This window comes from Onychostruthus taczanowskii, unplaced genomic scaffold (assembly GCF_017590055.1).
Source record: "Onychostruthus taczanowskii isolate IOZ18803 unplaced genomic scaffold, ASM1759005v1 scaffold11, whole genome shotgun sequence".
Lineage (NCBI taxonomy): Eukaryota > Metazoa > Chordata > Aves > Passeriformes > Passeridae > Onychostruthus > Onychostruthus taczanowskii.
This window is the reverse complement of record NW_024497629.1, coordinates 527899-599987: the sequence shown is the minus strand read 5'-3', so window position 1 is coordinate 599987 and position 72089 is coordinate 527899.

Genomic DNA, 72089 nt, shown 5'->3' with positions numbered 1-72089 from the left:
TAGAGGGAAATTTTAAGAAGGGCCAGATGCCAAACTGGAAAGGAGTGAAAGCTAAAAGTGAGTCTGCTACAAGCTCAGAAAGAACCTATTTAACTTGTACATTATGTTCTCTTGTGTTCAAACCTGTCCTTTGCTGTATTTCTTGAGCAGCTGTACCCAGGGTTCAGTGTTCCAGTAGGCAGGTCTTCTCTTCCTTCCCTTAAATCTTCCAAGTGAGCTACTGAATTAATCTGCCTATCATTTGCATATAAAGAGCCTCTCTCAGAGCCACATAGTTAAAGATGTTTAAGAACCTGAAACTCAGAGAGAAGAAAAATACCCTTAAAATCTGGTTCCAATGGCATTCTAACTGCAGGTTTTTTCCTGATTCATACTCAGGTCATATTTTTTTATGTATTGAGATTAAAGTTTCAAACATAGCATGTTAGTCTTCTAAATTTGAATATGCAGGAAAGAGCAGCTGCATCAGAATAGAAAACACACACCAGTTCTGGAAAGATTTTTGTTTCTGTGAATTAAGGAGGATCTGAGCTGGAAATTCTGGGGTTATTTGACAATGTTATTTGCTGGAATTTGTTAATCTCTTCTCAGCTTAACTGTAAGGAATTGTGTTTAGCTGCTCTAGCTAGAATTAACCCAAATAATATAATGGTCAGTCATTTTATTGTCATTGTTTTATTCAGGACATTGGTAACTTGGAACATGTTGTAGTTATAGGCATTATTTAAATAGCATGTAGTGACTCCATGGTCCATAAGTATTCCGTTCCTTCTACAAATGCTTATAATCAAAATCTTAACAAAGGTGGATGCTACCACTGGGAAACCTACTCCCATTTCCATGGAGAAAAATGAAATCTTGAGATCCAGGCCACCTCACTTGGATTCCTCACTTGCACATGGTTATGAAGTGCTTAATAAAGCAACCTTTTAATGTTGGTGTCTGTGATCCTTGCCAGGTCACTGGAGTGAGACACAGGGCTCGAAAGGCCTCTCATTCTGATGGTCTGCTGAGAAGTGAAATGGGAGGAATTTGAAATCTGTGAAGGAAAATGGCTGTGAGGCAAGGATGTGTTTGGCTGCACTCTACAGCTGCTTGACTCTGGCACCTTGACTGTCCCTCTGTTGTCCCTCTGAGGGCCATAACCCCTCCCAGGGGTGAGCCATGCACTGCTCCATTGGTCCAGATGCCTCAATTATTGCATCCTTATGGGCAGCTATAGCAGCTGGACTAAAATGGACCTTTAGAGCAAAACTGCACATTTTTCTCCAGCATCGTTGAGGCAAAGGTCTTAGCAACATTAAAAGACAGTTAATTCCTACAGGTGTCAGAAGTATACATTGTTCTAATAGTTATTACTTGAAACTGTAATTAATCATTGTTTTCTAATGAAAAGGGAGATCAATGAATGTTGAAAACCATTCTTCAGCTTACAAATTTCAGCAGAGGATTAAAGACCTCAACTGATGCCTGTTTTAAGGTGCTGCACAGTTTGTTATAGTCCTCTCATTCCATTATGTCCCAGGAAAAAGAATGTCCTGTATATTTTCTCTCTTTCTATGGAATCTCTCAATTTGCTCTGCTTTGGTCTCTAACTCCTCTATTCCTTTGGAGACAGGGGAGTCAGGACAGCATATCACATACAATCTGTGGATGCACCATCCATTTACAGAGCTGTGTAATAACATTTGCTATCTTTTAAATCTTCCTTCTGAGGCAGTTCCTAACCTCTTGCCTGCCCTACAAAGCACAGATGTAATATTTGCATTGAACTGGTGCTGATGATTTTGATGATTTGTGAAGCCCAGTCCTGATCAAACGGGATGGAGCACATCATGGGTAAGGCTAAGGGATTTTATCTGTCAACAAGGGCATATTGTGACAGGACAATAAAGGAATTGTTTCAAACTGAATGGGAATAGGTTTAGATTAAATATTAGGGAAAAAAAAAATCCTTGCTGTGAGGGTGGTGAGAACCTGGCACAGGTTGACCAGAGAAGCTGTGGCTGCCCCATCCCTGGCAGTGTTCAGACCTGGGCTGGATGGAACTCTGAGCAACCTGGTCTACTGGAAGGTGCCTCTTTCCAAAGCAGTGGGGTTGGAACAAGACCTTTAAGATCCAATCCAGGCTATTCTGCAATTCTGGGTGTCTGTGATTCTGTGATTTTATTGAGTCTCAATCGACCTTCTCATCTCCCCACATCTGTTATGTCATAATATCTCCTTTGCCATGTGGATGCATGGATAACTTGCATTCCATATGCCTTAAGGTGAGAGCAAGAGCCAGCAATAGCTGTGATCCTGTCATTCTGTGTTGCAGCCTACTGAGATTTGCCTTTCTCTTTCTTCCTTGAAAAGAGGTACCAGAGAGTCCCTGGTGGGGGGAAAAATATTTATTGAAAAAACATGGAAACAGCAACTTTCTGAATGCTTGAGCTGAAAAAGAAGCACCTAGAAGATGTGAATACATGATACAAGAGAAAGATTCCCACTGAAAGAAGAATGCCAACAACAGTCAGAAGTGAAAGCATTCTGACACTGAAAGAATACCAGGGAATGGGAAGATCCAGGATCCAGTTAGAAGTCAGAATACATTTATTAGTTATAAGGCTTTGCCTGAGGTTATTTTTTCTCAATCATAACCCCCTAAAACAGATGATATCAAGAATCTTTAGGGGCTACAAAGTTAAACTTGCAAAAGAATTGATTAATAACCCACTTGTGTTCCAGTGCAAGGGACAAACGTTGCTCTGAACTGTGATGGTAGAAACTGGGGTCATCTTCTGAGTCAGTGAAAAGGCAGCATGTAACATCTGAGCAGGTGAGGTCAATATCAAGGCCAAGGTTTTTTACCTGACAAAAGGTAATGATAAATTTCATATATTATGAAATGTTCAACTCTCCAGGGTCTCAGCAACTGCTTTGCTCATTATTACATGGACCATTTTCCTAAGTGTTTCTGCAGATCCCTTTTATAATTTAAAGCCATTTTCCTGAAGTCTTGCATTTCCCAGATGCTGAGCTCCCAACTGCTGTTGTGTTGTGTGCAGGATATGAATAATCTTTTGCAATATGGGCTGACAACCAGACTTTACCTGAGCCTTGTTTCTTCTTCCATGGGATTCTCCTTTTGCACTGCTATTTTACACTCAGAGTAACTCAGCAATGAGACAGAAATTTGTGTTCTTTAAAATGGATGGAAAAGCCTGGGACAATCTGCTTAAGTCTCAAATAAAATCAGCTTAAACTTTTTGTATCTTCAGTGCTGTAAAGCAAATGCAATGTCACAAAGGAGCTGAGAAATACAAATAGGTTATAGTTTTAGAGAAAAGTTCTGTATATTAGTAGAAGGACAGAATAAGCCTAAGTTAACGATTCCCTTCTTGTCTTTAACCGGCTATTTTAAGCTTTATGTTTTATAAGGTAAATCAGGAAAGGCAGTGGAGAATGTACAGTAGCTAACAATACAGTTCTATGACAAGGAAATGGATTAGATAAGCCTAACATAACTCTACCAACTCTAAAATCTGTGATTGTAGAAAATAGTGCAACTGAGCACAGTTGGGGTTTATTGATTTCTTTCTCCAGTGACTTCAGATGGCAGAGAAATTTTTCCTTGAACCCAAACAATTCTCTTCTTCTATATCCTCTTTTATATTACAAAAGTGTAGACATCTTTGTTGGTATGGACCATCTTTTCCAAATCGAATGCTCATTTTTTAATAAATTTTTTTTCCTATTTTTTTGTATTTTTGATAAACAGGGTACCTGGGCTCTGCAGCACTTGGATGATCAGGCTGTGAAGTGACAGATTGACTGAAATAAAATATATATGCAGCTGGGTTCACAATGACAAGACAAACAACCAACTCACTGGCTGGGATCCATGTTCCAGCAGAGGGGAAGGAAGCCCAACGTTTCTTCTGCATTGCCAAGAGAGAAAAATTCACCAAAACATCCTATACTGACCATTGGTAATGGGGGCAGCAGGTTAGAACTAGAGGCTGAAGTCATTGTTTGATCCATGCACTTGCAAAAGGAATTAGAAAGATCAAAGCACTTGCACTCACAGAGGAAAGAAAAGCCTCCTCAGAAGAAACCCAAGCAGGTGGGTCAGAGGAAATACATGAAATAAAGAATAGAGGAAGAGTTTGCTGTGCACAAAACAGAGGACAGAGCCACTGAGTTTGCTATTTGATGTCTGTGGGTCAGAGACTACACAGAGAAATTATTCAAGTCAACTGAAATTCAAATAAGAGACACACAGATCTAGATTCAACTAATTAAATGACTAATACTTGGATGACTACGTATTTTCCAGAAGAAGATGTCCTGAAGTGGACAGAATAATTTGGAGGAATCATGCATTAAGGTTGTATATTTGGGAAATTTTTGGTGAGCTGAAAATTCTGGAGGTAGCTGTGTACGTACTGGTTATTTAAATTTACGTTTGATGAATCACAGTGCCTGGTTTTATCTGTCCTCTATACAGGACTTTTGAAAAAAATTGTTTTGTAGCTCATGTGGGTATAAATTATCAGAAGAGTACTGCAGGCTCTCTGTTCTGTGAAGAGAGGAGAGGAGAGGAGAGGAATTAATTCTCAGTAAAATTGCAAATCTCAACAAAAAACAACACACAAAAATATTTGACATCTGCCTACATATGCAGGGCAGATGCTATATATTAGTAAAGGAATGCTTAAGTAATAATTAAGGTTTCTCCCTGATGAATGTTCATTCTCTCCTGACAAAATTTATTGTGAAGACACTTAAGGAGCTGCAGATAATTGCAAAAACACATAATTTTTTTTTTTTTTTATTATGCTCCTGTGCAATTTTGGATCACTAATAAACAATATGGAGACAAGATGGCAGTGTTGACATTGGAATTCAGCTTTAAAATAAGTAGACATTTAGGTAGTCTAATATGATGAGAATAATTTGTCTGCCTTCAGCTAGAAGCCCAAACATTTGTGCTAAAGGTGTTGCCTAGGACAGCAAACAGAAAAAAAACCCAGAAAAATTCACTGAAATAAATATTTGTTCCCAAGTTACTATGAGGAATCCAAGAGCTGTGGCAGTGACAAGTATGTTGATGTGGAGATCAAGACATGGACTATGGTGTAGGTGCATTTCCTTCGTCCAATTTATCAGTGAATTCCCTGAAAAGAAACCAGTTTTTGAGCTGACCCTAATCAGCCAGCAGGTCCACGCTGCAGGTATCCTAATCACTGCAGCATTTTATTCTGGCAGAGTGATTTTTAAAATTGTGTTTATTTTTCCTGTCATTAAATCTGGCAAGATGAAGGTAGCAGGAGGTGAAGTATTTTGTTCTGATTTTATTCTGTTTCAATAATTCTGTGAAATTTATTTTCTCAGCAGAGAGGAGGTTTTATGTTCATCACACGAGGATTTTGTTTTGTTTTTTTCCAATCTTTTCTGTAGTTAAAATTAAATAGATCAAGTCCAGAGGAGGCCGCCAATAGGCTCAGAGGGTTGGAGCACCCCTCCTGGGAAGACAGGCTGAGGGAGATGGGGTTGTGCAGCCTGGGGAAGAGAAGGCTCAGGGGAGAACTTACTGTGTCTTTTCAGTACCTGAATGGAGCCTATAGAAGAGATGAAGACAAAGATTTTAACAGGGCCTGTGGGTATTGGTTTTGAACTAAAAATGCGTTGATTTAAATTAGAGAAGAAAGAAGTTTTTTTGGAGTGAAGGTGGTAAAACACTGGCACAGATTGCCCAGAGAGGTTGTAGGTGTTTCATCCCTAGTGACACTCAAGATCAGGCTGGACAGGGCTTTGAGCAACCTGGTCTAGCTGAAGGTATCCCTATTCTTTGCAGGGGTGTTGAACTAAATGACCATTAAAGGTCCCTTCCAATCCAAACTATTCTATGATTCTAAGATTCTGTGTTTCTATGATTTGATGTTTTGTTCTATGATTCTGTGATTGATTCTATGATTCTGTGATTCTGTGATTCTGTATTTCTATGATTCTATTCTCTGACTCCATGGCTAGCTGTCCTGGAAGAGCTTTTCTCTGAGCTATTAAACTTCTCAATCTCCAAGGAGGATGGCCACCTACAAACTTATTCTGAGAGCAGTTTCTTGCTCATATTAATTCCCAGCCATGCCCAGGGTTTGTTTGGGTCAGTGCTCACTGAGGGGAGGCAAACACAGGATGCTGGAGGTCAGTCTGACCTGCAGAATGGTTCTCACTGGAGGTCTTCTGCAAGTGCCACCAGCTCCTTGGAAAGGAGCATTTGCAATGGGACAGGGCTGTGTCAAGATTAGCAGAAATACAAGTGAGCTCACCAGGCAAGACAAATCTGCTGATTTGTGAAGGATGAGGGCAGCTATCCCTGCTGAGCTTGCAGCCAGGCTGGTAACATGGGAGATGGAAGGATACAGTGCAATATGGAACATGCAGTAGTCATTCTTTCTGCTGCTGGTGGAGTCTGATTTAGGGTAAAATTCCAAGTTAATTGGATAAAACTGTGAAAGTCACTAATAAGGGAAGCACAGTGCCCAGCCTCTTATTGGATTATATATTCGGCACAATGAGTGTCATGCAGCAAGTAAATTCCCATTTTTATGATAAAGCAGGCAGTGAGGACTCCCTTTTTTCATCTTCAGGAAACTTTTGCAATGCCAGCTTTGTAAATTTTAATCAGAGCCAGAGACTATTTTAAAAATCTAGCAATGGCAAAGAAATACTTTTCAAAGAGAAATTCCCTGCAACACAGTGCCATTGTTGCGCTACATTTTCTTTTGAAGTGCCAGCAAGAAACAATTAAGGAGCAGCACTTGTAATGTATAATTGATGGTTTGCAGGTATCTAAAAACTTAGAGCAATTAGGCCCAGGGTGCAACATTACTTATTCATCACCATCTGGAACTTAAAACTTTGTAAACCCTGCTATAGTTTATGTTTGTCTGGCAGAAATGGCAAGTTTAGTGTTTAAGTGCTGCATTATGCTGCAGAAGGTAAATATTTAATTGTGTCCCAACATAATGCAGCTGAGTGGGATAAGAGGAACATGTTCTGTGGTCAGAACACAGCAGCATGTGGATATTGTGAAATATAAGGAACAGAATGCCCTCTTCAGAGAGAGGACAGAGAATACATCCAAATAAATCCAGAGCATTTCCATTACATGAATAGAAGGATGTGTCATTGATCCTTGGGTCCCAGCATGCATTATGTGGTAACACCTGGGATTCAGCTTTAGATGTGATTCAGATGGGTGAAAGAGTATCACACTCCCTTTTTTGATGCTAGAGTAGAAGAAGACTGAAGATGGGTAGGAAATCTTGGAGAAAATATTTTCTTTAAAAAAATGAAAGTCAATTTATCAAGCATCAAACCTGTCCTAGTTGCTATTCTAACAAATTTTCTACTTGAAAACAAAACAAAATCAAATAAAATCAAACTCCAACCAAAAAAAGAGAAACACAAAGATAAACAAAATAAAGCCACAAATCCAGAAAATTTAATTTCATGAGTCTCAAAGTTTTTTAATGGGTGTAGCCCCTCCTTGGACAGCAAATTAATTTTTCTTTGTTGTATTACCCCCCCACCTCTTAAAACCAAAAAACAAAATCTGGGTGAAGCATTCTGCCTGGATCTGTTCCAACATTCTCAAGGTCTTGAATTCAAAGTAATGTTCATGAGATTGGCTTGATTTGTTACTAGGGAAATTCTTACAGCATAGAAATTCTTATGGTTCTGGAGGATCAGATTCTACTCTGCTCTGGTCTGGCTACCCACCCTGGTTCAGCTGAGCTGACTGGCAGTGGATTGATCTGCACCACCATCAGCCAGCAAAGAGAAAGGGATTCTGCAGTTAACTGCTACCTTTTAAAGAGGTAAGGTTGGTAAGATTAATTGATATTTCTGCAGTGTCACCTGTCTCACAGATCTTGATGAATACAGACAAACAGCTTAAAGTATTTGGTAGATGACAATGTCCTGCCTTAATGGCTGCTCTACATTCATTCAGTGCCCAGTGGGGTAAAGCATACGTAGGGGTAAGTTAAAGATCCAGTTTTAATTGTTCCCAGAGAAGGGGACATTAGGACACAATTGCAAAGGATGGCATTGTGCAGTAGATTGTATTGACTCACAGTGCAATTCAGGGAGGTGCTGTGCTGTTCTGGCCCTCATAGGCCAAGTTTGACATTGACCATCCTGGATTAGTATTGCCTACAATATCAAAATGAATGAAAGCAGGGTTTGCTTTCCTGTCTTTATTTATTATTTCTGATTTACTTAGTTGCCATCTCTCATGCACTCTTATTCATTCATTTAATTGATTTACTTGATTTGTTTAAAATGTCCTCATATAAATCTATAGTTGCACAAACAAACTGGACTTTCTTCTGCAACTGAGTTAATACACCAGCACTTTCACTCATTCAAATAGTTCTGGCTCTTGTGTCAGTCTACATGAGAACAGAACCATGAAATCACAGAATGGTTTGTGTTGGAAGGAACTTTAAAGATAATCTTGTTCCAAACCTGCTGCCATGGACAGGGATGCCATTTACCAGACCAGGTTGCTCAGACCCTCATCCAACCTGGCCTTGAAGACTTCCAGGGAAGGGGCAGTCATGACCTCTTTGGGCAACCTGCACCAGTGTTTCACCGTCCTGAGTAAAGAATTTCTTCCTAACATCTAATCAAAACCTGCCCATTTTCAGCTTTCAATCATTGCCCTCTGAATAGAATATGTTATTGGCAGTGTGAGTTCCAAAATGCTGTCTGTTTTGCAAATAGCTCCAGTTCCTGTAATCCAGTGATGACAAAAATGCTTTTTGTTTTCATGGTTGCATAGAAAAATCAAAAGATATGACCTATAAATTCTCAAAACCTGAAAATGAATAAAAGCAGCACTTTTACTTGGATTGTTACTGCTATAATCTCCTAATTTATTGTGGAGCTCAGTACATGATGTGCAACTGTTTGAGGATAATAATAATTAGCCTCTTCCCTGTTCAACATTTTATCTAACAATATTACAGCCCTAGCTGAAGCCCTGAGCAAAGAGAAACTTTGCTTTCTCATGTTCTGCTGCATAAGAGATTAAAAGTATGCATTATTAGTATAACACCACAGATTGTTATTCTCTCCTTAGTGCCTTAAGCATCATTTATTAACACCACTAAAACATTTAACAGCACTTTTAAAAAATTGCAGGACAGGAAAATCAGTTTTATTTCAAGTGCAATTTTCACCTGGTAGATGGTCCTGTTCTGGGCAGGACTGATCTGTATTGGTGCCTTATGCTTTCAAACATCTTATGTACAATGGCTGAGCACTGACACATACATCACAGGAAGCTGGAGACTGGCAGTGTTTATCACAGCAGGCTCAGGGGTTGGTTAAGCTCTCTCCAGCCCTGAGATCTAGGTAGCAGCTGCCAAGGTCTCCATTATAATACTTTTTTTTTTCAGTATACAGTGTTTGTGCAGGAGAATTCACTGTCATGAATCAGGTGAGGTGCTGCACTGATGCCCACATTGAATCTTCTGAGAGAGTGAAACAATCTGACATGAACTGACATTAGCACCATCCCAAGTAAAAAAACCTTTGTGGGGGAGGAAAAGCACAACCCACCACTGCACTCCAAACAAAGTGGCTCCCTCTGTTCTTGAGGAGCCAGACACATCCCTTTGTGGTCCTTTCCAACCTTACCCATTGTCTGCTTCTGTGATTTAGCTTGGAGGTAACCAGCCTTTGGGGAAGAGAAAATGGACCTTTGCTTCCATCAGTCCAGTCTGGAAGCAGCAGGGCTGTGAAGCACAGCAGAACTCTGTCTCTGGCATCCAAGGCTGTGTCCCAGCTGTGCTGGGTAGGTTACTGCAGGTGTGTTTGAATCCAGGGGGATCACTGCACTTCAGAAAAAGTCCAACACTTCCCAGATCTTCAGAAATCAAGGGATGAGCATGTACAGCCAGATCATCACAGGGGATTCATCCTTCTCCTGCTGTCACTCAGGATTCCTATGGGATCAGGTGCATCTGAGGGGAAGATGCAGATTTCTGATGATTTTCCACCTCTCATGGAAATCTGCAGGGAAAATCTCCCTGAGAACTATATAGCACATTGATTACCAGCCTAGACACAACAAAAATGAGTGAGCAGCTCTGTGTTCCTGTTTTCCCATGTGGCCTTATGCCAGTTGGGATGGCTCAGGGATTTGACACTGGGAACTGCAGCACAGGAAGCTGACCATAAACAAAAGAAAGACACTGTGAGGCAGTTACAGCTGCCAGGGAGGGCTGCAACAGAACTTCATTTACATTCTGTTTCAAGAAAGGTCAAAATTATGGTAAACAACAACTTTTAGTGTAGTCATAGAGTAGGAAGGCTGGAGACTCTCATAACGTGGAATAGCCCTCTCCATAGATGGTGGGCAAAAAAAAACCAAAAAAAACACCAAAAAACAAAAAACAAAGAAATCTAAACATCTTCCAAGCACACATTATTTATTTATGATGAGTTTAAATGCAAACATTCAAATTTGAGTGGTTTTGTCCATGATGAGTATTTCTTTATGTCACAGACAAATGTAGGAATAATTTCAAGCCTATTCAAGAGCTAAACTTCAGCAGGATGAAACCTGGCAAAGAGGTGTGTGCTTATACCAGAGACCTGCACCCCTTCCAAAAGGCAGCGACAGCCTCAGCAGATCACAATAAATGCAGTGAAAATAGGGAACTGATTGAGAACAGCAAGCAGAAGTACTCCAAAGCAACTTAGCAGGGACTTTTGATCTTTTTTGTTAGCAAACAATGACATTTACTGTCAAAAGCAGCAGAGGTCATCAGCTATCCATCTCCTCCATTGGGTGTCCCCTGGCTATTTTTGATTGGATTCCCTTTCATCAGGAACTACAGACCTGTGCTGTCCTCTAAAGTTTAGCTATTGCATCACTTTCCCTTGTGCAGCCTTCATTACACAACTATTTTTTCCAGCCTAGATTTATTTGTGAAGGTCACAGGGGACTGGCTGTGATAAGGCTTCCCCAGAAGCCTTCACTTTGCTTCTGAATTGTTCTTGTTGATTCAGTGCTGATTGAAGATTGATACAGCCCTGGAGATCAAAGTATCCTATTCCCCATGACAGCTCAAGCTTCTCCTCAGGGCACTTTTGGCTTGACCCAGAGGTAGCACAGGTTCCAAATCCATTAAGTCCTTCACCCTTTTCAGATGAATCTCATTCCTGTAAGTTTTGGTAATGGTTTTGTGCTGTGAACGTCTGTTCTCCTGAAATTAAACTGTCATCTAACTCCTTCTGGTCACTTGGCTGAACTCAAATCACGACTGAGAGTGCTCTGGAAGCCAGTTCTATTATTTTTCATAATCATTCCGTTGCTGAACTACCCTTTGAATCTTCAGGCACAGCCACTGTCAAATTTAACATCTATGAGAAAAGTTTTTACCTTTCAGTTCATTTCTGTGCAAGTAATATCACTTGTTTAAAATTACTCAGAGCCTGAGATACTTCAAAATCTATATACAGGAATTTAGATGAATAACACATTTGAAGTAGAAAGACCAGGCCACCTTAGATAAATTGCTTTTTCACATGTACAGATCAAGCAAAATAATAGAGTAACAACATGGGCACATAAAGCCTTGTTGGGTCAGTTACCACAGAAATATAAAACAGAAACAGAAACATCACAGAAACAGGACTTCCAATTATGGATGGTGTTTGGGGCTTTTTTTTCTTGTTATTAAAATATATTTATTTTATGTATATGTAGATAGGTACACAAATATCTACATATGTATATGTAGATAGGTACAAAATTTAATGAGATCATACCCATCTGTTATAGACTTAGGTACACAATGACATTTCTGTGAATTTAAGTAATTCTTCTATGTTTGCATAGGTGACCAAAAGTTATTTGTGCAACTTTGTGTGCTTTCATTTTGAAAGAATAATGCTACTGTTATTATTAGTCCCAGATCTCTATTTTTTAAAATATATGTTTATTCATAGAGAGACTTGTCATTTTACAATTTGAAGTAAATTTCTTCCAGTCTTTGTCTGATGCTCCAAAACCCATAAAGCACTTATGTGTCTCTGGTTTTCAATTGGTTTTGAACATTGGAAAAGGTAACATTTCCTCAGTTTTGCTGGAATTCAGGGACTGCAGGACTACTTGACTCTTGTGAAACAAGTGTTAGGAAAAAACCTCCCCACACTTCTCCAGGTAGGCAGGGGACCATCATCCTAACATGGATAGGAGGAGCACAAGCACAGTTTTTAGGGTTTGCAATGTACAAACATTTAATGGATTTGTGATCTTCACAGAATTGCAGAATTGTGGAGTCACAGGTTGGAAGGGAGCTTGAAGATAATTTTCTTCCAACTCCCTCCCATGGGCAGGGACAACTTTAAATGGGCCAAATCATTCAAAGCCCCATCCAACCTGGCCTTGAGCACTTCCAGGGATGGGGCATCCACAGCATCTCTGGCAGCTTGTGCCAGGGCCTCACCACCCTCACAGTGACTATTTTTTTCCTAATCAAAACCTGCTCTCTTTCAGTCTGAAGCCATTGCCTCTTGTCCTGTCACTCAAGGTTCCTGTGAAAAGTCCCTCTCCATCTTTCTTGTTGGCTCTGTTCAGGTACTGGAAGGCCACAGTTAGGTCACTCCAAAGCTTCTCTTTCCCAGGCTGAACAATCCCAATTCTCCCAGCCTTTCCTCGTGGGAGAGGTTCTCCATCCCTCTGATCATCTTGGTGGCCTCACCCCAAGAGGTCCCTGTTCTGGAGACCCCACAGTTGGATGCAGAATTCAAGGTGGGGCCTCACAAGTCTTGGATGGCACATGAACACACAAATAAAGAAAAGAGGCTGAAGGTTAAATCTGAGGACAGAAATGGGAGTTCAGCAGGACCTTGTTACTGATACAACAAAGGAATGGGGCAAGATGAGTTACACAAATGCTCCCTCAGGGACCTCCCTCTCTTCTTGATTTACAAGTAATAGTGATGCAATTCTTTGATAAGCATCTGATGGTTAAGAATATTAATACTTTACTTGTTTTTGGACCCAACCTCATGGCAAATTTTCTGTCCTTCAAAGAAAGATGTTGAATGTTTCTATGACTAGAATGGACACTCTGTCCTCACATTTGCAAAACTCACATTTGTAAAAATAAAATATTCCTGTCAGCCAGCTCTGAATCTTAAGATCTCTGTTATGGAAATTTACAAAAAAGAAAAAAAAAAAAAAGGTATTTTATATTTGTACAGTCATGGCAAAAGCACATATTTTTCTTATTTCCTAAGTTGTCATAAGCCTGCTTATGCAGCTGTGAAGAAGGAGACTATGCTTGTCACTTTTGCTCTTAAATCTTGGAACAGAAATAAGTAGGAAATCATTGGGCTGAGGCTGGGGTAGTGCAGGAGACACTGCACCTTGTAATTCTCCCAACAGAGGACCAAACCAGGGCCTGAGCAGGCAGAAATAAAACCCTGTGCATTTTAAGGCTCTGGTTCTCAGTTGGTCTTTTCTGTCACTAACAGAGCATTTATCTTAATTTTCTGTGGTTTTAGATTCATGTCTGCAACACAAGTTTATAATGAAGGCTGTGAGGAGATCCCAGCAGAACAAACTTCTGCAAGAACATCCTTAATTGTAAGAATGTGCTTGTGCCTGGCCCTGTTCAGCAGCATGAGGTGCCTGCTCATGCTCAGCTGTCTTGAGGCCTTATTAACAAATGTACAGGCTTATATGAAGACTTTTTAATGAAGGTGCACGCACTTGGATTTCTGCAATCCTATCCAATCTGCTGATTGAGCTTTTTGTGTGATGAGGAGTAAAAGGCTTTCTAGTTGTTCCTTACCTGAATTATGTTACAAATTCATAGTTTTTCCTGACACCTGCTTTCTTATTTCTTTTCTATAAATACAGAATAATTTCCTTTTTAAGGAAGAAAAAAAAAAAAAGAGAAAATTGAAGGGTGTCGTGCCATCCTGATATTTGTCTACAAATTATAGAGACATGGTTTCTGTTAAGGAGGAGTATTAAGATATTTGCATTCAAAGTTGGAACATAAAAATATGTTGGAACTGTCCTGTAACAGCCCTCAGTTTCCTGCCCACACAGCATTTTCTTCTTTTCTCTAGCTGTGAAGATACTACAGGGATGAGTTCTGCACAGGGACTGGAAGCTGTCATTGTGTTTTTCAGTCTATTTGCAGTGTCAGCTGAGAGTGCTGAAAGATAACTTTTACTTTTTTATGGTTAACTGATGCCCAAGCTGGAACAGCACAGTGGAAGCTGTCTGTTAGAGGTGCATTTGCATCCTTGTGTACTTCTAGCTATGAACATTAGCAGTCTGACACCTCCTTTGTTGCAAACCTAATGCTATTTCACACTTAGTAGGATTTGAAAATTGAAATGAGAACAGTTTAGAGTAAGTAGTTTACTGTTGGGCTCTGCTCAGTGGCAGGTGGACATCCAGACTCTCAGTGGCAGGTAGAGAACCAACCTGCTGCTCCTAGCTCTCCAGATCCTGCCATCACACGTCCCTCCTTCACCTGGCAGCTTTCTCAGGCAATTAAATTGGTTTTTTGCCCACAATTTTCCACCACAACCAATTCCCCTCTCTCCAGAAAACATAAGTGGCTCCTGCATCAGGAGGCCGTAGGTGGGCAGAGATGCCTCACCAGATGGCATCAGCTCTGTATCTGAAGCACTCTAAACATTCCTGAACAATTAGAGGCATGGCACCTCCAAAGACAAGCCTGGAGAAGCACAATGTTCTTTTCTGTCTGCTTTCTCAACCACCTTTATTGAATGCAGGCTATTGTAACAGATGCAGGCATTCAGATTGGCATTTAATTTATCCTCTGAATTAAAATAGGATGATAGAGTTTAGTTCCAGTTAAAAAATTGCCAGCACTCTGTCACTAAGCCTTACTTCTATCAAAGTCACATTAGGATTCACCTGTTTACAATTAGCTGAGTTTCCCATGCACACTACCTCAATAAATAGTTTAATAGCAATGAAAAGACCATGTGGCAAGAAGGATCTGCCCTTCTTGGGGAAGAATAGTTAATTATGTAGGGAAATTAAGCTGCAAACAGTTTACTTGAAGATTATATTTCTCCTGATTTTAAGTAATGAGCTGTAAAATCTAATCAATGTGCCTCCAAGGTAGCAGTACCCTTGGGCTAGAGCTGACACCACTTGATCCATCTACCTGGAAGATTGCTGGCTGATATGGCATTGGCTTTGCTTAATTAGACAAGTTATAGCTACACAGAGTCTACCCAGCTCAGAGGACATACAGAAATAAAGACCTTGCAATAAAGACATGTCAATCATGAAAAGGAGAAAGAAACAGAGATGAAATTAAATTGTTTCTATTGCTTTTTCACAATCTGTTCCTGGCTTAATAGTTTGCTTCATTAAAAAGCAAACCAAAAAACAACACAAAAATATCCAACCCAACACCAGAAACTAATGAAAACAACAAAAAAGCACATCCCAGAGATAACAGAAAGTCTGGAAAATTTAGGGGGGGGGGAGGAATGTGTTCAGTTAACTGAGAGGGCTGTTTGCTGAAATGTTAAAAAAAATATTCAGTATCTGAAGTTATTGGAACTTTATTTCTCAGAACTTTTTTGGTGATTTTATGTACTATGAAGAAGATAAAATTAATTTTCACCTGAGATTCTTAGTCTAAAGAGATATCAAAAAAGCACCAAAGATAAGGAGCTTTATGTGAACCATGATATAACATAGCTGGTGTTAGGACAGGTGAAATCCTGGAAATCCATGTGATGACAGTGAGGCAAGAAAGACATAAGATATTTTCATATTTTAATCAATAGGAAACTGCCTATTACAGTGATGATGGTGATATATTCATTAAATAAATTGCCCTCTGATTTCCTCAGGGGATTCTCACATGGTCCATATTAAACACTTAAGTACTTGGACTCAAAATAGGAATGATTGATGTATGAGTTGGGGATCAAAATTTGACTTAGTCACTAAATTGAAGAATGTCTAAATTGAAATACATGACATTTTCTCTGCATTTCACACCTGTGTTTCAAGCTGCTGTCCAAAGGAAGTTTATTTACTGGTCAGGAAATTTTCTCTTCAGGAGCAAATCCAGTGGTGGCTGAGAAGACAGAAAAAGAACGTGCCAAAGGAATATTTATTTTGTGTTGCAAGCTGCAAAGGAGTTAATGGAAGGAAATGAAATGAGGAAGTCCAAGGGAAAAATCACAAGCTATTGCTCTCTCCATGCATATTAAATATGCACAATGAAGACAGATTGCTCATAGCAGAGTTCTGGTACTAGAATATTTCCAGATAATATATCCAAATGAAAACATGTAACTCAAAGCTGCAGTTTCATAATAAAAGTTGTCTTTGCTTATTCTTCCTCCTCCCCCAAGAATACTTTATTTTTCTTACTGCCAATCTGAAAGATATACAAGAGATCAGGTTTCCAGAAAAACTCTCCTCTCTTTGCAGGCATCTTAATAAACTGGAAATAATGACATTTGTGGCAGCACAAATGCACCAAGGGAAGAGCACATATTAATTAAGGAAGGTCCACAGAGCAGCAGCTTTTGCTGAAGCTGGCCATTTTTGTATGCTTTTATCCCTTATAACTTCTTGTTTTCCCAGGAGACATCTTATCAGGCAAACATTGTTCTGACATCCCAGAACATGACAGACTGTCATTAGATAAAGGAGAAGGTTAATAAAATAGAAATCCAGGTTAGAAGCAATGTTTTAGCCAGAGGCATCCCATGGGTTGTGGGGAAGCAAATAGCAGACTAGTCAAATGCAGCAAATTACAGTCAAGAAAAGAGTGCCAAGTATTCAGCTCCTATTCTATAATTTGCACTTGCCAGCAGAATCTCAAATAAGTCACTTTTTTTGAGATATTTGGACTGAGTTTCCTGTGGTCTGCATATTCCCCTTTCAATATCCTGATAGTCTGGGAGCACAGTTCATTAGGAATGGCTCCCTCAGAAGTTATTATGGAAGTGTAGAATAAGCAGGGAGGGCTTTTTTTCCTCTCACTTTCATTTCTTCTCTTAAAGCATTTCTGAAAATGCCTGATAGGGCATGTGGGTGTCAAGTGGAATCAGAGCACAGGCTGGGGCAGAGAAAGATTGTTTCCCTGGCTCATCTCTGGTTGAAGAGTTTTCTATTTTATTAGAGGTGCTGGCAACTGCAAAAGATACTGCAAAAGAAATATGTTTTTCTGCTAAACAGTGTTAAGACATACAGAAGTTACCATTGACCTTAGGCTTTTGTTTCTTTCTTTTTTTTTCCCCTCTTTTTTTTTTTTTTTTTTTTTTTCCCCCCTTTTTTTTTTTTTTTTTTTTTTTCTTTTTTTGAGCTAATGGAGAAAGATTAGGATGGGCACAGAGAAATAACTCCAGCTGTCATCTGCAAAGCTGAGCAATGCAATTGTACTTGAAGAAGAAGGTACCCATTGCTTAAGATCTTATAAGACTATTTGGTCTTGTTTTGAGGAAGAAAGACAGGAATTAATGTCATGAGCATTTACAACTCAAGTTCCCTAAGGGAAAGTGAGGAGGTGAAAGAAGATACTGGAGTAGATCATAAATGTGTTTACTGTCAATGCTGATTTACATTAACTCAGGATTAGGCCTTGCATCTCCATCCTGGCAGATTTAACTCTTCTGAAGGAAATTTTGTGTTTCTCTACCTTGGCTGTTCCATTTGTGGATGTGATTTCAAAAGAGACAATACAGCTTAGCTTTTTCCCCTTCAAACTCCCTGACTAATCCTGCCTTGAGTTTTGTAAAAGCCGAGTTAACTTCACCTGGACTTTGCCTGAAGATTTTGTTTTACTTCTGAGGGGCACAGGTCAGAAGAAAAAGTGAAAAGTAGCCAAAGTGGATGTTGGAAAGAACTACCCTACACACAAGGCATACCTTTATTTCTTAAAATAAGAAGTGCTAGTGCATGATTGATAAGGGAATACAGGAGGTGAATGGCTACAAGGAGGACAGAAACTGAAATGACAAGGAGACAAAAAGTTTTTAAAAATTCCTGTTGTGTCTGTCTGAACATTTTCTGGTCTCCCCAAGATGGTAAAGGAAAAAAAAGCAAATCCAAAACCCTTCTGCTCTCACTGTCACCTAACTTTGATATAACTATGCCATACAGAAAAACTTCTCTCTCAGGAGACTGATCCTGAAGACTTTCTGCCAAAATTGATAGACTGCATGTTTTAACTCATCCTTTCTAAAATTTTATACCTGTGTTCAGGGTCATTATATCTTCAGTTAAAACTGAAGAACTTGATGACTAAACTTTTTAAATGCATGGATTTATCCCTCTTACCTTTTACTATAATTAATTATTCTTACCAGCCCAAACCATTCTATGATTCTAAAGGACAGAAAACCAGACAATCGTTCCAAGTCTACCTTTTATAAAAATGTCAAGTTTCTTTGCAAGTTAAAGTTTTCACAGCAATCTCTTCAGCAGAGTGGTCAGGGGAAGCATTAGCCTTTTGGGTATACTTACAGCTCCTGATTAAACCCCTTTATCTCAAAAAAGGAATCAAGCAAAGCTTAAGTGTTTCTCTTAATCAGCGCTTCAGCACATTCTGGAAGGTCTGTGTAAAGACTTTGTTGTCTTGCCATAGTTTGACTTATTCCCCCTAATATTTCCTGGCACTCATTCTTTTCAGAAGAAAAAATCCTCTGTATTTTGCTACTGTAACATCATTTTGATCAGATATGCTGGTAGGAACTGGATATAAACAATGAGATATTTAGAATCTTTCGCAAAGGCAGCAAGGATCCAGCTATATGGGATTTTCTGCTCTCTGTGGAAGTGCTAATGACATTTCCTTGCTGCTGCTGCTGCATTATCAGCACTCTGCAAGAACAGAAGGATTTCTATCATGCAGATTTGCTGCAGAGGGCAGATTTGCTATGGGATGATGGGGCTAACCAATCATTTTTTCTTTATTTTTCTTTTATCATTGATTGTGTATTAGACATGGAAGAGCTCCTGGACAAGGCAAGCATTTCCTTGTAATAAAAGCCCAATGCTTTAGAGACTTAAAAAGTCTCCTTGGTGTGTGTTCAGAGGAAGAGGTGACTGGTGGGGAACCTGTAGATCAGCACCTGCTCCACAGTTACAAGAAATCCTTACAACCAGCAACCCAGTGTAGAGGTGAAGTATCTTAGTCTGCATGCATAATTCTACTTTGAATTCCTAGCTTGAAGTACAAGAAGTCACAGAGATAGCTATGGTATCTATCACAGTGGAGATTCATGGCAAAACTTGCATTTTTATCTGTCTGCATCTCAGGAGTGACGCTTAGATTGAGAAGCTTTTTCTTAAACAAAAACAACAAACAAACTTTGAATCATATGCATCACAGAATTAATAAACTCGCCCATAAAATAGCTACTGAATGCTACAGATGTGTGAGGCTGGCCTCTCTGGGAGAAGCACAAGCTGTTCTATTAGCTAATTTTAAAGGAGTCAGGCAGTGATTGGATCACTGTCTCATATTCTTATAGATAGAGAATATTTTTCATGGCTATAGATAAATCATTACAATGGAAAAATGTTTAAGGGGATGCAACACCTAGATCTGAAGCTAGACGAGAAGAAATAACAGAATTTACTTCCTTTAAGGAGAAAAGCCCAGAGCATTATTTATAAGTGAAAATCTCACAAACCAAAAGTTTTGAAAGACTGAAATACAAGCATTAGTCTCCACTACATCATAGGACTACAGAATGGTTTGGGTTGGAAGGGACCTCACAGATAATTTTTTTCCAAACCTCCTGACAGGGGCAAGGACATCTTCCATTAGACCAAGCTGTCAAATATATTACTTTATGCAGAAAAGATAATCAGATCCTAAGATCCTGTGTCCAATGCTATGTGAGAAGTCAGAGATCACAATTGTGATTATTATTTTTGTCTTTCCCTGTCTTTGACATCTGTTTTAGAGAAATTACTTCATGAACATGGTTTAGAAATATTTCATATTCCTAGTAACTGTTTCTGCATAATTCCTCAAATATTGAATGACTTTCACTTGGAGTTCAAGCCCCTTGACTTAAAAAAATGGTTTTCTGAGCAGAAGTATTTGCCCTGTATCAAACAGATGTCCTTTAAAGACTCTTGATTTTAACAAGAATGCAGTAATTTAAAAATACGATGCCAGTCTTAAGATTTTAGCCATTTTCCATCTGTCTCTTGCACCAGTATCTCCCATTTAATTGCTCACAAATGCTTTTCAACTCCAGATTAAGGAAATATTTTTAATCTTCTGAGACTATTGGGGCATCTTTACAGTTATAGACATGATAATTTGACAAACAAAAGACTTTTCCAGTTCTGAAATGTCTTCTAATGCTCTTTCAGAAAATCAGATCTAAAAAATTACTTCACCTAGAAAGATCTAGAAAACCCAAATCTCCTGGCTGCACTGCTTGCAAAATGGGTTTCTGTATTTCTGGAAAGGGTTATTTTCTCCAAGTTAAGTGTTGCTACAAAATGCAGTACTATGTAGATATAGTCAAATTAGCTCCAAGTAAATTAAGTTGTGAGGCAGCAAGGCCACCTCAGCTAAGTAGGATGTTTTAGCACAGCAGAGAACTGAGCAGACATGTGTTGTTCTATCCCTCTGATACCCAGCTTAGTCCACTGACAGTTTTTAAGACTGCTCAAGAATCACATCATTTGAATAATATATTACCTAGCAAGTGTTGTACAACCTGTTCCAACTCAGATCACCCATTTCAGTTCCACAGTTATAGCTGTCAGAGGCTCAATAACCACAAGTACAGCATATTGTGAAATCTGGGCTTTGTACAGACAGCCAACAAAACCTTGATGGAGGCCATCAGTCACTGTATTCCCTTCTGGGGCAAAATGTACTATTCTTTGTGTTTCTAAAGAAGAAAACATGGCAATGCAAAGTAGTAAACAGTTGAGTGAATGAGAATTTTATCAATTTTTTGTTCATGCTCTTTGCCAGACAGTTTTCCATTGGAAAATGTAATTTGAATTAAACTTTATTTTTTTGCTGATTTGTGATTTAAGAGGGGGAAAAGCTCATGAATTTACAAGTATTTGTTCACAAAGTTCCCATAAAAATGAGAAACCTTTAAAAACAATGTTATTAGAATTATATAAAAGGATACTTTGGATTAGATGCTACTAATTTCCAAGATTCTCTTCTATCTGTAAGTGCAGCCTGCAGGTTTAAAATCCTAGCAGAAAAGAACTTGTAATGGAATAGCATTCTGTGTGAATCTTATCACAAGCTACACTATTCCGTGTACCTAAACTGTTTTGGCAAGAAGCCTTTTGAAAATCCTGGGCATTGGCATGACACTGATAAAAATGAACGGTTTACAAAATCATATTAACATTTATAAAGAGGAAATGAAGAACATTCCTGATTAAAAACCTGGTTTTAATTAACTAGGGTCTAAATAGTAGCTTAAAACATGCTGATATATTTGTGAACTTTATCAGAGTACTAATGTAGATAAAACTGACATTTAGGGTGTGAATCAACTTGGGAGAAACAGGGCTTGATTCAGTTCCCTAAATAGAAGCGTCTCGTGTCATGTGAGACTTCCTGGAATGGCATAATGTCTCCATATGGATGTTCTGAATAAGGAAGGACACACCAGGTGTCTCTACATTTAGACAAATGAGCTGCTTTCCTCAATGCAGTGGCCAGATTTAGCGGGTAGAACATGGGTGTGGTGTCGCTGCCTGGATGGAGGTGCTGCCAGGTGGAGATCAACACCTGAGGCAAGCAAAGAGCTCCTGCTGCAGTCAGGGAGAGCAGGATCTGCTCAGCTGTCACTTGAAGCCATTGACCAGCGTTCAGGAGGACCCAGGGGTAGCAGTGGCTGATGCAGAACCTACAGAAGGTGTGTGAAGCTGGAGAGCTGCTGTACTGACCATAATGCCTGAAGTCCCACTGGATCTCTAACTAATGCACCTGAGGGGCCTAGATGGCCATTGGGCTCTCCTGGAATAAAATGCCTGAAATGTGGGTAAAATTCACCCACATAAGCAAAGAAATCTCGTTCCCCTGAGATGTCTCAAAGTGTCCTACTCACCTCAGACTGCCTCACTGGGGCACAAGTTTTCCAGAAGGCCCGTTCACATCTGCTTTTGGAAAAAACACTAACTTTCCTTGTATGTAGCTAAAAACATTTCCTAACTTTTCTGAAGTCTTGTTGCAGAATGTCAGCTCTGGCTGGACAAAAAATATGCCCCCTCGGACAAGGATGCCACTTCCAGAATGTGCAGGTTTGTTTCCTTGGAAAGATTACTGCAACATTACAGCTCAAAGCAGAGCAGGTAAATGGGCCAGGAGCTGCTATACGAGGCATATCCTTAGGATATCTTTAAAGGCATTTCTTTAGTTCTTTATTTTCTTTAAAGGTGCATGTCTTTAGTAGACCAAGACTGAGGGTGACCTGGACTGTTCTGACATACATTGTTACTTACAGCTGATGTTACCAAAACAAAACAATTTCATTTAAATATTGTCATCCTCCAGCATGACAAGTTAAAGCCCCAATTCAGCATCCTCAACATTGGCAATTCTGAATGTAAGATGTACTTTCTCCATGCAGGCCCTTTCAGAACACAGGTCTGTATTTTGCTGAGTTGCATAAACACAGAATACTTCCTTAGAAGACCTGAGCAGAGAGTTGTTTCCTTTCCTGTTCTACAAAGTTATAAGCATAAACCAAAAATTCAGTGAAATCAGACTAATAATTCATTTAAATGCTCTATTGAACTGCAGCACATTTTAATTTCTCAGGCTCTGCTTATGATCTCTCATGATGCACTGGCCTTTTGAACCGTAACAAAAGCTCTTACATGAAAGACATTATATACAAGAATGCACACAATAGTGCATAGAAAAAATTAGAGGAATAGACCAAAAAAAAATATGATTCCTTAGTATATAACCAGGCTTTAATATTTCCCAAGAATTGTACAGTTTCTAAGCATTTAGTAACTTCAGTGTAATATTGTTTTGACCAGTTTTCATTTGAGCATGTGCAAAACTTGTGGTACTCCCAACATCCATTGTGATGGTCAAGTTCTCTGTAGCTAATTGTGTTTGCTGAGAAAAATCTCTTTTGCCTTTGATTTGAACTTGTCTCCCAACAGCTTTAATTGGTGACCCTTAGCTCTTCCTATGCTGGAGAAGGTAGGAAGCAATAATCTTGTATTGACTCTATCCTTGTCATTCATTAATTTTTATTTCCTTCAGGAGTAACCTTTTCCAGGCTGAAAAGTCAAAGCTAACTTAGTCCTACATGCCTTAGTTTTTTTTAGCAAGAAAGCAGTCCACACTAGGATTCATCCATTTCAGTCTTCTCTGTTTTCCTGGCTTTATTGTAGCACTTCTGAAGTACTGCAGACAAAATGTCTCTCTGACAGTCAGCTAAAGACAGATTATAAATATCTTACCTTCTCTTCCTGATTATTTTTCAGCACTTCATCAAATAAAGCCAAGAAAAATTCCAAATACATCCTGGAAGCATGTTTTCAAAGTGATGAAAAACCTAATGGTTAAGGATACTGTTTCTTGCTAGATTTCTTCCTGACCACAGTATTAACTAGGATTTGGTAGGATACTGAATAATTATCATACCAAGAGAGAAGGGACTGCATCCTAGGGAAAGACAAAGACTGGAAAATATCTATGGTCACAAGAGAAGAGTGATGGAATCTGACCTCCCATTATAGTTATATTCGAAAACCAGTCAGAGAATCTTTTAAATGTTGACAAAGTAAGGGCAGATAGGTCATTTTCACTAGGATCATGGCACTGGTGAGACTAGTAATGGAACATAATGTAAAGTGCTAATATAAAATGAGTTTTAAACTAACACTGAAATCCTCTGCAAGATGATGCAAAGTCACAATTTTTTTTTTTTTCCAGGCTGAAAAATTATATTTTGTTGGCAAAATTTGTTTCTCTGATGAACAAAAAATACCGTGGTTACATCTAATTTATCTGCTGGGAGAAGATGCCCTGGAGTGGAGATTTTTTGGTAGTCATGACCCATGGTTTCCATGATGCTTAGATGCCAGGATTTTGTTTACAAAGACGTTGGAGTGTGGGTGATGGGAGGGGAATGACATATGCCTCAGTCTCACTCTGATAAGGAGCTGGGATGGTGCCAGAGTGCCATATAGACAGAGCTCAAACCCTGGCTTCGTTGCAGAATACATAAACCTCTGCTGGGAGGAAATACCAGATATAAAATGGGTCTTTAATCTTGCAGACAAATTCCAATTAGGAAAGCACCACACGCTTTTTACACCAGGCATGATTAATCACTGGAACAAACTACCACTAGAATTGATGAATTCACCCTTTCTTGACGCCTTTGAGTCAAGACTGCACGCACTCCTGGAATTTATGTGATAGCCAAACACATGTTATAGTCAAGTACAATACTTGTTATTGAGGTTAATATTGTGGGTAATCTTTTTTTTTTTTTTTTTTTTTTAATACAGTGGAGGTTAAGTTAGAGGTCTTTTCAGCCTTGGAATTCTTTAAAGCTGATAAAGACTTATTATGGACAACACTGCTCTGTTCTATACAAGATCATCCTCCCTGTGTTCTTATCTTGCCCTTTCCCTGTGTTGTATGTGGCAGAGTTTCCATTTGAAATTTGAGCTCCTTAAATCTTTTAAAGCACCTTCATTCCCAAATAAATTAATTATTGAATCTAGTAGGAACTTAGTAGATTAATAAGAGACCCTAAGCACGTAACTGGATTTGAGTCCAAACACATTCCAACAAGAAATAAACAAGCTATATGGAGATAAAATGCTTATTATTCATCAGCAAGACTCATTCTGTGTAGCATTTGTTTTATAGCAGCTAGTTTGTCATGAGAGCACAAAACTGGGAAGTTCCTGGGTCACCAAATCAAATTTACTGATATCTTCAAGAGCCATTTGAATAGCTCTTTTCATAAAGTAATCAAAATCCATTTTAAGAAAGCAAATTCTTTTGTCCTAACTCTAATATTCTCTAATATTCTCCCTTCCATCTTATCCATTGTTATATCTCTATTTCCTCTTATTCCAAAATCTAATGACTATATATTCACATTGCAATTTGCAGCCCTCAAAGTCTGTAAATAACTGATTGTTCCTTACCCACATTTAGGTACTCAGTACTTTTATCTCTCTGGAGCATAGGTGCCAATGTATTTAGGCCAAGTAACCGTACAAGATTTAGTCTTTGTTTTCCTAAGCCAAACTCTTTTAAGTTACTCCACTTAAAGACAGGTCCTCCACTCATAACATCACTGCATTGGCCTTCATTATTCTTTCAGTTAGAATTGGTCTTTCTTAATTGTGGATGACAACGATTCTCTAACTGAAGCCTCAGGAGGGCTGCAGATGATAGCAGGATCTCTGCATTTCCTGAAAAAAGACAAGCTCTACATTAGCCTTTTTCACAGCTACATCACATCAGTGGCTTGCAGCCATCCAGTCACTGTGCAAGACATCCAAATCCCTTTACTTTTCATTAGTTGTGACTGATAAATTTCTGCCTAAAAGTAGAAATTCTTGTTATCGGTCCCTGAGGACACATGCCTGTACTTTGTGCTATTGGATTTTTTTCCTTTTCTGGTACTTCAGCTCTCACAATCCAATACTTCTCCCAGTAGTGCATCCTTGGCATGGGCAGCGCTGCCTATCCAGTTTGTATTGACAAATTTCAGTGGTGGACTTTTTTTGTTCTTAACTTATTAGTGCTCACTGCTCTGTGTTATTTGTTCTGAGTTTTCATTTGAGGGAAGGAATGGTGATCACTGTCAATAAAAGTATTGCCTGAAAGAATGCTCTTGTAACAATCTCTACTGTAATAGCAATTATTGACTGACAGACTTGGAGTAACACTTATGCTAGGATTTCTGCTTGGTCCTTAAAAGTGGTGAGAAATGAGGACAAGGGGTTTCCATTCCTGTTCTGGTAGTGACAGAGAATGTGGCCCATTCCCATGGGGAGCACACAGGGGTTTGTCTGGGCACACAGAGGCTGGCCAGGTGTTAGCATTTCCTCCAGGACAGGTGGCTGGCACTCCAGCTTAACAAGAAAAAAAAAAAACCTCCTGAAAAAAAAAAGTCTAATCTCCTCAAAATGACATGTCTGCAAAAGGATGTAATTTACTCATGCACAGGAATTTGCAGATTACCTTCCAGCCCCACCTTGGGTAGCTCATCATGCTGATTGCATGTCTGCTTGGGGGTTATTTTCAGGTTAAATTTCCTCTTTAAAATCTGGTAATATATGTTGATTTTATGTTTAATCTTTTAACTTATTTGGACAATTATTAAAATATTGAGTAAATATTGTTGACACAGAACAGTGCATATATATTACAATACAGTTCTGTCTTTGTTGGATATAAATGCTGTGAGTTCACTCATCCTGGACAGTTAATATAAAGTACACAAATACTCATTAAAAAGCAAAGATTATATAATCCCCAATTATCACAAAAAGGATGCCTTTATAATGTCCATCTGAAGGCAAACTCTGCCTACATTCTATCTCAGAGCATTTAGATAAGTGAATTTCTCAAAATCTTTGGTGACTATAGAACTTAAATATGAAGACACATTACTGGTTTCATTGGAAGCACTAAAATATTTTATTTCAGAGACTGGATCTTTGTCACAAGGTAAATTATTAATGTTATTTGGCATCTAATTATTTCCAAATGTTTTTATTGCTATGTATGAAATTAGGGGAGACTAGAAAAGAAAGAGTACAATTTGAAATTGACTGCCAACTTTTAAATGAGATTGTTTCTCCTGAGGCTATGGTGATCGGAACTTGCATTAGCAGCTCATTGAAGCACATATATTTCTTCTGACATATGTCATAGTTAGATCTTTTTATTGATGCTAAAATGCTTTTCTGTTTTAAAGTATCGCCACACAAGATTCCTTCCTAGAAATTGTTGAGATTGTAATTATGCATTTTGCCACAATTCAAATATATATTACTGCTGCTTTTCATGGATATAACACCAGCTAGTAATATTGTGGGGTTTTTTTTCCATTGCCATTTGTTTTGCAAATATAGAACTGCATTATTTGTGATTTTCTTTCCACTTAAAAAATGTTTCATTGCTACATAATGAATAATAATCTCTTTCAGTATTTCCATTGTGTACAAAACTGTACTCTCATGGTAATATTTGCTTATTGTCCTCTACAGTATGAAGCTGCAAATATTTGACCTTGACTTACAGATTTGGGTGGAATAAATACAAACTGAATAAAAACTAGATTATATCTAAAAAGGCTGAGGTCCAAATCTTTAAAGGCTTTTAAATACCTCATTAATATTTTTATTTTTGTTTTCAAGAAAAAACAAATAAACAAACAAAAAAAACCCCAAAACCAAAAAACCCCAAAAAGACCAACGTATCATGTAATATCCTTATTTATGTTGATAGTATCACTAAAAAATTAAAAGTTAAAAGGAACAAGAGAGAACCTTAGGTTCTAAGACTATAACCTTGAGAGGAACTTTGACCAGTGTTTTTGGGTCAAACCTAAGGTTGGAGTTTGAACATATTCCTTTGCTTTTTTGGTACATCTAGATAATCTGTGTTTCAATCTGAAGTGAACTAGCAAAGGACTTGGATCCAAACCACCTCAAAAAGGAAGACCTGAGGAGTCTTTTAGAACAGTGATACATCCTTCTTCCTTGCCAATCAGCAGAGATTATTAGTTTTAAATTAATTCTGCAGAAAAAAATGTTTGCTCAGTTTCTGATTTGAAGTTGGTTTAGACCAGCCTACCCTGAAGCAAAAGAGTTCCTAACTGCCTGTGAACTTTTGGTTTTGTGTCTTTACACATAACCTTGATCCATAGTATGGCTGGAAAATGAGATACAGATCAACATGACTCAAACTGTGGAATTCATTTCACCTGACCCCAGTCACACATTCTGTAATTCTATGCCTTTGAAATATTGTTATAGACTCTTGACATGGACCAGGGTAACAAAAAGACATTTCTAGGTTGCAAACAGTTTATCCAAAATTTGAAATAGGTTAGATGAATTCTACAGTTGCCAATTTTTCTTCATTGACTATAAAGGTGGAAGGAGAACACCCCTCTGAGGAATACTTTATGATGCCCAGTATCTGTTGGCAAATGTCCACATTGAAAGCCTCCTAACTATACAGATGAATTGTTCTTTAGGCTCCATGAAGTAATGGCAAGATGTTTTCTTTTGATAGATGTTTATGCTCGTAGTGTCCATAAACCCAACTAGTTTAGTCACTTAAATTTATGTATCTAAATTTTTAACTCAGTTAAGTTGAAAGGATTTGATAGAGTTGCTCGTAAAATAGGCACCTACCATTTGAGATATGCTTGAATACCCCAAAAATCATAGAATCATAGAATGTCCTGAGTTGGAAGGGACCCACAAAGATCACCAATCCCAACTCCTGGCCGTATAAAATACAGCCCACAAAAATATCACACTGCATGTCTGAATCTGCATGGGGCTAGCAGGAGAGACAAGAGCCTACAGATGAACCCATGTGCTCTGTCCTGTCAAGCTGTGGGACCTGAGACAACAGACCACAACATTTCAAATGGCAGTAGATGCCTCAGCTTGAGGCACACTCTGGATGTCAGAATCTAACCTACCTGTGGCTGGTGAGTCACTGCAGGGGCTTTCTTTATATAAAAAGACAGAAAGTTTCTAATATTGGGAAAGAAAGAGTGAAAGACAAAATTCTGGAATACAACAGAACTGCTAGCCTGTTGTGGAGTCATCTCAGGTTGTACACTTGGGAGGGGAGATTTGGGAGAAGTTTCTGTTGAGGAATGTTCAGTGTTACAGTTTAAGTACAGCAATTCAGGAAAGAGAACTTTAATGATAAAGGACAAGAAAAGGCACAGTCATAACAGCAGTGATGATTTGCAAGTCATGGTTCAGGTCCCAGTAGTCATAACATTTAAGAAGCAACAATATAATAGAGGTGGTCATGTATGGGTGCTGCTTATTTTTAATGTCTTTACTGGACCCAGCTTGTTCATCCTTTTTTTCTTACCAGTAAGATTAGAAGCATGTATCTTGAATGAAACAACACCTAATGGCATGCCTCCAGAAAATGGCACTTTGGGAAAACTACAGCCTGGAGTTTCCTAAAAAAAAATCAAAACATCAAGATTAACTTGGGTTTCACAAGTTTCATTTCCATTGCAATTACTCCAATGGCTGTTCCCATTTGGTCAAGTCAAGCACAAGCAGCAGTCTTTCCAAGATGCCACTTCCTAGTTTGCACACATCTGATTTTGTTAAAGAGCTCTGTATTTTCCAGTGTCAAACCAGGACAGCCTGCCCTGCTGTCAGCCACCCTCAGAACAGGCAATCTATAATAGCTGCCAACTCTTTCCGTGTGGGGCTTTTGCTGCCTCTCTCTCCTTGCACAGCCTGTGTTAGGTTCTGCTGGGGATGTGCAGCCTGATATAAAACTTTCCATTCAGATGAGCAGATTTGACAGATTTGTCTACTTATTAATAGACTAAGTTCAGCAGAATTTAAGATGCAAATTTATTCTTGGCCTATTTTTCTTTTTGCGCTTTCCATCTCCGTTCTCTCCCCTGTGCCTTTTCCCTGGCTGTTTACATTCCCTCATCTCCTTTGGTTCATATCAATAACATTAAGAATTGTAATCTTTTAATCTCCCACAGCTCACTAGATTACCTTTGCAGTGAGGGAAGGTGCCAGTGAGGCTGGGAGCCTGTGATCTTTCCTCCTCACACTGTCCTTGTGGGAGGATTATTAATGGCACCCCGAAGGGAAGTGCCAGGCCCGCCTCCCTTCAGCAGGAAGAAACCACATTTGCAACAACAGAGAATAAACTCCTGGCATGGGCAAGAGCAAAATTGTAAGAAGCCAGCTGAACTTTTGTAGTGTCTGCACTGGCAGAGATTTTGCAGTGGGATCACCACGGTGGACATTTTTTGAGGAACAATGGCCGCACCAGCAGTCATCTTGTCCTTGCTGAGGGGAGGATGGCTCTGTGCTTGGTGCCTCCAAAGCTTCTTTTCTACTAGGGCCAAGCACAGCAAATACACCAGTTCTGTCTAAATTCGGTCATCTTTTTGGACAAAATGAGAGAGCCTGAGGGACAGAGGAATGTACTTCAGCCTGGTCAGGGAGTGACATGGGCTGCTGCAGTCCTCCAAGGGCAGCAAGAGTCACAGAAATGTAAAATCATTAAGGCTGGAAAGGACCTCCAAGATCACCAAGCCCAACCTTCAATCTAGTACCACTAAACAACATTGTGCACTGGTTCCATCTTTGTTTCAATATCTACTCATTCATTTAACACTTCCAGGGATGGTGAATCCACTGCTTCCCTGGGGACTCTGTTTCGATGCTTAACCCCTCTTTCAGTGAAGAAATTATTCCTAATACCCAACCTGAACCTCCTCTGGTGCAGCTTGAGGCCATTTCCCCTTGTCCCATCACCAGTTGCCTGGGAGAAGAGGCTGATCCTCAAAGGTGCACCCTTCCAGCCCCTCCTGGTGCTTGAACTCCAGTGCAGGAGTTTGGCAGTCTCTGGCAATCTCTTCCATGCCAAAGGATCTGAGGGCTGATGGATGCTGCAGGCATCTGCTGTGTGGAACCCACTGCTGCTGGAGCCCTCCAGATATGGCAGCTGGATAATGGCTTTGGCAGGACACAGGAGCTGAGTCCTTCCCTGTCAGAACCCAGGACATCCCTCTGGGTGCCCTGGATGGCTCAAAATCCTGGCAGGGGCTCGGAGACCCGGGCAGGAAGCCAAAGACACTTGGGATTTCAATCTCAAACCATGGAGAAAATTACTAACTTCATATGAAGAATTACAAGTCACAAAAGTTTAGATAGCATAATAGTAGTAGTTATAGGGTGAAAAGAGAAATTTTGGGGGGTTTACTATAGAGATCTAGGAGGCAAGATGAAGGAATTTGGGCATTGTTCCATTCTTCTTCCTTCTTCTTCCTAGCCTCCATCTTCTTGGTGATGGTAGCGCTCTGGGACTGGTGTAAAGTAGAAAGTCGCTGCCTAACATAGGTGATAGGTATTGGAACAGAACTGTAAATATCAAATACGTAGTTTATAGTATAAAAGACAATGCTGGCCCCATGGGAGGGCAGGGTGTGCCTCAGCAGGGCAGGACTGACCTGCTGAACAGACCTCGGCAGGCCAGACAGAAAATGTTTTAGAAAAGAAATAATAAACAACTTTGAGAATGTGAGCCGAAGACTTCTGACTCCTTCTTCAACAGCTGGGTTGGGGAAAATAGACTTTTAATACATCTCGGGGTCATCTTGACCAGAGGAGGTCCTGAGACTTCTCCTGCCTTCTTCTCCTCAGCTGTGGGAGGGACAAAGCAGGCTGAGCCTGCTCTCCCCTCTCAGCAGGATGGAGCTGCTGAGGTGATCAGGATGTACCTCACAGCTCTGAGCCTGAGCCAGTCGTGTTGATTTTGCTGATTCAGGATCAGAAGGACACTGGGAGCTGTCATGGACATTCAGCCTTACCTACCAAGGAGCACTGACCGAGGCACTTCCCACTCTCCTCATCAGCTTTTAAAAGAGATGGAACATACATACATAGTTTTAGGAAATAATAAAACACCCAAGCTGAGTTAAAAAAATTAATTACTCTTTGGGAAGTGGTAGGAAACTGCTGATGCCACAAGGCCTGGACTGTGTGCTGGCAGGGAGCTGCCAGGGTGCTTGATCCACCCAAGTGTATGCACTCCTGGGAGCCAGGAGGATTTCCCACCCACAGTTCTCTGAGTCCAGAAGCAGGATTGAGTTCTGTGGTATGGTCAGGAAGAGGAATTTTATCACACTCACAACTTCTGGGATATTAAGACAAAGCAACACTGAAACTGAGCTGTAGTCTGAAATATTACAACAAAACTTTCTTCTGAGGAAGAAGGGTCTTTGCCATCAACCTTTTTCAAAAGTCTCTTTATGCCTATCTGTTTTCTTCCTTCCTGTGACTCAGACACCTTCTGTTTTCAGCACTCAATATCCATCTTCAGCCAATAAAGGCAATAGAATGTGGTGCAGCAAATATGTTATCATAATTCAGAATTATGAGATTTTCCTTTGATTCCCTTTTTAGATTTTACAAGAACATGTTGGCTCTTGTGAGGATTTTTAAGACAAATAAAGCTCTCATGGCAAAATAGTCTCAAAATATGTAGAGATGTGTATGTTCTCCACTACATATGGCAACAACACGAGATAAAGTTTGTTTCTATTTTTGTCAGGGAGTTGACAATTACAGGCTCACTTCTATGGTTTCCTGTTTGAGATCTAATTTTTCAAGAGCTTCTTGAGTCTTCCTTTGAAATTTTTCTGATGTCCTAAGGTGTTTCAGCTGCATACATGACACAGAGCCAGCTAGGTTCAGTTTGTTTTGGGATTTGTCCCCTCCTGGCCACTTGGATGGAGATCTCAGCTTGACTGAGCATAATTTCCATGGTGGCAGCAGGACTCTGGTATAGAAGCTGTCACTCTAGTATGCAGATAAAATAATTTTCAAAATGTTTTTCCACACTTTCAAGCTCTTTCCTCCATAAGAGTGAAAAACAATGGCTGGAAAGAGACAAAACAGCATTTGCTGAAATTCTGCAAGTTGGGGTAATTGTCTGCCAATGCTTTGGATGTCAGGGATACCCACTGACTCTCTATGACTGTTGTTAGAGCTGAGGGTCACCTAAACTATTCCTCAAAGGCTTTTCACCTCCCAGAGTTCTTGAACAATGCAAATACTTCCTAATAAATAGCATGTTTTAGCTTCAAAGTTCTTTTCTTGCCAAATAATGAGATCATGGAAGCTTTGTTCTTAATGGATAGATTCTTTATGCCTCTTTTATGTTTTGAGATGGATCAACCAAAACAGAGAATAAGTACTGTGACTATCCTTTGTTCACTTGTTTGTAATCAATCTTTAGCTCTCTTAAGGGCTTGAGGTATATTTTGGAAAAGGGGTTTAATTGCTCATGGTTTGTTTGATGCATGTTGGGTCATGCAATTACTGTTAAGTAGGAATGCTGTGTAGGCACTCATATAAATAAATAGCACTTTTTAAAATCTCCCAACTCTCGGGTTTTCTTTTAATCAACCACTGAGGAGCAGCAGAACTTGAGAGGCTTTTAAAATATTTTTTAACTTTGTACTTTTTGTTCTGTAAAAATATTACCTTTTTAAAAAAATTGCATTGAAAAGAAATGTAATATCCTCTCAAAACCTTCCTTTTACCCATCAAACCTAGGGGCCATTATTTTTTTCTGTATGGAAGTCAAAGAGGGGAGACAAAGCAAAAGTAAAACAGCTGAGTTTTGTCTCAAGTTTTGGAATTTCTTAAAATTATTTTTCACTTTCCATAAAAATCCTACTTTTTTTCCCTGAATCTTTGCTATTTAAACATAATTGCAGACGGTTTTTTTCTGACTTTTTTTGATGCAACCCAAGCTACTGGCATAAAAAGGAAGTTCTACATTTTCTCATTAAGTACCTACAAATACAAAATAATTTTCCTTTCATTTTAATATTTGGGTCTGCATTAACTCTCATTTGTTCTTATCCTGAAGAAAATAAAGCATATTTCTGGAATTTAAACCTTGATCAATCAGAGGAAGACATTTGCCTTCAGGTGAGTAGAAATGTTATGGTGGTTCATAGTTCTCATTTTTACTTTATGAGTCGTGATAAAATACAAATCAATCAAAACAAGATTTTTTATTCTTCACAGAGTGTTTTGACTCAAGAAAAGTGGGAACAGTCAAAATGTAAGTTTAAGTGCCATTTACAGGCTGACAAGGGAATTTCTTTTCCATGCAATAGCTAGAGTTTTCCTTCAGAAAGTGGGAAGTCCAATAACAGAAGGGGAGCTCCTTGTCTCCCTGGAACAGATTGATGCCCCTGCCTCTGGAAGGATGTTTCCTAAGTTTTCTCTGGGATGAGGTGTAAGAAGGGCTGAAAGAAGGAGTGAAACTGAGTCTGCTTTTTAGCTACTTTGTGGGACTTCTTTTCTCACAGAAATGGTTCAAGGTGAAAAGCACTATACCTCCTCCTCAGACTCCACCTCTGACTTCTTACTTCTTTTGAGTAAAAATTTTTAATATTTTAAAATTAAATTGGCACTAGGTCAGGACAATAAAAACAGTATTCTTTTAATAATAATAATAAAAGATATTGCTTGGACAACTCTGTCCAAAACTTTGTTTGTTTTTCGAGTCTCTTGTTTCCTCCATCCTGACAATTTGGAGGAACTTGTTTTTCTATCATTCTAAGATATTTATTTCCACATGTGGGAGAAAATAAAGTTTCAAAATTCATCTTGGTCTGAAACAGCCTGACTATAAAGCTGTGGTGCCCTCACTATTAGTTGAACTGAACTATGATGTGGCAACTTTGTACTCAAACAGACAGTGAAAACAGACCAGCTTTTGTAAAGAGAATGGAAAGATTTTGACTTATTTGTCTCCTTTACTAAAAAATAATGAAAGCACTGGAACAAGGAATTTGGGCTGCCGAGACTAAGAAAAAAAGACAGACTTTATGGTGTGTCATGGGCTTCAAACCCACAATAGCCCCAATGCCTATCTCAAAGATCCTACCTAAGGACCAGTCTGTGAAATGGAAGGTGCCATTTGCAAGGAAAATAAATTTTTGAATTAAAAACCCCCCACCAGTTGTTCATTAATTGCATGAGCAGAGCACAGCCAGGAGAAAATAAATAGATCCTGTCATACCTGAAATAGGAAAAGGGAGGAGGGGATGGTGGGATGGAAGAGGCAAAGTGATATAAGACATGACATGAAAGCCAAAGTCAGATAAAGTCAAAGACCAAAATAAGAAAGAACAATGACACAAAGTCATGGTGCAGTGTTAACAAGCCAATGTCCGGATAAAGGTTCATGGATGTTTTCAAGCTGTCTGCAATTTCCTTCAATAAATTGGCTTTAAAGATTTGATAGCATTTCCCACAGGAAGGTCTGCAGTCCTATTAAGATGTATGGTACTGGTTACCCACAAGTTCCAAGTCCTAATGTATTGTTGTTTACAGTTCACAGAAAAGGATATTTTCTATTAGAAATTATCATTAATAGTAAGACACCTGTCAGTTGACCTTTCTCAGTGAAAATACAACTTGTAAAATCTTTCTCAAAAATCTGACATGTATCTCAAATATATAATTTGAATCTCCATTCTGGGGCCAAACCCAGTCTTAATTCTTGCTGTAGTGAAGAGAACTCCAGGATTTATTTCTGGTGTAGTTGCCCAGGTGTGGTATTTTCAGGGTCCCCAGGACGAAGGAGGAATGATTGAATCTTACTCCGTGTTCTTAGAAGGCCAATTCATTATTTTATGATCTATAATATTATATTAAAGAATGCTGTACTAAACTATACTAAAGAATAGAGAAAGGGTACAGACAGAAGGCTAGAAAGAATGATAATGAGAAACTCGTGACTTCTTCCAGAGTCCTGACACAGCTGGCCAAAAAGTAAAAACAATTCACATGCAACTGATAAAACAATCACCTACCACATTCCAAAGCGGCAAGACACAGGAGAAGAAAATCAGATAATTACTGTTTACATTTTTCTCAGAGGCTTCTCAGCTTCCCAGGAGATGAAATCCTGGCAAAGGCTTTTTTCAAAAAATATGACAGTGACACCCAGGATATTTGGGATGCCCAGGAGATGTTTGCATGGTGTGGGAAGGTATAGATACCCATATCCTTCTGATCTGGTAGAGGGAAACCAAATGGAATAACCAAGGGCATCTAATATAAGCAGAAGCCTGCTGATTTTGGCGAGATGTAGGAAGTGAGGAGGAAGACATTGGTGTTAGACAGACGTGCTGAAATCCTGTCAGCAGCCAGCTCTCGTCACTGCCTCAATATCATATAAACAATTGACAGAACATATTGACACTTTCCAGTGTAAAAATTGTCTCAGTGTTACTGTTTCCCAACAGTTTAAAATGTTGACGCCCTAAATGGTGGATCTCAAAGAGAGGGGGAGAGAGAGAGAGAAAAAGAGAATGCTGTGAAGGAAGGGGGGTACAAAATGAGGATTTGTGGGCATAGCCCCTGGCACATCTGGGAATGGAAAGTAGTCCCATCAGAATGAGCTTTGGATGGCAGAGGACAGAAACAGGGTTGGGGAGATCTCTCTCACCCCGGTGGCTCTGGGGAACATGTTGATATGTGGATTACAGCAGGACTGATGATATGTGAGGGCCCTGAGGAAAATCCATTCAGGAGATGGTGGGGACAGAGGCTGGAGGAGAGGGGTCTGCATTGGCTGTACTTCTCATGCTAAGCAGCACCAAGGCCTGTCCAATGGCCCCAAAGCCAGCTGGCACCTTTTGGACACAACCTTGTTGTTAAACACTCTCTGATTCTAAACAAGAAAAAATGCATTCAGGATTGCTATTGGGAATATTTCTGGCCAGGACTAGTTCCTGTGTCCAGGCAGCCCTGGAACAATGCTAACGGAATGGTGACAAAACCAAGAGGGAGTGTTGCAGTGACAGCCATGTGCCAAGCCTCAGATCTCTGCTGTAGCATACTTGATTTAGTAAATTATGTTTGTATTATCCATTTCCAACTGCTTTTCCCAATGGCCACTTTGGATGTAGCCCTGTTTTGGGTACCAGACAAGTCCAGCTACAGAAAGGGAGCTGCTCTGTGCTGATTACCCTGGGGGCTGCAGAAAAATCCTCACATCACATATTCCCTTCCTACACACTTATGCTTGAACCACGGCTGAATTCCTGCCTAAAGCACTGGACAGATTTCAGGTGTTTGCAGACCCAGAAGAGCCCTGAACACAGTGCAAGCCACAACTCCAGCATCTGAAAATGGGAATAATAAGCACCATTAGGACCTACTTGTAACCTTCAAAGAGAGGGTGCCAAACTATACCTTGGAATGCCAGGATTTCAGACAGAGAAACCAAAAAGGTAACTATTTCAGACTCTACTTCATCATTTCTCATAAAATTGATCTTTGCAGCATCTCCAGCAGTGAAGTTTTATTTCGAAGAGAATTTTAATATTATTAAATTTATTCTTTAAAAAGCCTGATTACATAAGATGGTCTCAGATATTTGGACCCAAAAAGATCTATGACTTTTAGGAGAGTCTGGTTTCCAAGATCCAAGTCAATCTATCTAGTAGGTTTACCTGAAATGGTTGGTCTGTGACAGTCCTGGAGAAATGTCTAGGCAGGAAGCCAAACAAGCTTTCATCAAAACATTCCCAAATTCCTGGACCAACAGTAATCTGAGCTAAACAATCTTTACAAATTGTTTGATTGTGATCAAATGACAAATGAAGTCAGAATATCTGAGCATTTCTGAGTACTTCTGCTCCTGATTAGTAAATCCACTCATGTCTTTCCCAGGTCCCTCATTTCATTCATCCATTTTCTGGACAGAAAAAGAAAAGTGTCACCTTCCCACCACTTTGTTTTACTTCTCCCTGACTTACTAAATTATTTTTTGTCTGATAATTTTCTGGATATTTTTAAACCCTTTTATGTATCCTCAAATCTACTGTCACCTGAATTCTTTGGTTGTCTAGAAAGAGCCCATAGTGAAATCGCAATTCCTTTAAACTCAAGTCTGTATGAATTTTCAGCATGCAGCAGCCATCTGCATGGTTGCAGATAAAGAATAGTCTTGTTCTGGGTCATTTTTTGGTTTTGGAGTTAGAAACAAGGACATGAGGATGTCTTCTACAGCCAAGCCTGCTACTCATACTATACTTCATCAACTAAAAAAAATCCAGAATATGTCAAGAGCATTATTTACTAAACCAGGGTAATTTCTATTCCTCTGTCAGTTGTGGTTAGTGGCAGCAGTTGCAGATAAAGGCAGCACTGGCCAGGCAAGACATGAGCATAGGAGGATGTGATTGCGAGGCTCAAGGCCAGGGTAACTGCATTACCTTATGAAGACTGCAGGGCTTAAAAACCAGATCAGGAAAATAGCTGGGCACTTTTCTTCTGCAGCTGGGTCAGATAAGGGATTTACAGCCTCTCAGCTGATTGAATTTTATCTTGTTTTGTCCAGAAGAGGGCAGATTCCTTATATAAGCATCAACCCTGGAAGTGACTGGGACAATTGTAAGGGCATATCGTTTGTAAAAGCCAAGCCAAATTTTGTCCTCTTGCCTCACGTTATGTGGGTACTTACAATAGATACATAGGTTGTGTGTGGTCTTTTTCTCAAGGTAGCTTTGAATTTCTTGTCTTTTTTCAGATCTGAACGCAGGTTTAAGTATCTGAAAGTTTCTCAATTTTACTTCAGTTAAATTAATAGAAATCACAGTTTTCCTCTACAATTTTTGTATCTTTTATTATCACTAATAAAAAAATTACATTAAATTATTTTTAAATGCTTAAAAAAAGCCCCAAAATATCAAGACCACAAAAAGCCCCAATGCATTTTATCTTTTATCTCTTTCAGAACTAATGTTTGTCCCATAATGTAACATAATTCCCTCTGGAGCTGTACTTCAATTCTTGGCACCCTTGTTCTCCTCTTGCATGCTGAGGTTCCTGTTAGATTGCAGACCTACAGTAAAACTAGTTTTTCCAGTCTCAGCCAAAGGTCTTCTAACTGGTTATCACGTAATTGGGTTTTTGAGAGACACAATCCAAGGCAGAAGCATTCCCAACAGGAGAAAGCTGATGACATCTGACTACTGCTCCAAAAAAGTGCATAATTGCTGATGTGATTGCTACATCAATGAAGCAGTGCTTGAACTTAGTTCAAGCTGAAGAGAAATATTTGATGTTCAGAAAATCACACATTTTGAACAAAACCCAGAAACAAAAGCAGATGAAAATTTAGTGATTCAGTATCTCATGTTTTCCAGAACCTTCAATTTGATGGAGATGTCAGCATTGTGTCTGAATGAGAATATCACAGGGAGGGGCCGAGGATTTGTCCACATCTCCAAGTATCTTAACTATTCTATAGTTATGAAGCTCATTTTGTTCCCCTGAAATGTTCCCTTACATAGATCAATAATTGTTGCCCTTTAGCAGTTTTTTCCCTTTTTGTTGTTTTTTTTTGCTTCATTTCTGTAGCAAAACTGAAGTCCTGCAAGAATTTAATGAAAGCTTATTTTCATAATAAGCTGTACAAACTGTAACCTGAGCAGCAAAATCACATCCCTTATTTTTCCAAGGAAATTGACATTACGTTACCTGTGCTCATCCGTCCTGGTATTAAAACCAACTCAAACCCCCACACTTCCACTTTGCTGCACTGACTCTAGAGGGCATTCAAGCAGGCTTAGAAAAATGTTCCAATTTTACTAGTTGTCTCTTATTTATAACACATTCTTATTCACTATTTTAATGCATAAATACTTTGAAGAATAGCTAAGTAGATCAGATCACTAATCCCTGTGAGCTACAAAAATGAATTATTTTCTCCTGTATTTTCTAATTTGACCTCCTTGTTGGCCTACATAAGATTTTTGCCTGATTTTTTTATAGTCAACAAGGTCAGGGATAACTGAAGCCAATAAAAAAGGAGGCAAACAATAGTGCAACAATAATAGTTAGAAAGATTAATGCTGGTGCTTGAGTGCTCCCAGCAAGATTAATTTTCCTGAAAGCATTAATTATTCCTTTTCCTGGGTTCAGTGCAAGTTGAGTAAATGCTGTGCTGATCAACCTTGAAGGTTACAGAGGTTGATGCAGCTCTCTGCTGAGCCTGTGTGCGTCTGAGACTGTGAGAAGATCACACATCAGCCTAAAGTCTCCTCACTAGAGGCTCTGGCTGTTGTGGTTGCTGGGACCATGCAAACATAAAATCCTTCATGTTGTAAAAGACGTCTTAGATTGTGTTCACAATTCTTTGGATAGTGTCCACTGCTCCCCATGGATTCATTCTTCCCCAAAAGATGGATTTTTTTTGTCTGATGTTGGATGACTACCACAGAGCTGCCTATACTTGAGATTTAGATTGGATATTAGGAGGATGTTCTTTACTGTGGGAGCAGTGGGGTGCTGGAACACATTATCCAGAGAAGCTGTGGCTGCCCCATCCCTGTCTGAGGCCAGCTTGGATGGGGCTTGGAGCAACCTGGGCTAGGGGAAGGTGTCCCTGCCCATGGCAGGGGGGTGGAAAGAGATGGTCTTTAAGGTCCCTTCCACTCTGTGATTACCTGATTCTGTGAACTGCCCTGGAACCCTCTTTCCAGGCACTAAGCAGCAGGATCCTTTGGGAATGCTCAGTCTGACCTGCCTTAGAAGAGCAAGAGCATCATACAGATCTCTGCTTGCAAAGGGGGCCTGCGGTGGCTGCCTCAGACAAAGAGGAATCTGCCCTGAGCCAGGGGAATTTTGGCACTGTGCAGGAGCAGAAGGATGGGCAGCAGAGCTCTCACAGGCTGACAGAGCCAGCTCATGCTGTCAGCAGGGTAATTCTGCACGGAGAGCAGAGGTCCAGCCCAGACACACAGAGATCTGCTCTGGCCAGGCCACACTGTGCTGCATCATCTGCAAAACTGATGCTTCAGAGACCCCTTTGAACGCCTCTTCACTCTGCTGCAGGTTGCCTGAGTATGCTTACCAGCACTTGGAACACTGTCACTGCAAGGAAACACTCTCTCACTTTTGCCATTGATATCAGCTTTTGTGATTTTGTGACAATCTTCCTAATATTTACTGCTTCCCTTTTGTTTTCCCAAAGTCCTGCTGTATAAATAACTGAACTTTCATTCTGAGATAAAATGTAGTCTTCTGACATCAGGAAATATTTGAAAATTGAGTTCCCCAGAGCATCAATCAAGCTAAAACAAACAAACAAACAGAGAAGCCACACAAAAACAAAACCCCTTGTATTATTTCAAATAATAAATAAAAGTGATTTTTGTTTTTTAGAGTGAACTAGATCATGATACTCCTTCTCCCTCAGCAGTCTTGGATTTTACCAGTGATAAGCTGCTCTTTTGATCTCTAGTTTTTTCTCTAGCAATTACGGGGAAAAGGGGACAAAAAGCACTTTTCCTGTAGTGACAGACCACAAATTGTGATGTAGCATTCCTTTCCAAGGGTAAGTTCATCAGTTCTTCTCTCTGTGGTTTTCCCAGAGATGGACCTGGCTGCCCTTCCCTGCACTGCTCTTCTCCATGGCTCTTCCCTATTTATCCCTCCTGCCCTTCTGTCCTCTGATGGTTCCAAGAGATGTTTCTGGCAGTTGCAGGAGCTTTGCTGCCCTGCAGTAAGCAGCGACAGGATGAAAATAAAAAGACCATCTGCTTTCAGCAGCTTTGGTCACTTCAGCAATGGTGAGCATCCCTCCCTCCTGGTTCATCGGAAAAGGAAAGCGTGGGAGCTGGAATGGGTGGGGGATGCTATTTCTGCCAGTGCTGGATACTGAATGTGTGATCACCTACCAGGACATATGGCAATTACTTCCTGCAGCTCATAATATCTCACATGAATCTTTTCTCATCTAGAACTACTGATCTTTTGACTTTTTCCATCAAGGGAAATAAAAGAGAAGACAACTTAGCAGCTGCTAAGCAGTCTTCAATCTCTATTCAAATGCTGATTGTGACTAAGTTAGTTTGCCTTGTCAAAATGCTTTTGAGCATGGAAGAATCTGCTGCCAATTTTTTCTGGGCAGCATCTGAGCCTTGCCCTACCTGTGCTGGGGATTTTAGATTTCTGTCATGGTAACCTGAACAAAGGGAGCACCACATGGTAGAAAAACTTCTAAACTTCATAGGTATTATTTTTTAACTTTAGTGATAGGATTTACCCTAGCGCTCCTCTCCACCAGGACGGGCAGGGCAGAGCTCCAGCGGGGCACGGGCGGAGCTCGGTCCGTCCGGATCGCTGCGCACCGAGCGGCACCGGAGCGGGAGCGGAGCCGCAGGGCAGCGCAACCGGGCCCGCGCCGCCACAGCCGCAGCTATCGCGAGACTTCGCCGGCCCGGTCGTCACGGCAACGGCGGCGGCGGCGCCCGCGCTGCTGCCCTCCGGCGGTGAGGACGGGGCTCCTGCTCCACCTCCCTGCCTGCCTCTCTGCTTTCCTGCCTTCCTGCCTCCCTTCCTCCCTCTCTCCATCCCTTCCTTCCTTCCTTCCTTCCTTCCTTCCTTCCTTCCTTCCTTCCTTCCCCCCTCCCCAATAAACCTCTCATCCAGCAGAAATCTACCTGGTTTCAACAAGCAGCCTGAAAGTCCATAATTTCCCACAGGTATCATATCTCTTCCTTCTGTAATATCCCAGATTTAAAGGACTTTAAAATGGATGGAAAGGACCAAGGCTTTATTCCATGTGACACCTTTTGAAATTGCAATTTGAAAGGGACAAAAACTCTCAATTAGAAAAAAAATGCCAAGCCCTTTGAGTATGATCTCCTAATTAAAGTTTGCTCTGATGACATTGTTCTGCATATTTTTTGATTGGATCTGATGCTGATAGATTTGGGATAGGGTGGAGTTTCTGATGATTAGGGCAGAAGTGAAATTATTTCCTTCCTGCATTTGCAATTTAAATAAATCTCAGCAGAATTAATTGCTTGTGGTACAAATTTTTTAAGTTGTAACTGGTTTCATGATGGTTTATTTCCACCTCAGCTGCACATTTTCTCTGGTAGATGTGTCTCTATGAGAAAAAATTATTTGCAAACCACATTGTTTGTGCCAATGAAATGAGAAAAATAGATGTTTTCTCTAACATTTTCCTGTCTTTGCATCTTTGTAAACCTTGAAACTATCATTCACATGTTTTAGTGTTGTGTCACCTGTTAAAGAGGATCCCAAAAGGAGCTTGGAACATTCCCATCTGTGTACTTCTAAATGATGATTTAGCAGAGACGAAAATACAGGGTAATGAACCAATGTCCCATTAGTGACCAGCCAAGGTCAGCAGCTTCCATAAACAGTTTAATCTCATTGTTAAAAGAAATAGGGGTGCTGCTGTAATATAGCAATTGACAGGTTCTTTAGTGCACATCAGAGCATGTTTACTGGAAGAACATTAATGGAAAGAGAACCAAGCTGTGATCATTACAAGCTGACTGGAGGCAAAAATAACTGCAAAAAATAAAAAGCTGTAGCTTTTTACAGGATAGCTGCCCCTTAACAAACAACTCCTTTATTTTCCAGGTGGGTACTCAAGTTTTTTTCATGTTTTTTTCAGTGCCTGTATTCATGGCCCTTTAAAGACCTTCTCTGCTGCCCTCCTCCACTTCTCTCACTCAGCTTCTCCATGTGCCTCAACACACATCTACAACTGTTCCTGTCAGGAATTTCTCCTCTCAGGCTCCAGTCTTTTGGAACACCCTTCCTCCTTCTCTGCCTCATTGACCTACACTGGCTCATCAAACATCCACTGAGAACAAGTATCTGTTTCCTTGCCTAAATCACCTCATACTTTCCTTCCTCTCAGTGATGATTTGTCTCTGTACTTGATTAATTACATGTTTGGTTTTTGAGGTACAGGTTCTTCTGCAGGATGCCACATAAAATGAAGATTTTCAGTAGGTTTACAGGTGGAAAAAGAGGGATGGTAAAAGCTTCAGTTCTTGTTTCTGCGGAATTCCAGCTGCATTTCTGTGGATCACGTGCACACTTTTTCATCCTGTAGAAACTGGCAAAGAAAGAAGAGAACATAGTCTGGAAATATTTTCTGGGAATTTTGCAAGTTTCATCTTATCAAATGTAGACACCCACATTTATGACAAGTGCTGTCACCCTGGCTGCCTCTGTGTTGAGATATTTTTAGAGCAATATCCTTCCCATTCTAAAGCAAAGCAAGTCAGATTGTTTCCTAAAAGTACTTTTTCTTTTTTTCTTCCATTTAATGATAAGAAAAGACCTAAGTGTTGACTTCAATTTGCACATCTGGCCTGCAGAACTCCAGACTTAAGGGTCTTACCTGTGGTAACTTTTTGTGAGCCCTCTTCCTTTCCAGAGGAAAATAAAAATCATTAAGAGGAATAGAAGGAAATACAAGGAACAGCTGTACTAAGAAGTTATTAAAATGAAAGCTGAGAAGCATCTGGGAGACTCACAGGTTGGACATGCTGAACCAAGCACGAGAGCAGTGACATCTCCGCTGAAAAAGCTTTATTTACACAACACATCAAGGGTAGTATCTGCCTGAGTCCCATGTGGGAGACACTCTGGACTGTGAGTTTTGGCTTCTTGTTTTCATTTCTGAGAGATAATGAGGAAGAAAAGATGCAACAAGCTTTCATAAAGAAAGGCAAGAAGCCCATGTGGCCTGATTCATATTTTTAATACAGGGCATGCATGCTATTGCAGAACTCCTGACTAATTACATGTTTTCATCTAACTAACAACAAAAGCTTCATGCTGGGATGAAAAATAGGGTGAACAATCTCTTTGGTAAAGCTGTGGACAAATATAGCACTTGCAGTTAAAGTCAAATCTGCATTTCATCAAGCTCAGTGAAAGAAAAAATAACCTTTAAAGAAAACCCTTAAAGACTTTAGTAGGCCTTAGTCTTTCCACCCTCTGTTTAATTATGTTGCCCTCTGCTTAATTATACCCTAGAAGTGTTATAATGCTTAGAAACTTCTTCAGACGTCAAAATGAGCCTGCCCATATTGAATTCTGCTTTTCTATTTCTTCCTCAAATATAATTCTGAATCGGGGCATAAAAGCTGCAACCAAAGATTCTCCTGGAGGATTTTACAGAACATTGTGAAGGAACACTTGGTTTTGTCTTTATTGCACCACACATGAGTGCCTCCGTCTCGTTAATGCAGGAAATGTGTTATCTGAGCGAGAGGAGCTTGGAAGCTTGTAACATCAGTGATGTGCTTTAGAGCTGCCTTTTTTTTTCATTTTATCTGTTAGATGGCAAGGCAAATTAAATGTCTCATCATGATGAAATAACAGGTTCCTCAAATGTGTCCATTTGGCAAGAAAACAGTGTATTTTTGTCAGTGCACTAGCCTCAGTCCCACAAGGGGACCGACTGGCTTCCAAGCTGTAATAAAGGAAGTGACAAGCTGGGTTAGTTGTTGCTGGGCTCTTCTTTTTGTGCTGGAAGCATTTTTTTGCTTGCTTTCACAGGAGATCTTTCCCTGAAAACTTTTCCACCTAGAAGCCTGCTCCATCCCCAGCAATGTTGGCTGAGGAAGGAGGCAAAGGAGCATCTGTGCTGTTTCCTTCTGCAAAACTGCTCTTATTTAAGTCAGTGCTTTTCCCTCCTCATGGCCTTATTCTATTTGCAGACTCCCTCACAGCTGAGCATTCTGCAACATCTAATCAGTGATTTTCCAACACTGCTACTAATTGCTTGTGCCCATGCCAATACTTGTGTCTGGTAAACTCTTGAATCTGAAAACTTGTGAAATCCCAGAGTGAGCTCCTAATTCCACATCCACACACTCCCTTCATTCCTTTCTTTCCTCTGAGATCTCATTTTCTGCTCCCGTGTTTTAGGTTGCCTCTTAAAGCAGGAGCACCAAGCCTGTCAGAGTTCAAGAAATGTATGGGTGACACTCTCAGGCACTCATGGGGATTCTTGGGGCTGTCCTGTGAAGGGACAGGAGTTGGGCTTTGATTATCCTAATGGAATCCTTCCAGCTCAGGATATTCTATGTTTCTGTGTTTCAATGTTTCTATATTTACAACATCCATCCACCAAAGAAATGGGATGTGAAACTGCTACAAGGTTCCTGGTAAGTTTTTCTTCCAGTTGGTGACATCTATTTTTCTCAGAGTTGGTGACATCTATTTTTCTCAGAGTTCTAAGCTGAGGGACTGACATAAAAGCCACTATTTTGTCCTTTACTCTCTCTTCTACATTCTAGACATTATTTTTTAACAGCAGCCATGTCATGTCTTGGCTGGAAAAGAGCATCAGTCTGTGCCTCAAGGCTTGTGGCCCCACTAAACCCCATCTCCACCAGGATCCTGCATCACCAGTGAGCACAATCAGGGGTTTTACAGACCTGATTTAAACCAACTGCTGTGTCCTGCAGGGACTGGACTATCAAATCTGAACATTCTGCTCTTTATCACTGAGGTAATTAGGGCAGGCCTACCCCATGGGTGTGCAGAAACTTGAGCAGCTCTGCAGATGGAAATGCTGTGTACTGCCTGAATGCTCAGATCTTTAACAGCTTTGGCACTTTGTTCCAAGGCATGCTGTACCTCAGCCCTTAATGAGAGGGAAGAAACATATTTGAAAAACTAAAGAGGAATCCTAACAAAGTTTTTCAACCCTTCTTCTCTGACACAGGGTCTCCATGGCACCTATAAGTCCCCAAGAATAAATATCACACTGTGGACATCATAAAGACCCAGTACAGTTAGCTCTGACTGGACTAAGAGAGAGATGCAGGCTTGTTTTGAAGTTCACAAAAGCAAAATATACCTGTTCTGGAACAAGAACACATTTCCCCCACCCTGGGAGAGGACAGCAGTGCATTCAGGCTCTCTGTGAACAGACCTGTCACAGGAGGATGGAAATCTCTAATTGGAGAGACAGGAATGGGCTTGAACAAGGCATCACTCACAAAGGCACCATGAAAAGTCTGGGAGATGAGGTCAAGGTGAGGTTTGAGCTTTGGTAAAAAGGAAAATATTCTGTTGTGCCCCTTTTCTTCTCCAAATGTACTTTTCTCTCTCTTAAGTACATCTGAAGATTACATAGTAGGAAAACAGATCTAGGAATAACTGACATCCTTATCCTTAGCACCCTTGTACTATGTCAAATTCATTTGCACATGTTTTTTTCTGTGGTATGTAAGAAATTATTTAAATATAAAGTGTTAAATAAGCTGGGTTGGTTTTCTATCTTTGTGGAAAATCTGCAATGAACAATGGATGGTTTTATTTTTCCCCACTGCACTTTTTATGTTCTCTTGGGTACATCCACTCCTGGCTTCCCTCAAAAATTTCAATGCAGTCTCACAATTATATTTTAAAATTAAAACATTTTTTGTACTTTTATTTTCAATTTTAGTGTGCCTCATTATAAAGAAGGTAACAAAGAAATAGAGGGGAGAAAGATGGGTGATGGCAGTAGGTTCAAAGTATCATTTGGTGAAAACTTATCTGCATCCAGAGGTACTTAGATAGGCAATGATATACCTAGAAAATGTGTATGTACTGACTCCTGTTTGCTTTATAAAGTGCTGAATTCTGCTTTCTGGCTAATCAATTTACAGTCAATATGTTGGATGGATGTAATTTAGAACATAGGTTAGACTGCTCCTACTCTTTATATGAAATACACATTGTGTCTCTGTCCTGAAAACCGAAGTTATTAGACCTGACTTCACTTGGATTAACTTGTTAAAGCAACTTTTGTTTTTCACTTTTCCTTAGATAACATCCAGTTTCATTTGATATGTATCTAATTAATGTCTATAAAGTTAGCTGAGTTCTGTTCTTCAAAAGATTTTAATTTAGATTAATTTGTTTCAATAGAATTGCTAATTAATTAAGCTTGTGTGGAAGATGGTATTTTGTTTTGTCCATAGGCAAGGAGAAAAGGTCCATCTCATGGAAAATCGTTTAATAAATATGAAAAAATAACCACTGTCAAACATTTAGAATATGGTATTTCACTAAGAAATATTACTAAGAATTTGGCTATTTAAACCAGGCCATCCCTGTTTAATACAACTGGTACCATTAGATTCTATAATGTCTTTATTAGATCAGTCTTATGATATTTATACAAAATCTCATTTTTTAGGAAAGGACATAAATCTTCAGAGGCTGCAGAAACTTGCTGAATGGACTTAAACATTCAAGTTGCTTTAATCAAATGAAATGGAAGTCCTTGCTCTTCTGTCCTCTAAAAGGGTAGTAAAGTGGTTGGGAGCATTGGTGCATGTGAAATTTTTACTAGTTTTTAATGTATTTCTTTATTTATTGTGATGCCAGCTTTTTAATTTTGGGAGAACTATAATCTTTTATGGTCCTATTGACCATCATTTTTTTAAAACGTGGCCTTATAAATCCTGGTGAAGCTTTTATATAAATCTATTTAGAAATTTTAATGACATATAAAGCTTCAATGATGAAAAGAGCATTCCCTGCATTTAATATTACTGAACACAAGGGTGCAACCATTAATCCATTCTCTTGAGCTGTCTTCTGCAATGCTTTTTTGAAAGAGGGGGAATAAAGTTATTTCTTTAACAAGATACTGTTGACAGCCAGTATAAATCACAGTTACAGTCACATGTGATGACTCCAGAGCCCTCCTCTTCCTCTCAATGCTTTTGTCTTCCAGTTTAGCTTGACTCACAGGCCATTTGCCATGGACTTATCTGCATTTTAGGGTTAAATAACATAAATCAATTTAAAAACAATCCCAACCTCTCTCCCGTCTGTACTGGGCACTGTCTTTCCTCAAATGTTGGCCCAACAGAGTATTAAAACACTCTAATTGTTCTGACTTCAGCTTGTTAAGGTTCTTCATTACTGATAAGGATCAGTAATGAAGAACCTTAACAAGGTTAAAATTATTTCGCTTCATAAGGAAGAAAAATAATTTTTGTTACGACACTGATTCAAACCAGAAAATAATGTTAAAAAGCATTTAGTTAGTTAAAAAGTGGAAAATTTTGAATGAGATTAAAAATAATGTTTTAAGAAGATGAGTAAGTTTTGGTTGTATTTGGGGGAAGGGAGCAGCTTTTTGCTGTTGTTTGTTTTTGGGTTTTTTTCTTTTGTTTTAAGAGAAAACACTATGGCAAAGCAATGGCTCCCTTGGTCACTGCTTTTCTCATTCCAAGAGCCAAGCATGTACTCTCCATCTGCAGAATTTTCATTCCATACTCAAAACCAGAAGATAAATTGTAATAAAACATAAGATAAGTTTATTCCCCAAGGACAAGATTCTGATCCTTTACTTGTACAGAGCCCTCCATCATCTACTTAAAACCACTGAATTTTCATTGCTACATCATTTTATTGTTCAAAAGTATGTTTATAAATGCACAGAGAAGATATTAAATACCAACAAATGTAGCATTTTTCTTACAGAGACTTTTTTCTAATGCATCTGAGAAATTTGGAATTGCAAGTCTCGGTTGTCCTTGTTAGAACTTGTTTTTGCTGTTCATGGAGGCTGGTTCCCCCCGTGTGTCTTTGCAAACGATTTCCCTAAGTCTAAGTATACTTCAGGAAATGACAGGTCCAGCATAAAGTATCCTGTGATGGCAGGGGAAATTTAATTTTGCTGCACCAGTGGTGTCAAGTGATCTTGTTTCTTAATTTCTTCTATCGATGAAGTGACATGGAATTTAATGGTGGCTACAAGGGAAGGCAGTGGAGGAAAACTGTGTGGAGGGAACATTTTGGAGAAGTGAGGTAGGAGGATGAGTGAGGTCTGTGTCATGTGAAGGAGGTAAGATGGAAGAGAAAGACTAAGCATGTCTAGATTTCTGATGGAGGCTAAACCTTATGGTTCAGGAGTCATTCAGCAAGACTTTTTGTGCTAAAGGAGCCACAGTCCAACTAAGTGGGTATTTTTTTCTTGAGCATCATTCCAGCACAGATCATTGTGAGCTCTAATTAATAAGTAAACAGTTCCTCCTATTCCCCCCTGCCTTATGGCAAAAGGAGCACAGCAGAAGACATTTTTCCTAATCTAAAACTTATGTTGCCATGTTAACTATGTTTAAGCATTGAAATATTGATTGAAGAGAGTTTTGAGATAAGAGCAAGAAGTATATAATAGTGTTTAAAGAAAAGGCAGGTTTCATGAGTACTTTTCAAGTATGATTTTCTACCGTGAAAATGTTACAAAGTATTTAAATAATGAAACTGGAGCAAGAATTGCAAGTTTATTTTCTCACATTCTCCCCATATCCCAAGGCAATGCAGATGTCACATCTTCACTGCTTCCCTGCTCCCTTAAAAATTACATCAGCATTAAAAGGCAAATGTCTACTTAATATTTATACAAAGAAAGACACTGATGGGTAACATTTCATCTGAAATGCTTTCTTGTTAGAGAAATTGCATTAGGAGCATAACGCCTTGCAAGTCTATCTAGGCCAGAAGTCTAATCAAATTAACACCACTTCAGTGCTAATGAAGACTGGTAGTCATTCACCTTAATTAGCCATTCTGAATAAATATATTTTTAGCAAGGTGCCATTTAGGTAGCTCAGATCCTGTCCAACTTCTCGTGACCTCAGTGAAGTTACAGAGGCAGAAGGAGTATCAGCAGAGAAGTAGTTTTGATGTCCCCCTTTCAGTCCAAACAAAAACCAGGTCATGTCCTTAGTGAGTGTGTTCCAAATATTAGGTGCAGATGATCACAGTTATAAGCTGCTGTATTTGAAGCACTGAATGGGACTTGCAGATTGGGGTCTGCACATTCCCAGTGGGATCTGTAGCTGATGGGAGCTGAAAATCCAATTGCACAACAGCAAGAGAGATGGCTGGGGACTGTGCACAGGACTCACCTACCAGTCTCTTATTCATTTTGAATTTTCCTTTGGAAACGGGAGGTTTGCTGAGTGTCATAAAACTGTAAATTGACACCTTCTATAAAAATAAATATCGTGCATATGCATGTGGGTATTTGTTTTACAGCAAGCATGCTCCAGGGGGCTCCAGATCATGGTTATAAAAATGTTTGAAATTTTATAGTATTTTAATTTTGGTGGCATTTAGCTTTTGTTTGATTATATTAATTATATTCAGATTTTTTTCCTCATAGATTCACAGAGTGGTTTGGGTTGAAAGGGACCTCAAAGACCAGCTAGTTCCAACCACTCTGCCATGGGCAGGGAAGCTTCTACTGGGAGAAAAGACATACTACCAGTTCTTTTTGAATAAAGCACAAACTATGCAGGTTCATTGCAATCAATTACAGGAGCATTTCAGTTTACTTAACAACTGTGAGGCCCATTTTAGCTGCAGAATTCAATCCATACAATTAAGATGAAATGAGGTGTTCAGCACTTGCTCAGAATCAAATTCAAGTAAATCCCTTTAGCTTTACTAAGAACTTGACAGGAATTACATGGAGCAAATAGGCTTGGAACAGTTGGGAAAAGGTTTATTTCACTTCCATGTTTTTTCTTTATCTGCTCACAATTTTTGAGACAGGAAGAAGGCAGGCTGGGGATCTTCCTGTTGATACACTCCAGAGGGAAACTCTTTCAAACTGTCATTTAAAGCAAATGTTCTACTGAATATGGAATTTTTTTTTCACATAGGGATTTGGCATTATTATGAATTAATGTCACAAACCCAGTCTCTCATTTCTCCTTCTTTATTCATACTTTTGGAAGAAAAATCTTTGAGCATTTGTAACTCAAATGATGATTCTATAAATCCTTTCTTCACTGTCCTGTATGTATCATTCTGTGCAGATGCAGTGATAATCCTTAATGTATGCATATCTTCAGCTATATGGACAAGATTTGCTAAAATAAAAGAAAAAATATCATTATTTAATGATTTGGGTTCAGAAACAGAGAAACCTCCTATATAAATTTTCTCAGGCAGTAAAGCAAATTATGATTTTCCTAACCACAAACAAATCTTCCCATGGCAGTCTTTGGCAGCGATTGCAAGATATATGGATTCAGATTGCAGGTCCAACATGAATTTAGACACTAAAAATGACTTTTAAGGAAAAAGAAATGCCTGAGGGATGGGATAGAGATGGTAGAGGTGCTGCCATTCCTTTGCAGAATCTCAGAGCTTTTGACAATAGTATCTTTATTGTTTCCTCCCACAGTGATGAAGCAGCAGAGCAAATGGAGGAAGCTCTCCTGTCAGACTGGCTTTCAAATTCAGGAGAGAAGGAAATCACTGTTTCATGATGTGAACTGGGTGCTGCTGACTGCTCAGGCAATTGTCCTGATTTGTCCCTACTCTGATGCTGACTCATTCTTTTGCCCCTTGAGTCCACCACTGCAGACATCTCAGGATTATTCAATTCCTTCAGACATCTCCATGGCTAAAATTTGACAGAAGTTTGCAGATAACTCACTGTCAGAGCTTTTTCACCATGGTCCAGAAAAGAAGTAATTTTAAGTAATGTCTTGTGCCTCTAAAAATTGGCATCCTCAGGTATCTTACTACATTTGTCCCATGGCTTTTGTTCCCACACATTTGGGAATTGTCACACCAAAACCTGCATGGCCTCTACTACGTGCGAGTGCAAAAAGGTAGAAGATGCCAGGTAAAATGCTTATCTTTATCCACAAATATCTTTCTGTGTCACTCCTAACATGCTGTATGGTTTATTTATCTTTACAATTATATTATTTTGAGGAGGAAGATTATTATTATATATATATATTATATATATATACAAAGAGCACAAAGCTGAGAATCAGCCAATGTCTGACTAAAAAGACTGGAGGATTTTTATATAGCTATAGTTTGTGAGTAAAAAGTGAGCCAAAACTTACAGAGAAAGGAAATACCATTTCTTAGATATTCTTATTGGCAGCTAGAAAAATAGACAAGCTTTTGCTTTCACTGGGACTTTGGTTCTAAAGCAGAACCAGAGAGCCTCAAGCAAAGCAGAGTTTGGAAACTGCTCTGGATATAACTTCATTATGTTAGCTGATTAGACAATTCAAAGAAAAAAGCGGTTGGTATCTGAGCAGAGCTGGGTACTTAATCAGAACAGAAGTAATAACATTTGTAGCCCCTGTGATTAGTAGAGATAGAAAGGCAGGTAATTATAGCACAAAAGCTGGTGACTAGCTGGAATGAGATTTGAGGGAAATTACTACGTGTCAGATCACTGTGTCTCTATTGATACAATTATTTTTGACATCCAGTACAGTTATGATTGTGTTTCCAGGCATAGTTTTGAAGATCATTTCTAAGATCTTTCATAAACAGAATGGAGAAATTATACACATACAACATATGTGGAGGTAACATGGTGTTCTTCACTGGATCATTTGCCTTGATCAAGTCCATGATGGTGCACAGCCACAGCTTGGATTGACCCTTGTCATTTCCATGAGGACCATGATGCCATGAATTATTTATTTCTCATTTGGGGATTCACTGCTTGTTCATATGAGGTATTCAAGGCCTTACTTCATCATCTCAAAGGTCTTTTCCAACCTAGCTGATTCTGTGATTCTGGGATAAACAGTTTGTATTGCATTGCTTTTTTAGAAACCAGTTCTCCAGGAAATGTGTCCACATTTGTCACAAGTAACAAAAACAAAACATTTGATAGATAAATGTGCAATCCTTCCAGCTGGGAGTTCATAGCACAGCTACTTTAAAATAGAACTTTCCTGTCATTTTAGTGTGTTCTTGTTTTCTATATTATAGATATTATCTATATTTATATATATGATACATATAGTGTGTTCTGGTTATTTCCTGTACTTATGGATAGCACAGACAGAATCTGCAATTTTACAAGCTTTCTGTGCTAGCAAAACTTATAAACCCTGGTTTTCTAAAATGTTGTGCATTGAGCAACTCTCTGCTGTTTAATAAGATTCAAGCATGTCCTCAGTGTTTTCCACTGTCCAAGGTCTTTGCATCTAAATTGTATGAAAAATGTGTCTTGTACTCTAATCTTCCATATGAAGGGTCACTGACAGAGTCATTTTCTTAGTGCTTTTTTCAAGAGAATTCCAGAAGATTGATGTACCTGAAGCTTTTGCTCCTCTGTCAATTTTGTGTGAAACTGGTCATGAAGATCAATTAAGGTTAAAAGGATGGGAGAAGCAGCCACACAAACACTGACAGCATGGCTGTCTTTACTTCTTCCCTCTAAGAAAGCAAACTAACAATCAAACCACAAGATTTTATCTCTGCTTTGTAAAAAATGCCTCTAACTACAGTGGAGAATAGGATGTTAGTGAGGGCAACTGAAGGAAAACTTGCTCCAGTTGCCACTGACACAGTGTGATGGATTGTAAACAGGGATGTCAACAACCTACAATGCTTGCATGGATTTACTTTAGAACTTGCTGAGTGGCAGAACTTGGATCTTAACTGAGTGCTCCTTGAACAGAGGTGCAGAACTGGTTGGGCCAGGGCAATGATGTCCTCCAAGTTTGAAGGCCAGTTGTGTGGTTTAATTTGCACAAGGAAAAGTTTAGATTTGATATCAGGAAAAACACATTCACCAAAATATTGGAACAGTCTTCCCAGGGAAGTGATGGAGTCACCATCCTTGGAGGGATTTGAAAGATGTGTAGATGTGGCATGGTTTAGTGTTGGCCTTGGCAGTACTGGGTTAACAGTTGGAAATGATATTACAGAGGTGTTTTCCAACCTTAATGGTTTTACTCTATAGAAAGGCTGGGTCCTAGAAGTGATAAAAGAAACCAAACTCTTGGTATTTCATGAGTCTGTGTAATTCAGAAGTCTGTGCAATTCAGGAAGTGGAAAGTTCATCAGTGCTCCCAGGGACTGATTGAAGCTGAGGATGCAAAGAGAAAGGACTCTTATGAGCTCCCTGGAAAAAGGAACCAGCTTCACTCTGAAGCCCCAAGATAAAATCTCAGATCAATCAGGACCAAGCTGTGTTTGGTAGAGCAGAACTAGGAAACAACACTGAGAACCTTCTAGTTATGCTCCTGAGTCCATCTGCTTTTGCAGAGGTAGAAAATAGAACTCAGCCAAGCACTGGCTATTTTTCACGCTGCTGCATCACAAAGGAATCCCATTTGGTGCCTTTCACTGTGCTGTGTTATAACATGCTGGAAGCAAACACACAGAAACCCCCTTTTTTTACCCAGAGAACTTGCAGATGAAGAAGGAGGCCAGTAGTTAAGGCACAGATATTTGGGGAAGGTAGCAATAAGAATATTGGTCTGCAGACAGAAATAAAGTATACAAATATATGGGTGTCTGGATGTGGGAAGTTTTATGGGTCTTATGGTGAAAAAATTAAAGAGATCAATGAAACAAAGTGAATACTTACAGAAAAATCCCTCTGAAAGGTGTTGTCATGACCTAGGACATGAGAAATCCCAAAGATATTTTTTTTAAAATGTATGGCACAGCTTTGTTTTGCTCCCTATCAGAGAACAGTTAGGTAGAATGTGTTAGTTATGGAGATATTAAGTTCTTTGTTTATAATTGGTTTATAATACAAGCTCCAGGGAGTCTGACAGATACTCAGATTTATGTATTTATATAGATACAAAAATACAGTAACAGCAACATGATTTGGAAATTCTACAGAAAAACAAGCACAAAGAGCAAAACACCAACAGATGTAGAAAGAGCACCAAAAAATGCACTGCCTCATACTGTTTAAATTCTTCTTGGCACTCTGCCTGCCACTAAAATCTCTTCTCAAATTTTTCAGGCATTGACACTCTTCAGGCAGAGAAACAACTCACATTTCATAGGAGGAGGTAATTTCCTTTATTTTCTAGAAAAACTGGATGATACATGGATATGTACAGCATTCTGCAGGATTTTCCTCATAGCCCAAGCAGCTTCCTGCTCCTTTAGTACAAAAAATAAAGGATTCCAAATACTGCAGGAAGGAGAGAACGCTGCAAGGAACACACAGACCATGTCAGAATTTGGCAAAGACCTTTTGTATAAGGTTGTTTCCAGTCTAACACTTTTGTGAAAGGGAAGGCAGTATATACTTCAAAGAGTTGCTCTTTCATGACTACCATTATCAGAAAACTTTGTGCAGCGACCTAGAAAATTCTTGTGAGGATTATGAGTTCTTGCACTGAGCAGCAAAGCTGTTCTGTGATGGGATAAGGAACCAGCAGCGTATTATTTAGAGTGAAGGTTTGAAACAGCAGTTGCACCAGCCAATTTTCAAGTGGTCCCTGGAGCTGAAAAATGTTGTCACAGGCACGCACTGAATAACAAAATATGAAAATCAGACTGCATAAGTTATGAAGAGGAAAAGGACCGAGTTCATTAATGGCAATGACCTGCTCACCCCTGCTCCTTCAATGAGCTGCTCACTCAATAACTGTGCAGTCCTGCAAAGAGCTGGGGCATGAAGGGAGGTGGTCGCCAGGGGAAGCAGCTTTGCTCTCTGCACACCTCTCTCAATCCAAACCCCATTTCTCCCGTCCTATTTCATCATCTGCTGGCTCTTGTGTGATGTCAGAGCCCTGAGTGCATCCCCTCCTCTCTGGGGATTTGGGTGCTGGGGCTCAGGGCCCTGAGAGAGAGGAGGGATGTAGAGATCCCCTTCAGAGAACTTTCTGGGGGGACATCACCAGGACTAAGCCCAGCTGGGGGTTTCTGCTGGTCACCTTACTGAGCTTGGCTTCTGGTGGGCAGGATAAGAGGGAAGGGATTTGCCCCTTTTTGGGAGCAGCTGAATCCTTATCAGAGCATTCAGCATTTAGAGAAGGAGGAATGCAACAACCAGTCCACAAAAATAATCTACCTGTAGTAGTACCTGCAGGCACATCAATTTAAAATCGTCCTGCCTCAGATGCAAGCCCAGCACAGTCACTGCTTCAGACTAACTTAAGCATTTCTGAAATTGGTTGGCTATAAAATAATTGTATTTCATGGTACAGAGCAAAGTTGTGATTAAGCCACCTTTGGGACTGCAGCATCTTGGAAAGCTCACCTGTCATCCTGCAGTGTGAGATAGTGGTCTTATTTTTAATTCCCTCTGCAAAATCATCTTTGCACATGTATGTAATGGAGGTGGAGGGGAAGAATATATTGTGAATTTGTGACTGACCTGACAGCTGCCCAGTCAGCTGTGACAAGCAGATACAGGGGCAGTTATTGCAACAGGTAATGCCAATATTCACTTTGGAAAAACAGTAGAAAAAGAAAACCCAAAGAGATATTTCTTCAGTAGGTAAAATCAAATTATTAAGTACAAACAAGCTACAAAAACTGGATTTAAATGTAAAAAAACCCAGTGAACTTCATTGGGGCTTGAGTCTCACAGCTGAATCAATCACTGTCTTCGTATGCTAAGCAATATTAAGGTTACTTGAAAGACAAGATAGATTAAACCCCCCCAAAAACACAACCCCAATCACCAATTTGATCTTTTGGGAGGAAAAAAGAGCATAACTAATTACTTCATCACAAATCCCATAGCCTGTATTTCCTCTCTGGATACAGAATCTCTGGGTGCTGTTTCACCAGTGCCAGAAAGGTTTGCAATGGGCTCTGAGCAGCCCAAGACCCACAGCAGCCACAGGTGCAAGGCAGCCCGTTCATCTCAGTGTGTGACCTGATGGGTTCTCACCCTTTTCTCACTTCTTGGGAAAGATATGAGGGAAAAACCCTAATTAGAGCAATCCAAGTATGTAATTGAGGTGTATAGAGGCATAAGAGTTAAGCAAGTGGATTCTGCCTGTCCTGGTGTTTTGAGCAGTGCTGGGGCAAGGGCACAGGCTCCACAGCTCAGCTGGGGTGTGAAGCGGTCGGAGCAGCCCCTGCCAGTGTCCTCACTGAACAAACCAGAATTGTTTTAGGCAATTCCCAGACAGTTCCTGAGACCTGGGCTCATTTCAGAAAGACCAGCTGGGTGATGGTTTGGATTTTAACAAAGTTTAGCTCTATGGATGAGGCCAGGGCATATCAGATAAGACCAGAGGATGTCCCCAATGTTTATTTTAAAAGTACACCTTAGGTGGGTTTGCAAACAATTATTTCCTAGTTCCATTCTGCCAAACACACTAGCATAAGGCAGTTTTTTGGCCAAACTTCCCAACTCCTCGTTGCATGTATGGAGTACATGCAATGTACTGAATTTGTATGGAATATTTCCTTAAATATGTGAAGACATTATATTAATATACAATTATTTAGAATATTAATATACACTGTATAGACTATTATATCATATTCTATCTTAATGGCTATCAATATTCATTGACCTCAGTGGTAATATCACCTGAGGAAAAGCCAAGGTCATTATTTATTTAGTGGCACAATCACTCTTCATACTTTTGGATGGGAGTGAGTCAGTGAATCCAGTGTAATCTCAGACTGCTACACTTACTCAGCCAATCCAACCAATCACACAGGTTGCTAGTAAAATTTTAATTCTTGAATTAGTTCTTGAAAGGAAAAATTACATCAGTGGCCTCAGGGGTAACAAGGATGTGAAAACTGAGAGGTGAAATAACACTTATTCACCAAATTAAAATCAGGATATGCTTATTTGCCTATATGCCTCCCTAATTACCAGATTTCAAAACAACAGTTTTGCTGACCTCCAAGAACAGAAACTCACTGGGTCAAAAACCAGGCTCAATTTAAAGCATAAATTAGGTATATATAAATTTTATCTCTGTGCATGAAATATTGTGTTGAATTTCATAATGCACTCTTATGCTGTAAAGAATTAATTTGAAGTTAATTTGAAGCAGGGAAAGAGCCAAGGAGGTGGACTAAAATGGGATGGGTTTGAGCTCTACTTCTGGTCAGGCAATGTTTATCTGTATATCTTTTCATTAATGTCTTCATTTTCTCTTTTCTTCTATCTTTGCCCATCATATTTGACTGGTAAGTTAATTTGGGATTCATCTCACCTATCTTGCAGCCTATAATGCTGACATTTATATCTGATCTAACCCCTCAGGCATCCTCTTTAATCAATGGAGAAAGATGGGTTCTTTTAGTCTGCATTTCATTTGAGCTATTTTAGACATCAGCAAAAGCTGATGAGATATATTCCCTCCTAAACATGCTTATTTCTCCCATTTGAATATGAAGGAATCCTGAGGTAACTGCTGTGGGTGGAAGTGTCCATGTGTAATAGAATAAAATGAATGCTTTTGGAGCCAGCACTGTGCAGTAGCAGCATGTAGAAAAGGAGCACCTCTCCTATGAGGAAAGGCTCAGACAATTGGGATTCAATTCAGCCTGGAGAAGCAGTAGCAGCATGTAGAAAAGGAGCACTCTCCTATGAGGAAAGGCTCAGAGAATTGGGGTTCAATTCAGCCTGGAGAAGAGGTTGCTCCAAGGAAACCTTAGAGCACCTTCCAGTGCCTGATGGGAGAGTACAAGACATGGAGAGAGATTTTTATAAAGGCATGAAGTGACAGGGCAAGGGGTAATGGATCCAAAGTGTGAAATTCTGTTTCTTTGTGTTTATTTTTGAAGTCAGTCACTGATGAGGGGCCACCCTCAGCAAGGCATTGGAGGTGGTGCACGCCAGTCCTTGCCTGGCAGCTAAAGAGGGAGATTGCTCTAAGCACGAGCATCTGAAACCTGCTGGAAAACCCTTCCCCTTGGCAGGGTTTGGAGCACAGGTTCTGTGCTCTGCCACCAGCCTCAGTGCCAGGGGTCTCCTTTCTGCGGCAGTGCTTCTGGAGGTGCTGGGTATGAGGAAACAACTGAGTGGGAGTGGCATAAATTTAGAACAGTTGTATTTTTCAGGGGTGGCTTCTCAAAAAATCTGTGCACTGCAGCCCTTGAAATGAAGGAAAGGACTGGAGCACCAGGTGCTGCAGGCTGTGTAGCTCAGCCTGGGTTTCAGCTCTCCTCACCCACGTCCCTTGCTTCCTCTCAAGCACACTTTAGAGGGTGGATGGGTAGCACAAATACCTGTGGGATTTGATTCCAGACACATTAAAGACTTTAGGTGTCTGAATGTGGTGATAGAGTCTGTAACTGCAGGCTACATGTTCCACCTGTGCTCCACAGGCAGAAAGCAGTATTTGTTCATAAACTCAGGACTTTAATGCACTAATTTCCCTGCTGTGATTTGTAATAGTGCATTGTTCTGATTTTTGCTTGTCCATTAACCAGAAAGGCCTTGGAAAAGAGGGGAAAGAAAAGCTGAAGATGGATTCCTTTTAGCCTGAAGAGGCTTCCTTCTATTTGTGGGGAGAACTGCACTTGCATGATGTTTGTTATGAGGAAAAGAAAGATGTTTCTGTTGTACTGAAGAAGGGAGATATCATTTTAGCAATATAGGGTAAAAAATCCTATTATAAATAATATTGGAGATAGATGCAGTCTATACAAGGTTTGGGAGACTCCAAATCTCTATTTCTAATTTCTCCATTAGCTGGTAATGAGCAACCACACTTTCATTGCTCTAGTTTTCTCATTTTAAAATTAGTATTATGAAACTTTCTGCATGCAGGCTGCTTAATTAATTGACATTTGTAGAACAATTTCAGATCTTTGGAGAAAAAGGTCTGGAGTAGAGCTAAGCCTTATGGTAACAAACAGCTTGCAAAACTCAAGGTTGTTCCCAAAAAACTCTGTGCTAATGGAATAGAAAAAGAAAGCCACGGTGAATTTGTGTGATCATTGCAGCATGTTCTCCCTGTCCTTTAACACTACCTTTACCTATTGTAAAATAGGCAAAATATGCAAACAAAGTTGTGTAGGCTGTGGAGTCTTGGGTGAGGGAGAGAACAAAAAAAGCTCTTTTCACAAGGGACTAGGTTCAGAAAAAGGAAAAAAATCAATTAATGAAAGCAGAAGAGGAAATAAAGAGGTTGTGAACTGAATTCAAGGTGACCTTGCAGTGGGCCTGTGCTTCCTTGTCTTCACCAAAGAACCAATGTATGGGTATAGGTACCAGCTAAAGTATTTATTCCTAATCATGGAAAACAAAGAGGGGGAGGGAAGCTAAAACTGACTCACTGTTTCCCCAGGATCATGTGCCTTTCTACTTTATCACAAGGGGAAGCTTCTGAAAAGAGGGAGATGAAAACAAATGGAGCTGTTACTCCTGATTTGTAAATCACTGATTCACTCTTCCACATAACAGGGATATTTCAGATGTTTTAGGTAACAGCAAGAGGAAGAGGCTGCAGGGATGATGAAGATGGAGAACACACCATGTTGATAGTGTCTGGTTTGCTTGGCTTGATGAGCCAGATGTTCTGTCTTTGACTGAGCTGCCACAGCACAGTTTCTTTTTTACCAAATGAGCTGTGATGCCAGATGCAGCTGGTCAGCATGACATGAAATTTGCTAAATGACTGATTTGATGGGTAATCAAGGAAGCTGCTGGATTGTGCTGGAGAGCAGGTAGGAGATGGTTTTCTGTAGTACCACATGTAGTGGACTCAGATTCTGAAAAACTCTCTCATAAATTGCTAAAATCATCCCAGAGCAGCAAGGAATATCACTCTGCTACTAACAGGGCAATAGCAGCCCCTTTCCTTCTTAGACCTTGAGGAAGTCTGCACTGCCAGTGGACAAAATGTTTTTTTCTTGGAGCTTCTGGATTTACACCACACAGCGCTGTGACATGAAGGCATTCAGAAAATTAAATGTGGATACCCTTCCATCCTCCAAACCTGTTCATCTGATGAACTGCTATCTTTTAAAAGCCTTATCTAACCCTGTTGTGGGAGAAAATAGGCAGAACTGGACTAGAAGAAACTTTGAAATTTACTGGGAAGGTGTGAACCATGGTTTCCTCCTGCTGCAGGGACAGCTGTTGTTGCCCAGTGCTACAGAGTGATCCTTTTCCTCCCACTCTCTAGGAAGGCAGGATCAGGAGCAGTGCACACACTTTGCATCTCTGCCAGGGATGAGGAAAAAAAGGGGAGTAACAATAAATCACCCCAGCACTACAGCTTCTTGTCTCTGTTTATCAAGGCTGTGGTATCAGATGAGACATCACTTGCCTGCCTTTGAGCTTAAATGCAGTCTTGGGGACACACATTCCTTGTCTCTCTAAGCTTCAGTTGCCCCACTGCTTTAAGGGTTAATGTTTCTTGGCTCCATGGCATTGCAGACTATTGTGATATCCTGTTCATTGCTCCCAACACTCTTTTCCCCTGCAGCTGTGAAATCCAGAACCCTTGCTCAGGCTGGCTTTCATGTCAGTCTACTTTGATGACAGTCTCTCAGAGTTTCTTTGTCTTCTCTCCATTGCCATCTTTCTGCTCAGGTTTTGTTCTCCTGACAAAACTCCAGCCATTCCTCCTGACAGAACACAGAATCACAGAATATGCTGAGTTGGAAGGGACCCACAAGGATCATTGAGTCCAGCTCCTGGCCCTGCACAGCACCATCCCCAGGAGTCACACCCTGTGCCCGAGAGTGATGTCCAAACAGTTCTTGAACTCTGTCAGGCTGGTGCTGTGACCACTTCCTTGGAGAGCCTGTTCCAGTGCCCAGCCACCCTCTAGGGGCAGAAACTTTTCCTGACAGCCAACATAAAGCTGACCTGACACAACATCAATCCATTCTTTTGGGTCTCATCACTGGTCACAGAGCAGAGATCAGGGCCTGCCCCTCTGCTTCTCTTCAGCAGGATGCTGTAGCTGCAGTGAGGTCTCCCCTCAGTCTCCTCTTCTCCAGGCTCAGCAGACCAAGAGACCTCAGCTGCTCCTCACATGGCTTCCCCTCAAGGTCCTTCACCGTCTTCATTGCCCTCCTTTGGACACTCTCTTATAGCTCAATATCTATTTTGTATTCTGGTGCCCAGAACTGCACATGTTGCGGCATTGATTTGTTTGTGTTGTTGCTGTTCCTATTCCCATCTTTCTGTTTCTTTCTATATTACTTAGATCAGAAGTTCCTTGCAGTAAGGACTTTCTTTTCATCTGTGCTTGGCAAGCATGGATCCCCTTTCATCTCTTCTCACTTTTGTAGTAGAACTCCTTTATGCTTAGGTGAGAAGTTTGGGCAAGGAAGGATTGGAGTCTGCAGTAGCAAGAACTGTTTCTTGCATACGTGCGTGCTTTCAGGACCAGCTTCCAGAGTCAGAGCAAAAATATGTTACTTTAAATTGCCTTCACCTAGTTTAAATGCAGCACATTCACATGACACTCCTCATTCCAAATGCATTTGTAGCATTTCTTCAGAGGCTTGTCTGTTATGCCAGTATATCTCTGAAATTGTCCTACTAATATCAGCTGAGCTAAAATTCAACAAAACTGGATCAGGGACAGTATGTGCAAAAATAGTTTGCCACAACTTTGCAGTTGGATATTTACAGTTCCCTGGAAACCTCATCCTTATTCTTGGCAGCAGTCAAAAAAGCAAATAAAATGTTAGGATGAACTAGAAAAGTAAAGAAGAAAGAATCAGAACAGATCATTATGTCACTGTATAAATCTATGCTTTGCTCACATCCAGAATACCAATAAGCCCACCCTGCAAAGGAGCTGTTTAGACCTGGAAATAGTAGAAAGATGGGGCACGAAGATGCCTATGAACAAACAAAAAAATGTTATGCAAGGAGAATGAAAAAGAGTGAAAACATATGAAGAAGAAATGGCTGAAAGGAAAATACAATGGAGGAATCAGCAATAATGAATGCTGTGAAAAAGCTGAATTGAAGAAGAAAAACCAAATTATTTTTATTTCAAAACAGTTAAGAAAAACTTAATAAAGTAACAGTGTTTTTTTCACCTAATGCCTAAAAAAATCATGGGCCTTACTGTTGGAGAATAATTGAGATGCCAAAAAATGGCCTTACATGGGTTAAAAATGATTGGGTGAGGAGAAAACTCTAGCAAGCAGAAAGGGCCACTAAAAACTATTAAATGTGATAATAGGAGTGCTGTTACCACCTCAGAAATTCCATAAATTAATCAGAGTTTGTAGCAGGATTAACTAATATGCTTATTCTATTTCACATGCTCCGTAAGCATCTATTATTGAGCATTATGAGAAACTCTGGATTGTTCTAGAAGCAGTTTGGTCTTGCCTACTGTTGATGTGCTTATGTTACTACAGCCTCATTTTGCAGGTATGAAGAGAAAGTTCTATTCCAAGAAGCAAACCAGAGACTGACAGTTTCCCAGCCAAAAGAGAAGTAAAATTAAGACAATTAGTTTCAGCTGAAAAGATAAGTCCCAAACCTTTCACTTTAATATTTAAAATTTCAAGCTACAGCCAAGTAAATGTGTTTATGAGGGAGTACAGCGAAGGTATAAGCTATTTCATTATTAATGCATAATTTTTTCATGCTAGAAGGAAAGAAGACCAGAATACTTCTGAAATGTTTAATACATAATGGATGTGTATCTTACATATTCATCTTCCTATATATCCATGCATAGGTAGATCTATCTTGTCTTTCTTCTCCTCCTTTCCGCAGCCCACACCAAAAGGATCCTCTCGAAGGGCTCAGCCAGGTGTTACCATCAAACCCCTCCATGTGAAGAGGCAGAGAGAATCCCCTTCAGCTGAGCAGCAGGGAAGGATTAAATTACTCTGTGGATGCATGCAAGCAGAATGGGTTTGATTGCAGTGGAACATATTTTGTTTCAGCACTAAAGCTCTTCCAGAGCATCTGGAATCCTCATCCAACCCTCAGCACTGTCCATGTCTGAGGGATTTCCAGCAGCTCACTGAGACCAGCATCTGCCTCATGAGGTTTGCTCCCTCAGGCATCCTCCATCAGGCTTTTTCTTGTGTGTGCCATGCTGTGTTTTGTTAGGCAGAAATTGTCTTGGGGCAGGTGTAGGTGATGTTTTTTTCAGGTGACCTCCCATGGCATCTAAGATGAAGTCAGGCATTTATGATGTCATGTGTATTCAGAGGAGCAAGGAACAACCCAGACCTTCTGCTCATCAGTGCTGTCAGGTCCAGGCACCTGTAATGGAGAAAGATCTTTTGGAACCTTTCAAATCCTTCCTTCATCCCTCCCTTAGTTCCCTCCGGGAATCCAATACATATTTAGGGGGAATAGTTGAAAAAACAATGTAAATTTATATTCAAAGCACTTGAATCAAGGAGGGGACCCAGAAGCCACATCCTGTCCCTGCACAGAGATGAGCTGAGGGTGCTCAGGTTGGGCCCTCTATCTCACTTAAGGCTGAAGGCTTTGTGCTGCCCCTTGTTTCAAAACTTTCCACATCTTTAGGATGTAATATGCAGTGGTAATGGGAAAATCCCTCTCCTCTAATCAGGAAATAGAGAAGCTTGGAGCCAAGGGGAAGGGAGATGAGTGGGAGTTCTGACACAGATGTAGTAAAGGGAGTGGGTGGTGTTTGATTTTCTGTTCTTAGAATCTCTCTTTTTGAGATAAGACTAGCTAAGACACTAAAATTAAATTCTGAGGGGGACTCTGTGTTTCAGCATCTTCATTAGTTCATTGCTGGGGATCTAAAACAGGCTGTGGATGTGGGTGTTTCTTTTCTATTTTAAGTTAGCAAATTCCTCAGGGCCTTCCCTGTTTTGTTTTAAAAATAGCTGATTATTTATTTGCTGTGCAAAACCCCATGGAATTTACCAGCTTCAGAGCCTTGCAGACCCCCAGGAAGTTTTGGGTGTTTTTTTTGGTCTGGGACCACTGTGTGGTAAAGGCCTTGTTCGTGATGCTGCTCTTTGGGACACACTGAACCTGTGGTAGCAGTTGTCAGCAGGAGCCTTGTGATTCCTTCTGCCCACTGACAGCAGAGTCAGAAAGGGACTCTGGATAGCACTGTCTGAACCAGTGTCTTGGAGCAGAACATCCTAACACCCTGATGGACAGAGGTTTAACAGTTCCAGGTGGTGTGAGAATGGACCTAGCCAAGGTCAGGTCAATATAAATAAGAGCTTTTGTGATTAATTTTGGTGTCTGGGGTGGTACTTAGGTGGGAAGATGAGCATTCGCTCATAACTCTGTTTTTCTGTAGTGCCCAACAACTCATGCTTTCCCAGTGCAGAGAAGGTGGGATGCTCCTAGAGGGAAGCCTGATGGTGCTGCCTGCTTTCCCTGCAGCATCTGTCTCTAAATTACTTGAGTAGCCACACAGAGTGTGTGGGACAAGAGATTTTGTTTATGCACATTGGGTAGTGAAGAGGAAAGGAGGCTGGTCAGCCTGCATGGTTTCACTGATGAAAACAAGTCCTGGAGTCTCTTCTCTCAGCTAAACAACAAGGTACAGTGACACTGGCCATACTTTTGTTCCCATTCTTTGAGGAACTGCCTCACCCCAAAGCATAGCTGAGAAATTATCATTACAGCAGCATATGCAAATCTGTGCACAGATGATCAGATGCCTTCTGATCTCTCTCTTCCAAGGAGAATGACTTTCATTAGCAATCCATTAAAATAGGACAGGCTCATAGAGGGCTCTTGCTGGAGCATGTTGCTGGAATCCTGCATGGTTTATGGATCACTAACAGGACCATCTATTGTGGAGACAGAGCTGCTGTTTGTCTCATTAAGTCCATATACTGAGCACCTTCATGAATGAACAGGAGCAGCTATTGTTCCCATGCTGTGGTCTCTTTACAGGAGCAAATGGCTCAATTAGGTTACATCTTTTATTTCTCTGATCAAAAGCAATGGTCCACAAAACATAATAATGGCCTAAGCCTTTCAGCTTGAAAATTTATCCACATTTGAATAATAGGAGTGAGAAAACAATTTTTAAAAAAAGTTTTGATTTTTATTCAGTGGCTGAAAAATTAAAGAAATTCTCACACACCTGCAGCTGAGCTGGGAGCCTTGTGATCTCTGTCTAGCATTTGGGAAGACAGATGAACCACAGGATCTGCACCTACTCTGGCATTAGCCCTTGGAGTCTTTTGAAAAGAACAACGTGAGCACTTTGCCAGGTGCTCTGGTACCTGAATGCTGGAGGAAGCTTGTGCACACAAATTCATTTCATTTTTGTTTCTGATCCTGCAATCCCAGCCTGCCATCTGGTTTCAGTGTAGTTATTTGCTGCATAACTAGTCAGAGAACACTGCTACTGAAACAATTACTTTGTGAAAGCAAGCACAACCTTGGCTTTGTTTCACAATCCATAACTATAGGATATGCAGATCTACTGTGCACAAAACCCTCTTTAAGGGGGAACACGGTTCTCTTCACAAACCTTTGGTCTTTTCCCAGCTGTTAATATGAGTTCCTGCTCTTTTGATCCCACTGCAGTCACCAAAGTGATGACAGGACCACTCTGCACTGGAGGGTTTTGCCCCTGCTTGGACCCTATTGTGAGGGGGGATGTTTCTCTCTGACTGCTGCTGTTAATCTTTCCCTTTCCATGACCCTGACCCGTTTTTAGGATGGGGGTAGTAGCTGTCTTCGTTTGAGAAAACCTCTCAAGACTGACATGCTTTGAGAGCAGAGCCCTTCTAATTACATTCCTCACAGGATAACCATCCTGAAGGAGTTGCATAATCCTCCCTTACACTGTCCTGATGATGAGCTGCAAATTGACACTATGTAAAAATAGTCGAATCTTGGCCTCTTTTCTTCTTTTGAAACTGTTTTAGAGAGCTTCTCTCTCTTCAGAGCATCACTTTCAGATTTGGTTATTTGCATGTGGTGTGATTTCCTTAAAATACTGTTTTATTCATATCTCTCTTTTTCCTTTGCATGCCTGTAGTGTTTTGTCTGGGGTTTGCTGTTTTTAATGTATAGAAAAACCTGTCTGACTGCAAGTAAAAATTCCTCATTTGTGGAAGAAATATTCCTTCATTCAAAACCAGCTCCTACTTACTGCAGTTTTATCTTATTAATAAAAAACTAAGAGCCTTGTAGAGGACCAGGTCAAGAAAGGAGGACTTAGCTTAATCACATCCTTAAATGTATGTGCAAGATTGTGATGAAGTCAAAGAATAAGGACTGTTTTCCTCTCTGGACTCTCAGCCTAAATTAAAGTCTGTGACACTCAGTGCACTAAAGAGGAAGAAAAAGCTAAATAGCAGGGCTAAAATTTTGAGAAAGAGTTGAAGGAACAGAGATAGTATTTGACTGATACTCACCATGAAGAAAATCTTTTCTCTGGGCCAGACTTGTTGGAGTGAGTGTTCAGAATGAATGTTGAAAATACGCTGAAAATAGACTGATGAGTTTCCGTCAGGAAATCTGACTGGTTATGACTGATAATAATGAAAATGTGAATCACTTTATAATTTCTTATCACAGATTTCATTCATACAGTCTGAGTAAGCTGAATCTTTCTTTTTTTCCATTCCTTTTGCAAGCTCACAATTTTTAGAATAACAAAGACCTCAGAAGTGTCTGGATAAGTAGACACTGAGCTAATTAAATCTGTGAATGAGATCAGAAATGCATTTGTGAAAGATTCAGTGTAAGCACAGAAGATGAAAACGTCTTTGCCCTGACATGAAATCAACCTTCAATTAAATGGATAAGATAAAGCAATAAGTGGAGAAGAGGTAAATTGCAACTTTCACTTCTCACAAATTATGAATAAGAAGATTTATCTGAATGACTCGGATAAACAGTTGAGTCAAATTAGTTTAATAAATCCCTTTACATCAACTGAGTCTCAGTAATTTATTCTTCTGCTCATTAAAGACAATACTAAGCAGGCAGGTTGGCCATTGTTTAGCCTTGTGCATCAGGACACACTTAATGCACCTCAGCAAAAATGTCTGCTGATACCAGCTGGGAGCAATGTTGGGATCATGCCTGGTGACCGTGATCAGAAGTGAATGAACAAAAGCTGATCAGCAGAAACAAGTAAAGAAAAGAATGAGAAGATTTTTTTTTTTTTTTTTCTTCCTAGAGGACTTAACGTGACATTGAGATCAGGTGCATGCAGCAGAAATGGAAAGGCCCTTTATTTCCTGAGGTACCAGAATGGTCTGTGGTACCCTGAGGCTTGTGCTATTCTGGGAGACACTCTCACTGGACAGAATGAGGAAGAATGATCTGCTTTCTATCACATCTCCCAGCCCTGAGAGAGATCACAATCCTCGCTTGCAAGGTGAAATTTGTGTTCTTTCTCCTTTTCTTGTTAGCTCTTATTTGCCTTTTCCCTCTCTTCCCTTTATTTATTATTTTATTTTTCTATCCCATTACTCACTGAGTTTTGCAGGAAACCACATCCCAAAAGCAAGCAATGTGCAATGACATACCCAAACAGGAATGATTCTGAATTTGATTCTCCTGAAAGATAATCAGACATAACCTCATGGTCAATGCTGAGCTGAAATAATCTTTAAAATGTGAGATTCTATTTATGGCATTGGGGATGATGTGGTGGGGTTGTTCTCTGCAGTGGAGTAGAATGGAAACAAAATATTGCATCCTCTTTTTACTTCTTTTTTTTATTCTGTTATTGTATTTGCAGGGACCCTCATGGCAGGAAGGAATGATGAATCTGACTCCATGTCCTCAGAAGGCTAATTTATTATTTTATGATACTGTATTACATTAAAGAATGCTAAACTATACTATACTAATAATATTAGAATATTATACAGAAAGGATGCTTACAGAAGGCTAAAAATATAATAATGAAAACTCGTGACTCTCTCCAGGGTCCCGACACAGCTTGGCACTGGTTGGCCACACCAGAATCCAATGAAACAATCACCTGTTGGTAAACAATCTCCAAACACGTTCCAAAGCAGCAAAACACAGGAGAAGCAAATGAGGTATTATTTTCCTTTTTCTCTGAGGCTTTTCTTCTTCCCAGGAGAGAAATCCTGGGAGAAGACATTTTCAGAAAATATGAATGTGACACACTGTGACTGTGTCATATCATGTATTATTTTCCTTTTTCTCTGAGGCTTTTCTTCTTCCCAGGAGAGAAATCCTGGGAGAAGACATTTTCAGAAAATATGAATGTGACACACTGTGACTGTGTCATATCATGCTTTCAGGAAACTAGGATGACTGTCCTTGAGTAAACATGAAAGGCCCAGTCTGTCTTAACAAACTTTTTCCTTGTTTCTCCCCAAAGAGGAGCTTGAGTGCCATTGTGTCAGAGGGGGGAAGCAGCATTTGTTTCAGAGCCATTCTTAATTATTACATTTCTGCTTTTGTTGTCAGTAAAAGATGAGTGGTTTTTAATGGTAACTTTTTGATGGTACTTATTGATGGATTCAAAAGCTTCTATGACCAGAACTCCAAGGTAATTATTTGATCAACTTTCATGTAGCAAGGATGGAAATTCTTATTTTGGAGCAATGTTTCAATAGTGCACATTTTCAGATTCCTTCCACTGCCATTGTATGCTTCTGCTGAGTGTATGGGAAGACAAAAACACTGATGTATTTGGGGTAATGCTCATTTTCATGAGTCATAATCTATGTTTCATACACTTCTGAAGCACTGTACATGTAGATAAGAGCACACTGTCTGTGCAGAAATAACAGCCATTTCTGCTGGTGTTTGTCTTTAATCTTCCTCAAGGTTTCGTTTAATATTTAAATTTTCACTCTTCTGTATCATGCAGGGGGAAGAATTTCTTCTCTAATCAACCATATGATTCTTCAAGTTGTTTCTTTGATGTTGAGAATAGAAAATGAGGGATTCATTTCTTTACTAAAGTGGAATTTTGAGGTCTGTGTCTCTATGCTCCTGAAAGCAGAAGCCACAGGCGTGTAAAGCACACCCGTCCTCATCTGTCTTCTGTGATGACCTGAAGAATAGGGGAGGTTTATTGATGGGAAAGCTGTTTGGAGGAAGAGATAGGATAAAATTGATCAGATATGAATGGTGCTGCAGGAGCTTTAGCAAATGAGCAGGAACAGAAAGAATACAGAAATGAAAGAGAGAGTGAACTTCTTTAAGATCATATTTCACAGTTCTTTATAGCTGGCTGTTCCCTGTTCTATACGTACTGGGGAAGGAAAAATATAAAAAGTGCAAGTACAGCAATAAATACTTCTCTGTGGTGCAAATGACTTCATAAATACTGAACTTGCACTTGTGTTTTATCATCCTTTCACCAGGCACCCATGGTGTGCTATTTATAGCTGTGTAATTCACAGTAGACTGTCAATTATCCTATAGGGAATTTCCTGACTGTTGTTTGGAGGGCAATGGAATTCCCAGCTGAATGGCAGCATTTGCTGTAACATTATGGCATGCCAGAAAATGTGATTTCATTGCAGGCTGCCTATGGCTGGGATGGAAGTGTTAAGATAAGAGGGCACCAACAGCTTTTTAGCTTTCCTCCTTGGTGCCAAAACACAGCTATAATGAGTGCAGGAAAAAACCTCCACTCTCTCTTCAGCAACATTTGCTTCAGTCACGTTTTTGCTGTCCTTTATTGCTGGAAGTACGAAAATGTGAGACACAGCCAAGGAACAATGCTGAGGAAATATGAAGTTTTTCAGCTTGCAGAACATTACTGGCTCTGTTCTAGCCAGTTCACAATATAAAAATATGAAGGCTAGATTTCTTCTGCCCCTCTCAGTCTATATATATAATTTTTAAGACCACAGAGTAATAGAAGAGCGTGGGCTGGAAGGGACCTTACAGATAATCTAATTCCAACTCCTCTGCTGAAATCAAGACCCCATCCTGCCCGGCCCACTTACAGGGCATCCACAACTTCTCTGGGCAACCAGTGACGGTCCCTTACCACCCTCACAGTGAAGAATTTCTTCCTAATATCTGATCCAACAAGTTCTCTATCACTTACAGCCATTCCCCCTTGGCTTGTCCCTCCATGCCCTTGTCAAAAGTCCCACCAGCTCTCCTGTAGCCCCTTTAGGTACTGGAAGGGGCTTAAATGTTTCAGCCTCCAAGGCTGAGCAACCCCAGCTCTCTCAGCCTGTCTCCACAGGAGAGATGCTCCAGCAAGTGCACATTGATGGGTCCTGCTGAGCCTCTCATCAGCCAACACCACCAAGTCCTTCCCCTCAGGGCTGCTTCAATCCACTTCCACCCAACCTGTATTTTGGCTCAGGACTGCCCTGACAAAGATGTATCTTTTTTAAACCTGCCAGCATAATGTTTAGCAAACTACCCACGACATCCATGCAAAAAGATCTCTTCTTTACCTGGTTCAATGTCTCTACTAGGCCATTGATTTTTGTTCTGCCTGTGTTGAGCTTCAAATATTATCTTAATTTTACTTTTTGCGGCACTGAACCTTGAAGGAAGATATCTCTTCATCTGGAGAGACAGAGTCTGGGATTCCACCATCAGCTAAGAGCACAGTCTTTGGCTAAGTACTCATTGCTGAATATTCACACCTGTTTTCCTTCCTGCTTTTCTTCTGGTATTATATAAGATGGCTTTCTCATATTTTTTTGGAAGCATGTATCCACAGTACATTAGTTCCCACGAACATGCTGCTCTGCAGTTCACTATTCCTTATAAAATGTGAAAATCAAAACTACATAGTACCATTCTGGTGTCAGTTTTGCCAATGGCATATGAACA